Raw genomic sequence first — 72,089 nt, 5'->3', positions numbered from 1 at the left:
CACTAATTAAATCCTTAAATTGGAGAATAACCTTAGTTGTCAAAAGCTGCGCCTAGGCTCTGCTTAGGCTGGCTAGGCGTAGAGCCACTGCCTAGGCTTATGGGTCTAGGCGGTAGGGCCCTGTTTTTTTACCTAGGCTGTCCATGCCTAAGCCACAAGGACAATTTTTTTCTTTCTTTTTCTTCTATCTCCCGCCTCAAAAGCTTCTTTTTTTATTCTCTCTTCTTTTTTTGTTTTTTTTTACCTTATTTTTTCTTCTTTCTCCTTTCACCCCTCCACTTAGTTGTCAAAGGCAGAGCCTAGGCGGCCTAGCCAAGGTAGTATCTCGGTCTGATGCACAGTTGCACACACATATATATGTTTTCTGTGTAATTGTATATAATTATATATATTAACATATTATAAACATATATTATAAATTTACAATACATATCTGTGCACTTAATTATATATATTGATTTTATGTTGTATACATGTTTGTTATTAATTTTAATAGTTTGTTTACATATTTTGTATGTTTTTTAAAAAAAAATTATTTGGGGTACCGCCTAGGCCTCACCTAGTCTTTTTAGGGGCTCACTGCCTAGGCTCTCCATCTAGCGCCTTTGACAACTAAGAGAATAACAGAGTAAACATTAAACTTAAAGAAGGGCATAATGCAACAGCAAACAACGTTGAAATTGTGAAAAGAAAATAACAAAAAAATCATTCCCCAACAATTTAATAAGTCATCATAGAAACTGATATATAGGAAGGCAAACCTTGATAGAATATGTCATTGGTAGTAGAGTGTCTGGATTTAGAGCATCTTCTGAGAAATTACGTAAAGCATGCACAAGTTTCTCAAAAGGTAATTTGATCTAATGATAAAAGAAAAGTATGATATCAGTTAATCATATTTTATCCATTCCCAATGAAAATTAGATCTTTAGAGGAGCACTCACCAGATCATCATGGCAGTATTTAAGCAACGCCAGTCCTACTTGAAATATAATCTTGACACCCTGCAATGGAAATGGGCAGCAATTATGATAAGCACACCAGGCTGCTGGTAAGACATGGCAACACTAAGGTGGTTGTATTATTTCATTCAATAAAACAAAACAGTGAATTTGAAAGCTTCAAAGATGATAAATTTTGAATTTCACCAAAACAAAACAGTGATTGAACTGAATGAACAGTAGAGGTGTCCCAATAAGCAAGTGCAAAACCACCTAGCCTTTAGCAAACTGTGAACAGTCAGATAAAAAAGACATATGCTACACATGCACACACGAGTGCGTGTGTGAGCGCATGCGCAAGAGAGAGAGAGAGAGAGAGAGGCATTGAACTGTTAACGAAATCCCACTCAGCCCTGTTTTTCTTCATTATAAAATTGACAAGCTAATAGGGGAAAATTACATACAAGTCAAAAATGACAGCCTCCTATACACTTCTAATATGGTACATTACATGTACATAAATCACACTTAAATAGGCTACCATAGCCCATGTATGAAATTTCATAGGCAGCTTTATTCTAAACCTCTCACTGAAGTAATAAGAACAAATAACTTCATTTAAAGAAAAATTTAATAAGCTTAATGAAACTGTGGCATAACCTCGTGGAGGAAAACATCCCAGATCCGCAGAGCCAGAGGGAAAGGGAACGAGTATGAGAAGACAGTTATGAACCACTGACTTGCATACATGCTTGGATTGATCATTTCTTGAGAAAAATGTTCACCCAGTCTTGGCATCAGTTCTTTCACTAATTGTTCAAACTGAAGAAGGTATTGCTGTACAAGAGGCAAGCCCACCTATTGCAAAAAATTCCAATCATCAGAAGGTTAAATTGTTATAAAAATGATAAAATCCATAGTTAATCATAAAAACAAACATCTGAAACCTATTCCAAGATCATAAAAATTTCCTGACCATTATGCCTGCACTTTTCATTGAAATAGAAAAATTTGCCTGTATCACAATCAGTGGTGGACCAGATTGAATCATGTATAGCTTTTAACAATAATACAGCTGCTAATATCTAGAAGTGATTAAGCACTAATCAACATAGAACGGCACCATAAATTCCACTTGTGACTGAAAGACTTTGACACACCAAAGGAAATTTAAAGGGTTATATGCTAAGAGGAACTCCATAGTGCATAAAATTTCTCGAGGATCATCCAAGAGCTATACCAAAAAATATGGTTAGTAGAAAACTATTGAATTACATGTGAGGGTAAAATTTTCAACTGGTACAGATGGACAATAAAAATTGGAAACCTGAATTAAAATAGACCCATACTAAAGCACAATAATATGCATCATCCTGTTAAATCTGTGGCAGGAAATAATAATGTTTTTGATAAAAATTGTTAGCTCACATCTTGAATTGACATAGGATCATCCAAACTCCAGAACAAACACAGAGAGTTATCAATCGAGAAAGGAGTCTAAGACGACTCAAGATAAAAGATAACACTGCAAATTAAGCAGACTTACTAAATATAGCCCTTCCATTGGAGCATGCACAGCACCTTTCAATAAAGCAACCAATAGCCAAAATGCATCTTCCTCACTCATATAGAGAAGCAGCAAACCTGCTAAAAATCCCATTCCCTGCTTGTTTGATGAAGTCCCACAAACTAGGTCAATTATATGCTGTAAACCCAAAATTGATTCTGAGCATCTAATTCTGACTATTGGATTTAATGCCTCATACCTGAACATAGCCAATATCCCTATCATACACAGAGTATGCCTTTAAAACATTGTATAGAGATCTTTGACCTGGTCCATGTCTCTGCTGAAAGAAAACGTGCGAAGGGAAAGTTCGAGATATATCCCGAATTATATCCAGTTCTGATGCAGAAGTTTCGTATATAACTAATTGCTGAGATGGAAAATAGATCATTCACAGATGAGAAAAACAAACATTAAACTGTGGTAAGTAGACATGGAAAACTTTGAAAAATGAAAACCAGACACAGGTAATGTCTAGGAAAAAACTGCGTGTGTATCTATAGAGAGAGAGAGAAGTTGCATGGTGTGCCCTAATGTGCCCCAGGGTCAAAAACATTTCTTTCACTCAATCTAAACCTATAAATGTGTTAAGGATAGTTTGTTTGCTAAGAATCATACATTGGGTCGTGTTTCTTTGAAATAAGATCATGACTTTTTAAGTCGTGAAACTTTGACGCATTGTGAGTTGTTGATTTTTTATACCCTCGAAAGTCCTCACACACTGCAATGATATGATCCAAAACATGCTTTTATTAAACAAACCAAGTAGATCACATATGTAGGGCTATTTTGGTTATTACACCAAAACTTGGGGCACACCATCCAACCTCTCTTTCTCCCTCTTTATATATATATATATATATAGAGAGAGAGAGAGAGGGTAGCTGCTAATTTCGTTTTGTGCCTACCGTGAGCGAACAGGGGGGTTTCGAGATATGTTTCGCAAATCTGACCCCGCAGATGTGTTTAACATGGTCGATATTCTAGGAAACAACACTTGGATCATGCTTTTTCGATAAAAAAATGTGTTTTTTGAGCCTTGTATATTTATGATATTTATAAAAAATTTACACCATCAACTTTCAAACCTCATAAAAATCCACCCACACGTCGGAATCGGACGATGCAAGAGTTGATTCCTATAAAATCAAGCACATAGAACGCAGCCGTATGGTCAGATTCAAGAAAAACATGAAAAAAAACCTTCAAAAGCCTCATAGGCGGCGGTAGGCACGGATCTGTGTAGGCAGCTACTCTCTACTATATATACATAGTTATTAACAAGACAACTTCTATAGTAAGTTTGGTTTTGGTCTTAGCTACTAGTTTCCATACCATAAGTGGTATACAGACAAAAAGGAGAGAAACAAGAACAAAAACATTAAGTAACTTGGTCACCAACCTATGTTACATGGACACTTCAGTTAGCATGTGTAACCTGTGTTGACACGACACGACACCTGAACACACCTTCATGGGCACGGTCAAACCAGTATCAGACATAGTCAACCTTGTGTCATTAACTTTATCTATTTCCTTTTATGATCTTGATTACTTATTTTATATGCACTTGCACTCTTTTTCCTTTAAAAATTTTCACCAATTACATTGCATTTCAATTTCAACTATGTTTATTGTTTGATGTTTTTAATTATGGCGGTTTAGAATTGTGGTTCAAGAGTTAGCAGTTGAGATGATATTCATGTTTCATTGCTTTAGGTTTATCTATCTATCTATCTATATACATACATATATATACATACATATATATATATATATATATATATATATATATGTGTGTGTGTGTGTGTGTGTGTGTGTGTGTGTGTGTGTGTGTCTACATGTCTTAACTTTTTGATAATTGCCACATCATACCAAGAATATCTGCACCATATCCCCTTCCCACATCCGTATCCATGTGACATATTCTCCAACTATTACTAAGCAAAGACCAAACTAAACATTAACTTGATATTAAAAAATTCAAACAATTTTCCGTTTCTTAGAATCAATGTTTTTCCTAATTGATGCATCTTTAACATTTGGTTGACAATTGAAAAAGAACCAATCAGTCCATGTTGTCTCTATACCTTTATTCTCTAGAAAGTCGTTATACACGTATACACCCTTTAAGACAGACAGACTATCAAGAAGCATTACTGGTGGAAGGCAGTATGAATTAGATTTGAATGGCTTCAATTTTGGCACCGCAGGAAGAAGAAATTTAAACATTCCACATCACTTTGTATCACAAAAATGTCAGGCTTGCTCAAACAGCGAAAACAATTCATCCATGTCAACTTATTAACAAGTCTCTACAGAACTTTAATAATATTACAAGAAAAAGAAAATGCTACAATTCTCAGAAACTTATCATCCTTAAACACAAATGCATAACTCATAAATATAAACTGCAAATCATACCTCATAAACACCTGGATTCATTAGCAAGAGATCTCGACTTCCAGAGAGCAATTGCCAGACAAGGCCTCTTAAGCAATCAGGGATCCCCTTCCTTACACGCCTTTTGACTACAAGAGGTTTCCTTATAACATAATGTTTCCAATCACTTCCACCAGCCCCAATCATTTTCCTCCACTTTCTAATCCTCCTTTCCTCTCTAAGAAAAAATTGCAACCACAATGAATGCAGGAAACTGACAATAAGTAATAAATGGGACAAAAAAGAGATGAAAAAAATATTGAATGGTAAGACAAATTACAAAGAAAGCAAGGCAATAAAGACATAGTACTAGACCATGAAGATAGACACACTTTGAGGCGTTTGGATACATCCACTTATGCAGAAGAGTGGATTTACTGATACATCACATTAAAGTTCAGAGAACTGGTAAAATAGATATAAAACTGCTTGCTCACCTGAGAACATCATAAAAAATTATTGTGTTCAGTTTAACATCTAAGTCATGTCCTAACCTTTGTATTCTCTACTTGGACATATTAGGATTCTGCAGTTTATTGTCTGATTGTTCACTTAGTATAATGTTGACACTGTGTTTTCTTTATAGATCTTGGTAGCTACAGATTTATGATATGCATTTTGAGAAGTGGTTAATAGCCTGAATGGCAACTACTTTTATTGTTGTTGATGGCACTTCAGACATTTTTCTGCCAAAGCTCTGGCTACCTATTTACTCAAAGGGGCAGTATGCATTGATTCACATTATCCAGAATAGTAGGATAAGTGTAGAGCTTATTTTTCATGAAGGAATAGAATAATTTTGAGAAAACCATAAATCAGTTTTGGCTCCAAACAAATGTGACAAAAAAATTGAATATGGATATAAAATGCATACCTTTCTTGTTCAATGCTTGGCCTGCTTTTGCTCAAGCCTTCTGGAGGGATATTTTGCATAACAAATCCATATCTGTCCACTGGTTTCATACGAGGAAGAGGTCCTTCCATTTCATAAAGATTTTTCCTCTCCATTTCATGGTCTTCCTTAACCTCCCTCATGCCATACGAGAAATAATGTAATGGGGATTTTATTTACAAGGTTCTGCTGATATTAAATATCTGGATTGCAATTGACAATGAAAATGCTTTAGAAAAAAATAAGATATAATAAGATAATCTCAAGAATCTCAAAGTACGAAACAATAAACTTTGTTTGGGATAAATCCAGAAACAAATAACCTAAAAACATTTAAAAGAAGGTGATAGTGAGATCCTAAGAAGACTACACAAAGTAAATGGGCATGAAGCTTTGAATTGAATGGTCTGACAAGAACACTGACAATAAAATGTGCTAAAATCATAATTACCAGAAGTGCCGCCCTTAAGGTAAATATGATTGATGAACATCACAAAATCCATGCACGATATGCATTCATAAAATGGCGTGCAGCAAGTAATGTAGTAAATCACACCACTATTTAGGCCCTGCTTGGGAGCCAGTGTCAGGAAGGCTACGAGAGGGGGCATCGACATCAGCAGATTCAACAACATCCTCATGCAGAAGTAGTCAAAACCCACAGATTTTAACGTTAGCGCCCCTCCCATCTATGCTCATAGTCCCAAATTGGCAACACAAAGTGGCAGAGACAAACAGGGATTTCAAGAATCCCCGTCGCTGATTCCAACTCGAGCTTCCAAACAGAGCCTTATTTGCAGGTGAAATAATATGAGCCAATTTAAGCTTGAAGCCATAACTTCCAGTATGTCAGGTGATATTTTACCCAAGTTAGATCTCTTGTATGACCTTGTCAAGAAATAAAACTAGCTAATCGTAAGTCAAAGGTCCATTGAAGGCTACTATTCCATTATTCCTAAACAAGGAGGAGCAGGGACTTATTTTTCATACTGGATACAGATATGTATCAAGAGCAATGAAGACTCAAAAAGAGGAACTCAAAAGAGAGGAAGAAAATGAAAATCATATTCATTTGAAGAACGAGAGAAAACAACCCTATATAAGGGAACAACTTCTTTGTTGCACTACAAGACAAATTTTGTTGACCACACAACTAACTTAGATAGTATTACATAAATACCCCTACAAATTAAACTATATACACTTATGAGGGGTAGCACATGACTAACGTGAAACTATATTACATTCCAACAGTCCCCCTCAAACTTGAGATGATGCTAACAGAATCATTCCAAGTTTGAAAAGAAATATTCTAAAGTGAGAAGGTGAAAGACTTTTGATAAACACATCAGCAACTTGCTCTTTAGTTCCCACATGCGAAAGAGATATTATTCCATCTTCGTAGGTATGCCTGGTGAAATGACAATCAATTTCTATGCACTTTGTCCTCTCATGAAATTTAGGATTTTTGGCAATGTGAATTGTACTCATGTTGTCACAATAGAGAGGAGTCTTCTCATGAATGTCTATACTAAGATCCTTCAGTAACCATCTGATCTATATAAGTTCTATTGTCACCTGTGTCATGGCTTTATATTCGGCTTCAGTTGTAGACAATGCTACTCTTTGTTGTTTCTTGCTCTTCCATGAAATTAGTGAGCTTCCAAGAAACACGCAAAATCCCAATATAGATAATCTATATCTGGTGGATCTCCCAAAATCAACATCACAATATTCTCTAAGACCACATGAAGCAGAAGAAGAGAAGAACATACCATATTGCATTGTATCTCGAACATACCTAATTATCCTTAACACTGCAACCAGATATAATGATCTTGGTGATCATAAACTAACTACAACATGCACAACGTATGAAATATCTGGTCAGGTGATGGTTAAGTAAATCACTCTTCCGACCAATTGTCTATACAAAGTAGGATTTTCCAATGCTTCCCCATCCAAAGCTCTTAGTTTTGCATTTGCTTCCATAGGAGAATCCACCAATTTTTATATTCTAAGCCACAAAATCCACAAAAAAAATGATATTCTAAGCCACAAAATACAAGACTAGGGTGTGGTATAGAACAAGAGGGTCAACTACATATTCTGCATACGAATTCTCAACCCTTTTCTGGAGGCAAATGTTTGGGGTTTTTAAGTGAAGGTTTTATACTTGCAAAAATAAAATTAATTTCTCTGGCTGCAACACCATTAAGAAATTAAATATTTAACCACCACAAGCTGCAAGCCATAAATCTGAAGAAAGACATGCTTGAGTCATACAAAGTAGGATGCTTGATAATGTATAGTTACAATGTTAGAACATGTGTTTCAGAGTTGTTTACCACTTTTTTTTTTCAAATCAAGGGCAGTTTACAAAATTCACAAATTCATACCAATGAGTTACTATTAAGTGCAAAAGATGTCAGTTTATCTCATAGTTGTAGACAATATGATCATGGAAAATAAAATAGGAAAAGGTAGAAAAATCACACTTGGATATACTCAATGCAAACCCATCAATTTTTTTGGTTGTCATAGAAAATGAGTTTGTCACAAAATTATAATCTAACTTCCCAGTAAAACCAAAGACTGCTAAATGAAACAAGAATACAGCACGGGATGGGTGGATCTAAAAATGGCAAAATGTTTAGCAAAAACAAATGATTTATAACCACATCAACCTTTTGAAAGGACTCATATTCAAACAACTAGCATTTGAATGGTTTGAAAGTTGTTTTCTCACTATAGGGATGGAAGCACATAACATCAAAGACTAATTCCTGAGACGAGAAACTTTTGTTGACTGTTTCGAGGGGCATTGAACCATGAGAAAGAAGCACAGAAAAAAGATAATGTGAATGATGATAACCATTCATGAAAATTAGGATCAATCCAAAGGCCCAAATAGCTGAACTCCTAATTCCATACATCAAATTGAGTTATTGACACCAAAATATCTCCTAAAATAAAATATATTTAAAAAAAAAAAAGAATTCATAGGACATTTTTGTGGCAATTTTTATGGTGAATTAACAGATTTCAACGTTCAGCAGATAAATCGTCCAAATTTTACCCTGGCATCATTACTACAAAAGCATGGCAAACAAGGTGACCCGGATGCTTCAAACCATTGTTTCATGCCACACCTTCGCAATTCGAAATTTTCACAATTCCATCTGTCCAAAAACAATGGGAAAAGCAATTCACCACATTCTTGGTCCTAGAATATGTAAACAAACGCACCATAACAGTTAGCTGCAACCAGAATTTACGTGCCCACAATCTAATGATCAATTCCTCGCTAACCAATCTAATAGAACATAGCAATGGCCATTTTCAAAATCTTTCCTCCATTGAAGAAAACAATAAGCAAGTCTCAGATCACATAGAAAAAGGAACAAGAGAAGTAGAAACGAAAAAAACACCCACGATTCTAATCACAGCAAATTCACAAACTCATCATCCTAGAACTCCCACTCACCATACAACCGAAAAAATTAAGCACCCAACAAGAAGAAGATTAAATGCCCGGAAGAAATAAAAGGTTAAGTCCATGATTCCAGGGTACCCAAAACGCATGCAGATAGAAAACAACATACAATAAAGGAAATAAAGGCAGATTTACGACAACCCAAAAGAAAAACTCATCGGAGACGAAAGGAGAAGAAAAAAACCCACCTGAAATTGGACGTTGGCATTCTCGCGGTGTCGCAATTTGGCGAGGATCGATTGGCATCAAAGGAAAAGAGAGGGTGGTTGCCAACTACAGGGCCCAACTAAAAGGAAAACTTTGAAATGCCCCGTGAACCTTTTATCTTAATTAATATACTCACTACAGTTTTAAGATTTTTCAAAAGACCCCCAAACTTTTGTCACTTTCATCCTATTGACCCTTGTTTCTCTTCCAAACTTGATTTAATCTTGGGTTAGTGTTGATTATAGATTTGAAATTTACCACGTTATCCATGTAAATATGTACATGATTTTTTCATATGCTCAATATAAAGTTTTTTTTTTCAACCTTTAAAATGTCTCAAATGTTTATTACTACTTTACTATTGAGCCTCAAAAATTACTAGCATCGATAGTCAAGCTGGGATTAGTCAGACCCCTATCAGTTTTATTTATTTCATAGTCAAAATTACAAAAGAAGGGTTTTACAATTAGATCAGAAGGAGACACGAGCATGAAGGCAAGCCTCTTTTTGGAAACCCAAGTGTTATTTATTTAGGCCGCAAGGAGGGTTGGCGTAGTGGGGTGGGTCCTTGGCTGCTAGACGGACAATCAAGGTTCGATTCTCATGGGTATCACCCATCTGCACAAGCCAATGCCTAGCATTGGCCTCGGGACAGGGGTCCTAGCCTTGGAGTTTTATGTTGTTGCCACCACGATCATAGGTGTGGTGGCAGGCTGAACCAGCGCAACCAGGTCTTCGTAGTAGGTGCGATTTCTTTGGGTTATAAATCCAAAAACAAAGTGTTATTTACTTGTTCATTTTGTCATATAAATTTAATAGAATGTTAATTCATGAGGCTATATGTTTAAGTCAGATCAAAAGTTTCGAGGTACTTAAAAGATTTGGCTGATATTCTGATTAGGACTAAAGTTTGGTGGTTATTCAAAAATTGGCTCAACTAAGATTGTTAAAAACAAAATGTAATTAAGTATATTGCCATGGAGGATATCCCCCACTTCCATTATTGTGTTTCACCCCTTTTAGTGGGGTCGACTCTCATGCTAGATAACGGGTATTGGTTTGTGGTTTGCCTAAATTACTACATGGGATCAGGTGATGGGTTTATCTAGGGATATCGCATCCGACCCAAATCCAGCTTCAATTAGTAGGATTCAGTGAGAAAATCGAATCTGATTAATAATCAGATTCAGATTCAGTATTGATGGATATCTGATTCTAACGGACGTCAAAATCCAATTACATGTAAATAACCAGATTCAGTATTAGCTTTTCTTGATCCAAATCCGAATTTAATTAGCCAAAATGAGTCTGATTCAGTAAAAGCTACATCTTACCCAAATCCAAAGTATTTACATCCCTAGGTTTATGTGATTCGCTTTGGTGATCGACCAATCCAAAGGGCCATGTGTCCTCTTAAAAGAATATCCACCATTCATCCACCTAGACAGATATGAGTCTATGAAATTAAATCCCAATGCATTTTGCCAGATTTGATAAAGAAAATCAAATAGGATGTCAATGTGTCAGGTTTACCCGGACCCGACCTGAACCAAACCCTATAGCATCCAGGTATGGTGATAAATAAGAAGGCCCGATTAAGACCCAGGTCCGGGCCCAAATGTCCGATTAATACTTGGACCTGGGTATAGTTTGTGAAATTTTATACCAAAACTGGACCCGACCCGAGTTCCGATTAAGAGCCATAATTTTTCAATGTAAAAATGATAAAAAAAATATGGGTTTACCGGGTATGATCCAGGTCTGGTTCATGTAGTTCTTATCAGGTTCGAGTATGGTTTTTCTTATAGTGGACACGATTAGACCTGAATCCAGACCCGACAATATACCCAAAAAACAGGTCCAAGTCTGGTTTCACCGGGGTCCAAACCAAACCCAACCCGTTGACACCCCTAAAATCAAGTAATCAGATTAAGATTTAGGTTGGGCCTGTTTATATCAGAGTCCAAATCCAAATTTAAATCCGACTCTAAATCCAATAAGATCAAACTGAAACATGTCAATGTACAGTACATTGGGATAATCAGCTACTTATATTAGACCGGGATTTTGTTACTTTGTTCATCAAACCCTAGATTTGAATTGTCCGCAAGGGCTCCACGTTTTTTTTGAAAGGCAAGCTGGGGTTAAGCAGACCTCCACCAGTCATTATTCAACGTACCACTGGGTTTTGAACCTGCAACGACCCACCACAAGGAGACCTGCACTTGCAGCTCCTACCAACTAGGGATGGCAGTGGGGCGGGGCGGGGCGGGTGGGGGACAAGGCCTCCACCCCCGCCTCGCCTCAAGATTTTATCCTCCACCCCTGCCTCTCCATCCCCGACGGGGATGGATTTTATCCTCCACCCCCCGCCTTCATCCCCGTTTCATGTCCTCCATCCCCGGTTCAAACGGGGATGGGGCGGGGCAGGGAAAAGTGCACGTCCATCCCCACCTCCACCCCCGGACGGGGATGGATTTTAACCTTCGTCCCCACCTCCACCCCCGGACGGGGATGGATTTTAACCTTCGTCCCCGCCTCCATCCCCGTTTCATACCCTTCATCCCCGGTCCAAACGGGGCGAGGCGGGGCCCCGCTTTCCCCCGGTCCACTGCCATCCCTACTACCAACCACGCAGAGCCCCCGTTGATATAAGGGCTCCACTTATCAGGGGGTGACTTGTTAAAGTTACCAAGCTGATGACGCGTCACAAGTTCAAAACTCGCGGGGGCATCCATTGTCAAAAGGTCAAAGCTGGGTCAAGAGAACCTCGAGAGTTTTACCAACTGAAACTCTGCCAATGTATGGCCTAGCAAAAAAAAAAAAAGCCTTTATATTTGAATTCAATTAAACTGCATCTTTGATTTGGTTAGACAACATGTAAACATGACTTACTTTTTTAATAAAATATAGAATGCATCATCAAATATTCAATATGATTCCACCGATCTTTTTGTATCATGATCTAGTAAAAGCGAGAGCACCGAATATGGCAAACATTGGTGTATACCATGTAAGCAGTCTGAGATTAGTTGGGCTGAGTTGGAACAAAAGTTGCATCTTTAGCATAGGCGATATATCAATGCAGACTTTGTTTCTTCTTCTTCTCTTTGTTTTTTTTTTTGTTTTTTTAAGTCAAACTACGAGGTTCCACAGATGGGATTTGAACCTAAGATCCTCGGTCAAGATAATGCGATTCCAAATCATCTTATTTGATCTCTTGCTGTCATATCAAATTCAATTTAGTCAGTTATTAATTCGATTCATTTGAAGTCATTTTTGTAACGCCCCGGATTTTCAGATCCTTTATTATGACAATTATTTAAATAAATATGAGTCTTGTATTAGAATTGATGTTTAATATTGATGAATGATGGGTTCTCATTGAAATCATTTCTTAAAATGTTTGAAATTGGGTTTGGTTCGGATTAGGGGTGGCAATCGGGTCGGGTAGGTGGGTCGTGTCGGTGGGTTGGCAGGTCAGCATACCTCAACACGAACCCGACCCGTTTATTAAACGACCGACCCGTTTAATAAATGGGTTGGGTCGGGTAAACGGGTTAGCAGGCGGATTGGGTTCGTGTTAGCGGCCGGGTTGGGGTCGGGTAAATGGGTTGACCCACCCGTCTAACCCATTTATTAAACGGGTCAGCCAGGTTGGCGGGTTGGCATACCCCTAACACAAACCCAACCCATTTAATAAACGGGTTAGGAGGGTCGACCCATTTACGATACGAACCTGTTTAATCCAAACCCGAACCCACCTAAGAAGCGGGTTGGCGGGTCGTGTCAGATTTTGCCACCCCTAGTTCGGATCCGTTGTATTTCAGAAACATAATCGCCATTATCGCCAAAGAGTAAGAGTAATTTGGGTAAAAGACTTAATCAGTACATTTGTAAAAGTCAAAGGATGGGTTTGTCTTAAGGAGGCAAAGACCTTGGTTTTTAGGAAAGATAGCAGATTGATAAATAGAGGTTCATGTAAGGGTAAAATTGGTATAGGTGGGCATGTTTGGTATTTATCTTGACTGTGAAGGTATTTTCATTCTTAGGTTAGGGCAGCTGTTATTAAAATGCACAGCTTAGTCCCACTGATTTATTTGGCTTTTGACATGTAATGAGTTTGGTCAAATATTTTTTACTAAAAAACTAATTAAGCTCTCTCTCTCTCTCTCTCCCTATTACACATTCTCCCCTCACTCTTACTGTTCACTCTCTAGCGCTGAGCACTCTCCCTTCTCCCTTCTCTCTCTCTCTCTTCTCCTGTTGCTCTTGAGTAGAGCTGTTGGAGGAGCCAGTGGAGTCTGGTTTGTAGAGGAATTCTTCTGTGTGGCAGAGTTTTTCCAGTGCCTTGGGAGCTTTTCTTGCCGTGTTGAGTTAGAGGAGCCTATTTGAATGGTGCTAGCAAGGGATTGATTTGTTGTTTTGGGTGATTTATCGAGGTATGGTCCCTACTCCATGTTTCGCTAGATAGTATGTGGTATGCCATTAGGGAATCATGTGTAGCTTGTGTGGATTCTTGAAGTTAGAAGGTTTTGTTAAAGAAATTATGATTTATTGATTGATTCTAACATGACTGAGAAATTTGTGTATTCTTGCGTATTTTGGGATTTGAGCACGTTAAATCAAGTTTTTGAATACTGTGATTTTAGGGATAAACTAATTGAAATTAGAGATTTCCTATTAAAGTTATCATGATCTTGCATTTTATGAAATTATATGTGATTTTGAACCTATAAAAATCATGTTTTTTGAGGAATATGCGTACAGTAATTTCATGATTTTAGAGTGATGGATTTTGATTTAAACCTTTTATTTGTTGTTTTCAGCTTTGTTATGCTTGTAATTCAGTTAATTTTATATATGTTCCTGAGTGGGACGTGATTGATTCTATGCATATTGGATGAGATAGAGTATTAAATCCCTAGAGGATTTAGGAAAAGTGTGATAGAACGCTTATAGTTGATGTGTTTCCTCCCTAAGTGTATTTGGGTGTTGTTTCCCTCGCAATGATCGATGGCAAGAAATCCTATAACAGTTTGGTTTTCGAAACATGAAACCGAATGAAGGATTGTGAGGACTCGACTCCTACTGCTCAAGAGTCGACACCATGTTGTTATGTTGTTTATTGGTTGGCCCAAGGGTCGACCCTTGCATAGGCAAAGTTGACCCATGTATTTGTCAGGGTCGACCCCCTGAAGGGAGGAGTCGACCCCTGTGTTTGATAAGGTCAACCCCTACAGAGGGTGGGTCGACCCCTGTTAGGTTAGGGTCAACTCCTGTAGCTGAAAGTCAACCATTGTAGTGGTTGAGTCGACCTCTGAGTGGTTTGGATCTACTCCAATGCTTGTGAGAGTTTTTTTGGTAGCCTTGGTGTGGATTAATGCTTTTAAGCTTGAAATCTGAGGGACCCAACCAGATATTAGTGTGAAGTGGGACCCTACCTTGCTGGTGTTTGGTATGAGCCAAACCTAGATATGTATCATGATCTTGACACGTACAAGCTTGGATTTGAAGTGGGAGTTGTCCAAGAGGGACTTACTTGGTGCTTGAGGCACATTTGAAGTTGTGTTTGGTTGGAAAGGGACTTGATCAGTATGAGAGCATACCATTAACACATGCATGCGAGGATGCAGAAGTAGTTCAAGGTTGGTATGGCTAGGGTGAATAAAGCAAGTCAGAGATGTAGTGATAGTTTGAATGTTTCAGAGATTAACTCGCTAGAGTGGCAAGGCTTGCTAGAGTTGTATGACATTTTAATATTCTAGAATTGGTTCGTGATCCTCAAAGCGATAAAGACAATGATACATGATAATGTATGATATATGTAAAGCTTGTGTTCTGCAAAGTTTGATGATAGGGTAATGACTCTAGTTGTTGTTTTGCCTTGCGATTTGTCAGATGTTGACCTGTATGTGTATATGATTTGTGTTGGGTGTTGATCTTTGGTATTAAGTAGGTATCTTGAGTTGGCCTTTTTGTTGAATATTGTTGTGTGTGTCACATCTTGGCTTAGACTCAAGTATCAGATTAGTTCTTTGGAGTTCTTTGTTGTTCGTACTTGAGAGTATGTAGACGTTGTTCTTATAGCTCGTACCTAAGGGGTACTGTGAGCTTTGGCCTAGGATGCATGTACCTAGAAAGTACATTGTTATGTTGATTGTATGTTATTTTTCATGGCAGTAGTTGTGTGTTGATCAAGATGTTGGTATCGTAATGATATGATATGTGAAGCGTTAGCTTGGGTTGCCTTAACCACGAGAATATGATGAACGAATTTAAGGTATGGTGGTCAAAGAAGACCGAGTTTGTGCATGAGAATACTCTTTGCACATGAAAATGTTGAGTTGTGTACATACTGAATGTGTCAAGCTAATTCAGTGATGGATATTGCAAGTGTGACAATACATCATTTGGATTGATTGATGCTTGAAAATGTATAGCTTGGATTTAGAAGGGTATTGACCCGTATATGACTTGAATCTATGTCAGTATTGTAAGGGTACGAAGTGGTTTGACTTTATGTTGGTGTCGTGATGGTATGTTAAGTGTTGGATTTATGCAACTGTAAGGGTAGTGTGTGTGTGTGTGTGTGTGTGTGTGTGTGTGTGTGTGTGTGTTGGCCTTGTATTGGCGTCACAGTGGTATGTCGTGAGTTGGCTTTATGCTGATGCTGTGATGGTATGTTGAGATTTGACTCTATGTTAGTGCCATTGTAGTACGGTGCGAGTTTGACTTTACACCGAAGTTGTGATGATATGTTGTATTCTAGCTTGATGTTAGTACCTAGTGGGTTAAGTTGTATGTTGGTACCATCAGGGTACATTAGGTTGTGGCAAGATGCACTATGGTTAAGCTTGTGAAAGTTGTTGAGCCATGTAACACAAGTATATTCATGATCATTGGTAGACACAACATGAGTTTGTGAGTCGAGTGCTTTGGGCACCTAATAGTTGACTCAATCGAGGTTGGGAATCAACACCTCCTTGTTTGGCTTGGTGGTTTGGCCTGAGAGTCAACCCCTGGGTTTGTAAGGTCGACTCCTCTTAGTACAATTGCAAGTTTGACTCCTTTGTGAGGATCGACCCCTAGGATGGCAGGGTCGACACCTATTATGTTTTCTTGATATGTTGAGTGTGGTTGAAGGCCGACTCCTGAAGAGTGAAGGGTCTACCCTTTCCGTGTTAAGATTTGAGTTTTGGCCATGATGGGTTTTCTAACATTAGATGATTTTTTATGCTAGTTTTAGTGATTCGTGTTGAATGATTGGATCATACTGAGACACGTGTAGTCTCATCCTACTACTTAAATTATTCTCAATGGCTCAATAGCAGGCAGGTGGATGATACAACACAATGGACTTGATGGCATATGCATAGTTGGACCTGGGACTGCTTTCTGCTTTTGAAAGTTGTTTTTGGTTTTTGTACTATGTTGCGTACAAATGATATATTTTGTAAACCTTTACATCAAGAAATAAATGAGTAATTTTTGTGTCAAGATTTGTGTATGTTGAGAAATCTGGTTTGGGTTTTGACTTGGTGCCACGTTAGGATTGGCTTAATTAAGGTCGGTACCGAAATGGCATGTGTGAACATAGTAATGTTGGCCTATAGTCGATGCCGAAATGGTACATAAATAAAATAATGATTTTGCAAAGATGCAAAAAGTATTTAAATAATTGAGGTCCTGCTTTGGAACCCATATTTTGGAAAAAGGATTTTAGAAAGGAAAATGTCTTTCGTTGTGCTTTCCATTTGAAAAAAAATGTAAATTAAGTTAAAAAAAAAAATTGGGTGTCACAATTTTCAAGTTCAACCAACCTCACCTTTATTTGAAATATCAAGTGTGAGTAAAAAAACAAGGATCACCAGGAAGGGTTTTATTTATCTATCATTATAAACAATCCCTCAGATCGGCTCCTATGTTGATTATGCTCTTCCTTTCTGATGTATTCCATATGGTCATGCTGAAATGGCCATGGGCGGACCTGACCCCTCCAATTTTCAATGCTTGTCCAATTGTTTAGCCAGACTAGGGTGGATCTCTCATCGCCCTAGGCCTTGTGCTTTATTAATAAAACTTAGTTTACTCTTTCTCTCAATATATATATATATATATATAAAATCACCAAATAAGGTGATACACACTTTTGTTTGGATAGATTTACCCACCAAATGGTAAATTTAACTATATAGATGTATTTAGCATGGGTTTTTTAATTATATTGGAATGTTTTATCATGTTTAATATACCATAAGATTTCATTTTTGAGACAATAAAAATCAATGGCTAACAATTTATGAAAATAAGGGTAGTTTAAAAATGATATAAAATATCACATGAAAATAATAAATAAAATAGATGTATGTAAATCAAGTGTGTATATGGTGCCATAGAAGGGCCCAATATATATATATATATATATATATATATATATATATATATATATATATATATATATATATATATATATATATATATATGCTACTGTTACCTATAAATGCCCCTTTGTTTTCATCTTTTTATTTTTCATTGTTGGTTTTCATGAAACCAACGTTACAGATGTAATCTATATTTCACTTGGTGAGAATTGGCATTTGAATTGTCTGATTACGACATGTAGGCAGAATTTTATAAGACTTTAAAAATCGATGTCCTATAATGTGCAATACCTTTCCGGGTCGTACAATAGTGTTTTTTCATCAGAAGCTATAATGTGAAATACCTTTAAAAAACATGATTCAAAGCTGCTTCCCACTAATTTTAACATGCTGAATCCATCCATGAGATCGGTTTGGATCAAAACAACTTGCACATGGGCGATCCAAACTCGTTTATACGTAATGACACCATTTTTGAAACATTAATATATATAGTTAAATCTAACCCTACGAATGTGATCTACATGATCTGTTTAGTGTTATCAATAGGTTTTCCCGTGATTAAAAATCAATGGCAAAAAATGCATCAATATTTTATAACTCAAAAACTAATTTTCTTCAAAAAAATAACCTAAGAGTCGGTTTCTAACAAATTGGCCATGTTGAACACATTTATAATATTAGATTGGGTCAAAACCATAGTTACCAGAAATACCTCTTTAAGAGGGGAAGCATACTTCTGAAGCAGGAAGCACCACACTTCTCAGGAAACTCGCACCCCATTTGTGGGAAGCACACTTCTCACTCACATCTTAAATCGCTTCTACCACATTCATTTCATTTTTCAATCATTTTCCTCTAGCTTTCTCCTTGTTTTCCCCTTACTTCCTCAATGTTTTTTGTATTTTTCATGTTATTATTTATTTTTTTCACTTGTCTTTTGCTTCCCACTTGTTTCCCCCTCGTTTTTTTCTTTGTTACACGCCTCCACAATCACTTTAAAAATGAATCTCACATCATGCTTAATACTACTTTTTAACACAGCTTCTGAATAATGTGCAGCAAGATTTATAGAGGAACAAGGGCCACTACATCAATAAGTTGCTAAACTTACAAGATTAGCTCATTTGATTAAAATGTTAATGAGTTATTGATTGGCTTGACCCAACACATGTAAGTAATTGATTGAAAACAAATAGAAACACTATTTACCCATGTTTGACATGGTAAGATCAATTGATTATCTTTATGTTAAATCGATTTAAATGGCAAAGGCCCGAGCTAACTATAGAGTGACATCATATCATCTTGTTGATATGCATTTCTTCCTTGATGGCATGATGTGACCTCTTTGGTTATATTTTTGCTTTTATTTTATTTGTATGTGTTTCATGTACATCAATGTTGTAATTGTGATATGTATAATGCAGGCGCTCACAAGGTCAAGGGGCGGATGAGAGAGGCAGAGACATCACCACCTCTCTACTTTCTTTTTATGATGAGAAACTTTTTTTATATTTACAAGATCATAGACCTAGCCGCGCTGGCCCTGCCTATCATACTTACGATCATGCAAAGGATGATGCCCATGAGATTTGCACATAGACTGTCTGCCTAGAGGCCAAAGCCTCAACCCACTAGGCTTTTTCAACACAGTCTGCCTATATATATATAGTCACTAGAATATGAAAATTAGAAATATGAGCATTTTCGACACTTTTTTGCAAATCCACCCATGTGGATGTGCTTGGCAGGGTGAATTTGCTAAGAATCAATGTGTATTTTCGATAAAATATGTGATTTTTGAATGCTTGAATATTTGTAAATATTTTGAGCTATTGATTTTAAAGCCTTAAAAAAAATCATTTATGCATCAAAATTGGATTATTCAATAGCGGGTTCTTATAAAACCATTCTTTTAGATGACATCTGTATGATTAAATTCAAAATAAAGAACAAAATATCTATGAAAATCGAGGTTCACACATTCCTCATCATATTTTCAGTTCTCATATTCTAGTCTCTCTCTCTCTCTCTCTATATATATATATATATATATATATATATATATATATATATAGAGAGAGAGAGAGAGAGAGAGAGAGGCAGTTAAAAAAATTGTCCCATCACCAGGCCTTAAACAAACCATATCAGAATATCGTCAAGTACTTGCCATCGCTTGTCCAGGGAAAACAAAACAGGCTAGAAGGATTAAAAAGGTGGATCTTTCGGGCCTAGAAAAAAGGGATTTGAAATGAGCAAGAAGATCCCCTTGTCTGGCTCAAAAATAATTGAGCATTCCTTTATTTATTCTATTAATCGTGTGCTTCTTTATATAAAGATAGCACATATATACAACAGAACTTAGCATTTACAAATTATATTATTCATTTATGTACATCCATACCTATCATCTTAAATGAAGATGGTAGGCCTGCTTGGCCCTCATTTCTACTTCAACGACTTGATATTGAAGCCTTCAATCTTCTCTTCAATTCCTCCCTGCAAACACCAATAATAAATTATATCATACCATAGTTTTGCTTGGGACAGAGAAAGTCAATCGTACCTTGTGAAAATAAAAAGATAGCACGAAACTAGAGAGAAGGATGAAAGCGTGACAAAGCGAAAAGGAAAGCTCACCTTCCTCATTTATTCATAATCATCAACCATTAAAATAATTTATCATATCCACATAGCTTGAGAGTATGATTTACTCCAGTCTATAATTTTTTTATCAGTTGTTATTCAATTAGACACATAATTGATGCGTACATTTTATGGATAGCTTGTAAATTGTTCATCGAGTTCTTTTTTTCTTTTACCCATTTGTTTTATTTCATGGGAAATTGCTGAGCAGCCATCCCTTTTCTCTCCCTTTCCCACCATAGGTGAAACAAATATTCAAGCGTCATGTGGAAGTCCATGTAGGCACATGTGAGCCCTAGCTTTTCCCACCACCTTTCCCTTTTCATGTACAAATCCTTTTATACTTACATATGAAAGAACTTTCAAGGAAAGGTTTTTAGAAATCCTTGGCTTTTCTCATGAAAGATCCTTTCCTTTTGTGAAAAAAGGGATTTGAAATGAGCAAGAAAGTTGCACAAGCGGATAGCAGTTATTGTCACTATGTCAAGAAAGTTGCACTTGATGAGCAATAACAAGGACGCAAGACTTTTCGCAACTTAGACTTGAAAAAAAGCCCCTTCAGTGATGTCATGACTCATGTCATACCTAAAGTTGCATATTTCTTTTCCTCATGCTGTCTTTTATTTTATTTTAAATCACAAAGCACCAAAAGTCTTGAACAGGTGCAACATATGTATCCATTGTTTTTTTTTTCAATTTATTATCATTGAGGCGCGCTAATTGGCTTTTTGGAAGTTTTATAATTTCTTTTACAGATTGTTAAAACAACAACAACAACAACTACGCCTTCATCCCAAAACAATTGGGGTCAGCGATATGAACCAAAAAAGAAATTCATTTTGGGTCTTCCACATGAATCCTTTTCCTCCAATCATTTCTATCCAATGCCATGTCCTCGGTGAGGTTCAAAGCATTCATATCCTTTCCTATCATCTCCATCCAAGTCTTCCTAGGCCTACCCCGACCTCTTTAAACTAATATATTTTCCCATTTCTCCAACCTTCTAACTGGAGCATCATTAGGCCTTCGCCGAATATGTCCAAACCACCGTAAACGATTCCCTCGCATCTTATTTTCAATGGGTGCAACACCTACCTTCTTACGTATCTCTTCGTTCCGAATCTTATCTTTTATTGTATTTCCACACATCCATCTAAGCATCCGCATCTCAGCTACACTCATTTTTTGAATATGATGTCTCTTGGCAGCCCAACATTCCGTACCATATAGTAAAGCGGGTCTAATAGTCGTCCTATAAAACTTTCCCTTCAACCGCAATGGCATTCTACGATCGCACAGCACTCCAGTAGCACTTTTCCATTTCATCCACCCAACCTTTATCCTATGATTTACATCTCCATCAATTTCTCCATACTTTTGAATGATGGATCCCAAATATTTGAAATAATCATTCACTGGTATATCTTGCTCACCAAGCTTCACTACACTCCCATCACTACTTCGTTGCTTACTAAACCGACATTCCATATATTCAGTCTTACTCTTACTCAACTTAAAACCTCTAGCTTCCAATGTCTGTCTCCATAATTCTAACTTAGCATTAACCCCAGCTCTAGACTCATCAATCAAAACAATATCATCAGCAAACAACATACACCACGGTACATTTTCTTGAATTGATCTCGTAATCTCATCCATCACTATCGCAAATAGGAAAGGGCTTAAAGCAGATCCTTGATGTAACCCAACCGTTATCGGAAAATTGGTTGTCACCCCTCCACAAGTGCGGACATTGGTTACTACTCCTTCATACATATCTTTAATTATACTAATGTACTTGAGAGAAACACCTTTCTTCATCATTGTCCACTAGAGAACGTCCCTAGGTACTCTATCGTATGCCTTCTCTAAATCAATAAAAACCATATGCAAATCTTTGTTCCTCTCTCTATATCTTTCAATAAGTTGTCTAAGAAGATGTATAGCTTCCATAGTTGATCTTCCAGGCATAAAACCAAATTGATTCTCCGATATCATGACAACCTTCCTCAACCTAGACTCAATCACCCTCTCCCAAAGTTTCATAGTATGACTCATGAGTTTTATACCACGATAGTTTGTGCAATCTTGTATATCACCCTTATTCTTATATAAAGGCACCAAAGTACTCTTCCTCCACTCATTAGGCATCTTATTTGTTCGCCAAATCAAGTTAAAAAGATTTGTCAACCATTCTAAACCTTTCTCTCCCAAGCATTTCCAAGCCTCGATAGGTATACCATCTGGGCCAACTGCCCTTCTTGATTTCTTTTACAGATTGTTATCATAGTTTAATATTCGGATATGACTCAATGAGTGAGTGAAGACAATTTAGCAAGTTAGAGACTTCAATGCAACACCAACATATTTATTTAATGCCTAGATGTTCCATCAAAATGGTTTTCTCTATAATTTAACTCTCATTCCCAACTTTTCTAAGTGCTGATAAGAAAAGTGGACACTCCAACTATAAAGGACAGTTATCAAGCTAATTGCTTGTCCTTATCCAATGTGTTCTATTGGTTAACAAGCAACCATCACTGGGTTTTGCTCTCCATGGGGCCACCATCTTAAAAATGGTGTAGTTCCCATAGCCCATACAACCAAATCAACCATATTTGAAAATGGAGGGCACTCAAACAGAATTCCTGACAAAAAGGACACCCAATTTAAGTGGTTAAAAAGGGTATCAAGATTTCTACCTTATGAGCTGCCTGTCCACAGATGAAGCCGACAAGAGGCCTCTGTTCTCCTCTGCTCTTCTGAGAAGGTAAGGAATGACCTTCTCCAAGGGGCCAAAAGGGAGGTACTTACTCACTTGGAAGCCTGCATTCTTCAACCCAAGGGATAGGCTGTCCGCCATACCCTTGAGTTGTGCAAACTGGAGATTTTGATTTCCCTTGCTTATCCCCAACTCCTCTGCCTTTGCTGCTGCTGCTTTTCCTGTGATAACCACCATAATTAGCTCCAACCCTCCAAAATAATCACTTGGGGGAAGTTTATTATATCCATGTGAACACAAATAATTGAGAGTCTCATTCACATAAATATAAAACAAGTAATGCCCATGAATGATAATACCAACACTGAGCTTTCTTCTCTGTAAACCGGTAAAATTCTCATAAACAGCTCATAAAATTTCCAAAGGAAACAGTTTTCATATATATTCTGCTACCGTTTTCAATTGGGAATCAGTAAGGCACTCTGGAATCGTTTCAAAGTCACAATTCACTCTTGATTAGCTAAGACTGTATAAGGACATTCTATGCTATGAGAAAGTGTGCTTAGCTGAAATAGCAAGATATACTTAGATAGTGTTAATTAGACATCAATTCTCAGAATAATCTCTGTAATTGAAAAACCCAGAAGTTCATGGTTATGCATTGATTTGAAATAAAAAATGATCAGAATTTCAAACATCTTTGTTGAATCAACACCCCCCACAAATATGAGAACATGACATGGAATGAAACAAGAAGTTAAAGCTGCTAACCAGAGTTGATGTTATGGGTAGCAAGCACCACAGATCCATGACCTTTGGCAACCTTTTCAAGCATGAAGGCAGCGCATGAATCATAACACTCGTGTGTTTCATGAATGCATGAATGGATAGGAGAATCGGCACCCAGAGACGATGCCAGCTTAGTTTCTCTGCTGATATAAGCACCCCTAACCAGTTTTAAGCCAATCATGATTCCTCTCCTCTCAGCATCCTCTGTCACTCTAACAAGTCGTTCTCTTGCGTCTTTCAAGTAGGCCTGGATGGTCCCAAAAACTATTGGCCGATCTCCCTTGTTGAAGGAAATTGAAGCAGAGTAAGTGAAGTAATCGATTGCAGGTTGTACTGATGTATACTCTGCATCAACAAGCAGTGGGAGATTCACTTCACTGCATTTTCTCGCAAGTCCTTCCAGTCTTTGATGAGCCAATTGCAGATCAGCTTCCTCCTGGTGCGAAAGAGGCGGCGGCGCTGAAGTGGTGTGATACAAAGAGCTTGAGTCCGTCAAGATTGGCAAAGAATCAAGTTTCCATGGAAGACTGAAAGAGGGGTGTTTGTGCTGCCATCTCAGTAGATCACTTATTCTCTCCAGTAAACGTATTGGGCAGATGGCAGTAATTTTCACGCAGGCAAAACTCACCTGTCCACATGTGAAACACGAACCTCCCTTTTAACAACCATTTGCCTTTATGTTTCCTTTTTTTTAATAAATATGAGCAACAAAAAATCAAATTATGTTGCGAAAAGAAATCGTGGTTAAACTCCAAAACTTTTCTTTCAAATTTTCTTAACATCTGGATATTTTCTGATAAAGACCTTCATCAAGAAAAGCCAACAAAGGAAATAAGAGAAAACGCAACTAACAAAGATCTTCATCAAGAACAGAGCAGTATTTTTGTTATTGAGCAGATTTCTGAAATTCGTCGATAAACACAAAAAGAAACAATGAAGCTTACCAAGAAATCAATACTAGATGTTTAAAAACAGTATTAGAAAATAAAACTCAACATAAAAAAGGCCAATATGTTTAAGAAAATTAAGAGAAAAAAACACATTCGAACGAGAAAACCAGAAAATGGTCTACGTTTTTCAAGAAATCTCCGTATAAGAAAATTTGAGAATCAAGATAAACGAAAGTATCAGTAATGCGAAATGAGAGAATCTGTCATAAAACAAAGCAACACAAAAAATAAATAAATAAAAGAATTAAAAAAAAACAAGGCTAAGTTGGATAATCAAATTTTCTCCACAATGAAATATCTCAACTTATCCCACCGTCTCAGGATAAGCGACCACATCAAGAAACATCCCATGAAATCGAAATCAAGTCAAAACTGAAAACCAAGAGGCACGTTTGAACTGGTAAAATTGTTTCTTACAAAATATGAATAATCGTATCATACGAAAAGCATAGGTTTACGGATTAAGAAAATTGTCACCATTATTTCTTCACAACGAGAGAGAGAGAGAGAGAGAGAGAGAGAGAGAGGGTAAGAACAGAACAAGAATGAATCCCCATCTTACCAAAAGGAAACTACCAAAATGAAAGAAGAAATAATTATTCAAAAAAAAAAACAAAGAAGAAGAAGAAGATGGGACTAACAGAGGAAGGAGGCAAGGAGGGCGTCATCTCCACCGTTCGCAGGAACTCCTCGAGGTTCCGATCGCAGTCTGCGTTTCCCTCGGCGTCCTCCAAGCCGTAGTCGAGTATCCCCCTCAGCCCTCTCCCCCACATCCTCCTCAGCGTCTCGCTCGCCTCCCCGACTCCCTCCCCCGCGCAGAACTGCTCGTACACAGTCGCCTTCACTGCCCGCCGCACTGCCGGAATCCTCATCGCCGGTGACTCCATCAGCCACGCTCCGGCGTCGACGAGCGGCCCGCAGGCCGCGAGTTGGAGGTTGAACGCCGTCCTCACCAGCTCGGAAGACGGCACTGACGCGAACAGCGTCTGTGGGTCGTCGAACTCCAGGGTCCCCGGCGAAGAGCGACGACGGAGCTCGGCATGATCGATCGGCCCAGCGTGATGCTCAGCCAAATCCAACGGAGAGGAGGAGGAGAAGACTCGCGTGGCGGTGCCGGCGGGGAGTGATTTCCGGAGGGCCAACGGGATTCTGATCGCCATGCAAAACTTAAAGAGAGAGAGAGAGAGAGAGGTTGTCCCATAACAACCGTGTGGCGGGCGTATATTTATAATAAGCGGGCGACGGCTCCGAGACGGATATATTTGGTATTATGAAAAAGCTAGGTGGATTATAGGGGAAAATGGGATAGTTTTATACGTGGCATGACTATATTTGATGGGCGTGCATGCCACGTCATCAATCTCTTTGTTGTTCGCTGAACGTTGACGTCCACCGCGAGGCTGCCGTGTTTGGTGGGAATAGGAGGTCAAAGGGTATTTTGGTCATTTTAGAGGAATGGTAGGTGGGATCTTGCTTGCTTGTGGGGGTATGCGTCAGGAGGGTCCGTTACGACGACCCTCTTTTCTTTTTTCTCTTTTCTTTGTCTTTTTTTCAAAAATCAAAACTTTAATTTCTTTTTGGGCGTGGGTAGTGTGGGGACCACACCGGACCTGGGAAGGTTCCATGTATGTCCGAACCCTGATCCTTCGTATCTGTCACAAATATCAGAGATATTTTGAAAATATTATGATTTTATAAAGATATTATCAAAAGCAGATACAATTTTGAAAACGAAATTAGTAAATTTTTGGACATGATAAATATTAGTTTTTTTTTTTTTTGTGCCGATGTTTAACACATATATGTCCCGGTCAAATCTGTGAAAAAAAAAAGTTGGAAATGCCCAATTTGTACTCAGTTCGCGTATTTGGTGGTTTGTATATTGTCACCACCCCAAATTGGTCCCTCTTTAAAGATCTTTGTAAATACAGCTTGCTTTTTTTTCTTTTGTCCAAAGGGAAGGTGGGGTTTAGCTGTCCCCTTCCGGTTTATTAGGGAAAACTGTAGCTCAATTACAAAAAATGGTAAGCCTCCTTAAATTGGAGGTGACACCGAAGGCCACCTCCGGGGTTGCCTGCAGGGTGGTCGTGAGGGTGTTGAGACGAAGGCATCAGATAAAATAAAACTATGTTGGTGCATGGGTGTGTCTCTAGCTTTTAGAGGTGGGTCATGTGAAGTAGGGTGGTTGTGGAGCTCCACCCAGGGTTTTCTTTTGCTTAGGCAAAGCTTCCTCGTCATAAAAACAAAAAACACCCAAGAGGGAGACGACCTTGAGCCAGATGCCCTGGATACCTGGCACTAAAAGAAGAGATGGGAGCTGGTTTCCTCCTATGTACAGAAAAGAGAATACTTGCTGCGAAAGGAGAAGCCGTGCTGCTTGAGCCTCTCTTGCTCAAGCAGTTTCTCCTCAGCCTGAGGGTGAGCCAGGTTCAGGTGCCATCACATGAAACACTTTGAGTGTGCCTCTGTATACCTTGCTGCCCTTCGTCTGTTTTTTGTTAGAATAAAAAACAGTATCACGTTGTAAATCGGATTTTCATATAACATGATATAGAAATAAAATATTTGATTCAAATTGTAACAGGGTTCAAGCATGTCATATACGATTTTAAATCAAAATTCAGAAAAGATCAACAGATCAAACATATGCAGTGAAGAGAATAAAAACAACAAAGAAAGCATGTTATTATTCTGCAAAAGACTAAGGCATATAAAAATACTCCTCTTAAATAAGATTCACCCTCACATACGGTGCAAAAAGGTTTGGCGTTCTTTCTTCAGAATATAGTAGCTTTGACGATATGAATCGGTGCACTTCGATGGTAGATCGTCCTTCAAAGACAACCTCAGCGAACGACTGATGCAGAACTTCCCTTTTCGAGGAACACCCACAGGAAAAACGAAAATGAGAGAGAGAAGAGGGAAGGAGAAAACAAAAATGCGAGGGTCACTTGTGTCTCCGTCTGTGTAACCCCAACCCTCTAACCATGTTTTTATAACCCCTAAACGGTTACAAAACGTGAAAGAGACCTGTTACCAATTACGAAATAACGTGACCCGATAACGGAACGATCTGTTATCCATTTCTCTTATCCCATTATTTAATCCAAATAAAATATGGTCCTAAAGGGCAATTATCCGAACCCGGCTCGGCACGATGCGACGGGCGAGTACCCACGCATGTGTGTGTAGTAGCCATCTCATCCCCTTGTTCTTTGGAACAAGCGTTAGAATCTCCATGTAGATTATAAAGCCCACAACCTTTTTGAGATTCTTTAATATGAGACTATTTCACATCATCAAAGGCCAAAAGCACTCCATAAATGAATGATTCCCAATTATTTTCTTTATTTGAATTACCTCCTTATCTCTTTCTACATACAACATTCCTCTATAAATTCAAAGAATAAAAACAGAAGGAAACAAAGATGCAAAATGGAGTAATTTGTAGCAGGATATATCATGCTTTCAGTAATGATATCTTCTAGTTTAAACCACTACTTTAGTTGACTAACTTTACCCCCACAAGAACAAAGTAAACTAAAGTCTTGAACTTGAACCTTTGGTGTAGGAGTGTCCATTAGCAATAACACGATAAAGGTTTTGGTTGTAATCTTTAGGGGTGACACATTAATGGCCATGTGCCTGAATCCTGTTTCAAGAGTGACTTTAGGAATAACCTAATTCTTTAAACTGCGACCACACAATCACACTCACATAGGTGGGTTTCTCCAGAGATACACTGCTAACATCTCGTCTAGAAGGTTTTGAACTCATTCAGAGTTTTAACTCTATCTTAACTTGTATTTACAACATCTTTCCAGAGCAATCAGGGAAAAAGACACAGATACATAGTATCACATTAAGAAGGTGTTATCCAGTTCATCCTACAACTTGTTATTACCACATTGAACCTACCTTGAGGGATCTCCACTCAGATAGGTTGGGTTGCCACTGTAGATGAACTACTGATGGGTTTCAATCTCATCCCCTCTCTGGATTTCAGGGCTAATGACTTATTTAGTTCTTTTGTTAATGGATCAGTTATGTTATCTTTGGATCCAATATAGTCCACAGCAACCACTAACTGAGACACCAGTTCTCTTACAGATTTTATTCTGACTTGGGTGTTTTTTCTCTATTTTTTATTATATTTTGTGCTTTTGATATTTGTAATTATGGTCATATTGTCACAATGCACATATATTGAAGAAATTGGTTTGCTCATTAAAGGAAGTTCCTCTAGAAGTTCCTTTAACCATTCAGCTTCCGTTTCTGTGATATCTAAAGCACAGAGCTCAGCCTCATAAGTAAACCATGACAAGATGGTCTATTTTACTAATCTTCAGGCGACTATGTCGCCACCCAAAGTAAATATATACCTTGTTACGTCATAACTCTCAGAGTTCATGGCTATCTAACTCGCATCACTATATCCCTCAAGAATGGCAGGGAATCTCTTGTAATGCAAACTCAAGAAAATAGTTTCTTTCAGGTACCAATGCCTTTCAATGAGTGTGATTTGAATAACTTGTGTATATACTTAATTTTGTCACCGAAAATGAAATATTTGGTCTTATGCAATTCGCAAGATACATCAAACTTTCAATAATCTCGGAATACCTTAATTGAGACTCAGGAATACCAGTCGTATTCTTATAAAGAGGAGTAGAAGGATCGTACAGAGTTGCTACAGATCTTTCTTGGTTATAGCCAAATTTCTCGAGTATTTTCTCAACAAAGTGAGATTGAGAAATAACTATTCCATTAGCTAAACGAGTCAGCTTTAAGCCTATGATCACATTTGTAATTCTCATATTCTTCATATCAAATTTACTACTAAGAAACGACTTCGTCTCTTTCACAATTCTCATATTGGAACCAAACAATAGAATATTATCTACATACATGCATAAAATGATACATGTATCACTTTTAACTTTGCAATAAACACATTTATCAGATTCATTGACAACAGAGCTAAACAATAAAATAACTTTATCAAACTTCTCATGCCATTATTTAGGGGCTTGTTTTAGTCCATATAATGACTTAACAAGTCTGCAAATTTTATTTTCATTACCAGAAGCCACAAAACCCTTAGGTTGATCCATATAGATCTCTTCTTTAAGATCGCCATGCAAAAAGGCAGTCTTCACGTCCATTTGATGAACCGAAAGATCATAAATGGAGGCCAGTGCAATAAGCACCCTAATTATGGTCATCCGTGTAACTGAAGAATAGGTGTTAAAATAATCTATTCTTTTCTTTTGTTTGAACCCATTGGCAATCAGTCTAGCCTTGTATTTATCAATGAATCTATCTGGTTTTAATTTCTTCTTAAAGATCTATTTGCACCCAATAGTGGAGCTACCACGAGGGAGGTCAACCAGTTCTCAAGTGTCATTAGAGACAATGGAGTCCATTTCACTCTTTATGACTTCTTTTCAATGTCTTGCTTCAGGTGAAGCCATTGCATCTCGAAAAGTGGAAGGATCATCCTCAATCAGGTAAGTGATATAATCACTTCTCAAATCCTTGGTAATCCGTAGTCTCTTGCTCTTTCTTGGTTCAACCACTTCCTCGGAGTCAATTGGTCCAGAGTAAGAACAAGATGGCTCAACCTCCACATTTGTCATCATTTCCACATGTTAGGGAATGAAACCAAAAGTTGAAGGTACATCTAAAGAAGAAAGATTCTGAGGTACACCAACTTTCATAGGAAATACATCTTCAAAGAATGTAGCTTCTCGAAGCTTAACAATAGAGTTTACATTTATGCCAGATATCTCAAACTTAATTACTAAGAACTTATAGGCATAGTTGTTCTCTATATAACCCCAAAAGACAGTATCTACGATTTTAGGACTCACCTTCTTCATGTTGTGCTCTGGGATAAGTACATTTGCAAGTCACCCCTACACTTTGAGGTATTTTAAGCTAGATTTTCTTTTTCTCCAGAGTTCAAATGGGCTTCTATCCTTATGCTTCTGGGGAACTCTATTCAGAATATGGCAAGATATATTCAGAGTATCCCCCCACATATAGGTAGGTAATCCAGAACTCCCAAGTGGAGCATTTATCATGTCAGTTAGGGTTCTATTCTTTCTTTCTGCAATCCCCTTAGATTGAGGAGAATATGGAGCGATAAACTCATGAACTATGCCAACGGATTTGCAATATTCATCAAGTTTGTTAGACATATATTCTCCCCCTTTATCAGACCTCAATCTTTTAAGTTTTCTACCCGATTTTGTTTATGCTTCATTCTTAAAAATAAGAAATTTATCAAAAGTTTCATCTTTTGATTTTAGCAGATACACATAACAGTATTTAGTGTCATCATCTATAAAAGTGATAAAGTACTTTTTTATGATTTTTAGTCAACACTCCATTAAACTCACAGATATCTGTGCACCAGATCCAATATTTCAGAATCTCTAACAATCGTATAGAATGGTTTCCTACATTATTTTGCTTGCACACAAATTTCACATTTTTTAGTTTTATCTATGGAATGTTCAGGAATCATTTTCAAGTTCATCATGCGTTTTATAAAATTAAAATTTACATGACCCAATCTATTATGTCATAAATCAGATGATTCTATATTATAAGCAACATTAGACAATGAATCAAAAGAAACATCATTCTCTAATTTATTACTGCAAACATGTTCAACACGAAGTTTAAACAAACCATCATCTAAATACCCCTTCTCAATAAATGTTCCAGAATGTAAAATAACAATTTTATTACATTTAAAATTAAATTCATAACCATCTCTAACTAGACATGAACCACTTAAAATATTTCTTCTAACTACAAGCACATGGTGCACTCTGTCTAGAGATCGAACATGGTGCACTCTGTCTAGGAAACTTCAGGTCCACATGTCTAATCCCTAACACCTTTACAGCCGTTGAATTGCCCATAGTCATGGATCTGCCTGCAGCAGCCTGGTAGAAGACAAAGATAGACTTGTCAGCATAAACATGCACATTAACCCCAATGTCAATCAGCCGCTCAGTTGGCTCATAAACATGATAGATTTGTGGGTTAACAGAAACATACTCAGCACTGGTCTCAATGACCTCAGTCACCATATTGACTTGAGACATACCATATGTGGTCTCATTAGCCTTGGTCTTCTTGGAAGGACATTCCTTAGCCTAGTGCCCAACCTATCCACAGTTCTAGCAAGGTTTATTTTTTGCCTTCTTCTGGATTTTGGCCTTAGGTTTAAATTGATTTTTCATTACAGATTTCACTTTTTGTCCCTTGCTTTTAAAAGATCTGGTCATCATATTCACTTTAAGCTGTTCAGTTGACATCACAACCTATTTATGACTCCTATGCTCTTCCTCAATGGCTATGGCTACCATTAGATTATCAAGGAAAATTTTTCATTTACGGTGCTTGAGAGACATACCAAAGTGTACTCAAGACTTAAGAATTTTTTCTACGATGATCATGACTTGAAACTTCTCAGGAAGTTTCATATCAGCATCAACCAAACTATGAAGCAACAATAGAAACTCGTGTGCATGTTCAGTGACCGACTTGCCCTCAACCATTTGATATTTTAGAAACTTGGCAACCAAGTACTTTTCAAGACCTTGGTCTTCAGTATTGTACTTTTTATCAAGTTGATCTCATAAGGCTTTAGCAGTGATAGATGAGAAACAGTATACATCGAACAAAGTGTTGGACAGAGCCAACAGAATGCAACCACGACATATATCATCCTTCTCTTTTCACTCTACAGTCGCATTAACAGTAGCAGGATCAAGATCAGTCTCAGAAACCGAAGAGCATTTAGGTTCTAGAACTGATAACAAGCCTATAATCGTGAACCAGATTTTCATGTGTTGTTGCCAAAGCTTGAAATTCTGATCGACAAATTTTTTAGGCATACCGGACATGTCTACTTTTGGTATAAAACTCGATGCAATCGACATGCTTAGAATCTTCCCTAAGACTGTTAGAATAAAAAACAATATCATGTTGTAAATCGGATTTTTCATATCACATGATATAGAAATAAAATATTTGATTCAAATTGTAATAGGGTTCAAGCATGTCATATAAGATTTTAAACCAAAATCCAAACGAGATCAACAAATCAAACATATGCATTGAACAAAATAAAAACAACAAAAAAAGCATGTTATTATTCTGCAAAAGGCTAAGGCGTATAAAAATACTCTTCTTAGAGAAGATTCGCTGCAAAAAGGTTCGGCGTCATTCCCCTAGGATACAATAGCCTCGATGATCTGAATCGGTGCACTCCGATAGTAGGACAACCTCAGCGAACGGCTGATGCAGAACTTTTCTTTTCGGGAAACACCCACAGGAAAAATGAAAACAAGAGAGAGAGAGAAAACAAAAATGTGAGGGTCACTTGCATCTCTGTCTGTGTAACCCCAACCCTCTAACTACATTTTTATAACCCCTTAACAGTTACAAAACATGGAAGAGATCTGTTACCAATTACGAAGTAACATGACCCGATAACAGAACGATCTGTTATTCATTTCTCTTATCCCATTATTTAATCCAAATAAAAACAATAATGCGGGACAAAAAGAACATTGGACTTGGAATGGATATAGCCCTAAAGGGCCAATTACCCAGACTGACGTGGCAGGCGGACACGCGCGCATGTGTGGTAGCCATCTCATCCCCTTGTTTTTTAAAATGGATCTCCATGTAGGTTATAAAGCTCACAACCTTTTTGAGATTCTTCAATATAGGACTATTTCACATCATCAAAGTCCAAAGTCCTCAATTATTTTCTTTATTTGAATTACTTTCTCATCTCTTCCTACATCCAACACTTTTGAACCCCAAATCTGACAAACTATCAGCCAAAGATGGAGGGCAGCCAGGTTAGAGGCGCGCTCAAAGTGTGTCGTGGCTTAATGAGGGCGGGCCTGAGAATACAGCTTGTTTTTTTTTAAAGATTATAATCACTGTCTACTTAACCATGGTCAAAGATTGAGCGTGTTGATAAAATTACTACTCTTAACTTGATTCCTAGCATCATTTTTCCTAGTCAGGGTGCAATATGATTGCAAACAAATTTATGCATTAAGCACCCCCATCACCCTCCATCAGGTCTCGAGTCCCACACCTGACAGGCCCTGTCCAGGGTGATCAGGTGCTTAATACACAAATATTTGTGCAATAATATTGCACCTGATCTTTTCACCGTTTTCCTAAGCATGAATTCAGCCTTTATTCCCCTTGATTACTACTTCCTTTATCAGTCTCCCCCAAGTTTGGGGCATGCCCCTCTCTTGGGCGCCCACTCCATCTCAGTATCTCTCAAACATCTCTCTCTCTCTCTCTCTCTCTCTCTCTCTGAATGAACAAGTTACGTGGACTACCATTGAGCAAAATCTACTGAAACTAGGGATGTAAGCAGAAGTTTGGGTTGGATTCTTGGATTACTGAATCAAAACTAATTATATTTAGCCTAACCAAATCCGGATAATAAATGCAATGCCAATAAGGATACTATCAGCTAATCAGAAAAATATTGTGTTTGGGTCCTGAGTCAGTTCAGGTTCAGATTTGGAATCTGATGTAGAACAGCATATCAAACTTAAATCCAATTATTAATCGTATCTCATATGTTCTGCTAATCTAACTAAATGGATTTGGATTCAGTCAGATTTCCAACCTAAACACGATCTGCTGACATTAGGAGCTAAAATAGGTCAGACTTGGGCCAGATCTTTCCAAATCTGAATCCGAATTTTGAAATGTAAGTAGATTGAATCTGAATCCAGATCTAAGGAGATAAAGTTGAATCCAAATCCAAAATATATGTGGTAATACCGGATCCAGAAAAAATATAACAAAACAAGGTATTTACATGTAAAAAAATGTAATTGGGTCAGATTTTGGTTCTGATCAATTTGAGACCCAACTTAAAATGCCAATCCGACCGACCCGAATCCGAAAGTAAAATATGATTGGATATATCCTAATCCGATCTGAATGTACATTTGGATCTTACTTAGAGGATCCATATCCAGAAAAAATGTCAGACATGGTATCCGATCAGTTAGCTTCCCTAGCTAACATCCCTAAAGGGCCATTTGATGTGCAAGACAAAAACTGCCCAGGGACAAAACACCCCCTTCCCCCTAGGGGTGTCAACGGGTTGATAAATAAGAAGACCCGATTATGATCTGAGTCCAGACCCGAAGGTCCGATTAATATATGGATCCGGGTATAGTTTGTAAAATTTTATACCAGGCCCAGCCCGAGTTCTGATTAAGACCCAAAAATTTTCAATGTAAAAATGACAAAAAATATTATTTTACTGGGTATGGTCCAGGTCTGGTGCATGTAATTCTTATCGGGTCTGGGTATGGTTTCCCTTATAGTGGATCTGATTAGACCCTAGTTACCATACCCAAAAAACAGGTCCAAGTCTGGTTCCACCTGGGTACCTGAGTGATTTAGATTATGGTTGGTATGGATTCTAGCTCAATGGTTGTACCTAATGAGCACTAAGTTTTCAGGTTCACATTGTCAAGGCTTTGGAGGGCATGAATGGGTATCTCTAACCAAGAACCATAACTATGATCATGGCATCAGGTTAAGGCCTTATTTTCCTTGGTTTGCTTAATCTACCTCTGAGCCCTAGGAGCAAGAAGAAGGATTAGATTTAGACGAAATAGCTAAAATGCTTGAGACACTAAAGGATCAAAGACCTAGCCGCACTGGCTTTGCCTGCCATACTTACGGTCATTGTCCTGACAGCCCTTGACCCCAGTTTCGGCTTGCGCAAGGAGTGACACCCATGAGATTTGAACCTAGACCACCTGCCTAGCGGCCTAGGTCCCATGGCGCTGCGCCAAACCCCTAGTGGTCTAGGTCTTATTATGAGAGATTTAGGTAAAGTCTGAATGTATTCATTAATGGAAATTTTCTATTTATATTTATTTAAAATTTTGTAGGCGTTTTACTTCAATTATTATAATTTTTTATTAAAAATAAATATAAAAACCTACAACTAAGCATAAAATTACCTAACCTATATACATTGCAAACTATGATACACACACGGCTCAGATCAAGCAAAAAATACCTGCAAGTGCAAAACTTATAGGAGATGAACAAATAAGAACCTACCCAATGTGTATATTATTCTCACAACAGAAGATTTACTAAAAATGGCGCAAAGAATTGTATCACCATCTAAGTGCATCTTATAGAACTGATTCTACAAAATTAGATGCTCAAACTGGGTAGACCTAAATTGGTATGGATCAAGCCACCATCTTATTCTGCAACCTTTCGTCTGCATCTTGGATATCATCATGGAGATCTGAAAGCCTCACCAGCATAACGTACACTTCCAAGCTCTTCTTCAATGCGGAGAAGCTGGGCAAGATAAGGCAGAAATTAGTTTCTGGAATTTAGTTAAATCAACAAATGACTGCTCTTTGTATCTCAAATCATCGGACTTCAGAAACAGAAAGGCAACTTTAACACAAATACACCAACTCAGTTAGAATGCTTTTCTGAAGTTCGAACTCGAAAAACAACTTGATCATCTTTGGAAGATTCAAGTTGCGCCTACAAATATAGAGGCAATTCAATCCTATAGAAGGAAAAGGTTAGTACATAACCAAATGAAAATTGTTCAGTTGGCAAAAACAATGTATGCTTATAATATTGTAAGTCTGTAGTGTGCATTGGGATGGAAACACCATTTCGATGTATTGCCAAAAAAAATCTCTTGTAAATGGTGTTCAAATGTGGTGTTGGGGCTGCCAACTGTATTCCCAATCCAGTGTTTTGGCAACACCACTGCCCCCAAACAACACTAAGAGAGCATGACAGCACTAGGGAAGCCACAACACACCTTGAATTCAAGGCTCCCAAACAGTCATAAAGTCTTCAGAAAGCAACTATAGCAACCCATCTTGAATCCACATGGATCAGAGTCCAAAACATGAAGCATTTAGACACAGCTCCAATCAATCGGATCCATACAAGATTCACTAAACGAATTAGGGTTTGGGATGACTTGGACGAAAACAGAACTAAGAAGAAGCTCATGCAAACAAAGCTGATTAGCCAGATTTCTTGTTTTAATCCTTAGGACGTGATTATGCGAACACCAACTAAAGATAAAAGACATAATTTCGCTCTTATCAGAGATCTGCTTGTAACTTTCTTTCACCAAATAAGTTGCTAACCTTTCCATACAGAGAAAGCAAAGACAACCTAAGCTCAGAAGAGAGAGAGAGAGAGAGAGAGAGAGAGAGAGAGAGAGAGAGAGAGAGAGAGAGACTTGATTGTACTTGGCCAGCCGCTCACTTCTGCATGGGGCTCCAGTTTTGATCTGTGATATAGCACATTATTTAGAACGATCAAACAACATAACAAAAGGTTAAGGAAAAGATGGAAGACATATGGAAATAAGTACCTGTCCACTTGCCAGACCAACAGAAAGATCAGCAATAAAATTATCTTCCGTCTCACCACTACGGTGGCTGACCATCACACCCCAGCCAGCTGCTTTAGAGTCGAGAGCTGCTTGAATTGATTCTGTAACTGAACCAATCTGATTAACCTGCAAAAGAACAGTGATAATTAACAAAGGATCAAGCAGCCAGGATTGATGTGGATGGATGAACTTCCAGAATAATTCTGTGGGCTTGGTGTTTAGCCCTTGCTGTCTCCATCAAAGACAGTCAAGCAGCCCATAAACTTGGGGTGGCTTCGCCATATCAATCAATAAGGCAGATTCCTGTAACCACTTTGGTACACGTAACTAGATGCAAGAAAACAAACAAAAACTTGAATAGTAACATTCTTCTTTAGATTTTTGTTTTTCAGTGATGCACTACTGCAACTAGTCAATATTGCGTCACATCAGTCATAGACATATATATACCTGTTGTTGTGGTCATAAAAAGGTAATTCCAGTTCTAGTTTTAATCCACATTATAATGAGAATGCCCCTCTTGGTAGAGTGCAGGACAATCCATTATTTCTGTAGTAACATTATATTCTTCCATCTCTATTTCATTATCTCTTTACTACCTGGCACCAGAGGCAGGTTTGCCTAATGTAGCAAAATATTTTAACAGGTCTTTAAGATAAATTCTTATCTCATCATTTCCTCCTTGTTGGTCCTGCTACATCTTTTAATTCAGTTGCTCAAAAACACATTAGCCATGAACCAGGTCTTCTCATAGTCGCTCTTTTCCCTTGTATGTTTTCTATTTGATTCTCCAATAGTAGTAGTAGTGCTAAAAATATTCTTTTTTCCCTTCAAATTTCATTAAAATAAACTAAATTTATTGTTGTTGCTGGTGTGCTTGCTGCTATTGTCATTATTGTTATTGCTGCTGCTGCTGTTGACTTCATAAAAAAGGTTCTTTACAATAGCCTCTGCCATGAAATACCAATAGCTAGAGAAAGAATTGAATGTCATACTATTTTAATATTTCCACTCTAAAACTCTTATTATTCTCATTCTTATTTAACATCCTTTATTTACTTTATCTTCCATCTCCTTCCATTTCTTATATTCTGAAGAGTTACTGATGCATAATCTTTCAGCCCCATTCTTCTTTGCCAACTTGTCCTTAATGACCATGATTCCACAAACTCTCGCATATAAATATCAAGGGCCTAGACTACCCCAGTGCCAGCCCACTATAATAAGTACATGTAAGAAAACCATCAAAATGATATCAAGCCTGACTAAGACCAGGAATAGGCCCACTGGCCTAGCTTATAGCCTAATGGACCAGAATAAATTTGCACATGTTTCTCCCAAAGCCTAATAGGAATTTAGGTCCCATCTGGCTGTGGCACTGTTCACCTGATGTCAACCTAACTTGTGAATAAAAATGCAATCTATCTTTGAACCCCTTTCTTTCTTTCATTCAACACACATTATTACAAACACTGGCTTTTTCTGGGTTCAAATCATGAAATTTGAATGCAAGTACATAAAATAAATTCATTAAATGGCTATCTTCCAAAGGTTATTTATATAAGATTATATACGAGGAAGTGTATATATTTCTTTTATAGTCATGCTGTATGCAAGCGTTAGTCAAGGCAGTACATGGAAAAAGACATTAAAAAACACATACCTTTAATAGTAAACCATTACAGGCCTTCTTTTGAATTGCCTCTGCTATTCTCTTTGGATTTGTGACTAGTAAATCATCTCCTACAAGTTGGATATCAACTGAAGATTGCAGTGAAGCCCATGAGCTCCAATCGTCTTGGTCAAAAGGATCTTCTATAGAAACAATTGGAAAGTCCCTAATGAATTCCTTGTACAAGTCACATAAGCCCTGAGCTGTGTGCAGATGAGATCCATCATTTGGCTGCTTTTTAAAATCTAAGTCATATTTCCCATCTTTTGTGAAGAATTCTGAAGCTGCAACATCCATGCCTATCTTGATCTGCGTAACCAAGCTCAAAATCATCCATATCGAACAGGAAGACAATTTCTATTTATGAGAAAACAGATAAAATGCAAGATCCACATAAATGTTACCTTGCCTGTGTAGCCAGCTTTCTCAATTGCATCAAGCAGCAAAACAAGGCCCTCCCTGTTATCTTGAACACTGGGAGCGAACCCACCTTCATCTCCAACATTGCACGCATCCTGTCCATATTTTGCTTTGATAATTCCTTTCAGTGTGTGGTAGACTGTTGCATACATGAGAATGCAATTTGTTAAGGACATGCAGAAGCTAACAGAAGTAAATACACATGAATCTATTGCAGTTTGTTTAGCAATAAATCAATAGGGAAAAGCACAAATTGTATATCTATCCTACTGATGGAATGAGGATAAGAATCTTTAATTAGATATGAATGCAGAAAAGGTCAGAACCAAAAGGTCAATTATCACTGTAATCCATTTCACCTATGGAGAAGGAAGGATGAATAGAGCTAACCTTCACTGCCCATGAGCATGGCTTCAGCAAATGAAGTTGCACCTACGGGCAATATCATGAATTCTTGCATGGCCAAATTGTTTCCAGCATGACTTCCTCCATTAATCACATTGAAAGCAGGGACAGGCATAACCAACTCCTTTGTTCCAGAGAGTTCCTGAATATGCCTGTACAGAGGTATGCCCTTTGCCCCTGCACCAGCTCTGCATATGCTCAGTGACACTCCAAGAATAGCATTAGCCCCTAACTTTGATTTATTGGGAGTTCCATCAAGCTCTAACATGATGGAATCAACATCAGCCTGGTTCCTGGATCAAGAAGTGAAAACTAAAAAAGTCAGATTTTCATACAATAAATAGAGCAAACGAAAGTAAGCATGTCCAAACCACTGATGCATAGAATAGTAGCAACTATATCAATTAGAAGGCCTGGATAACATAGACTTAATTTCTATGAAGTGTTCAATCTGTGCTCTCATGGGCTATTATGACACATTCAATGGAACATGAGACATTGCATATGAACCTAACTGTGGAATCATGAACCAAACATGGCATATGCATTAGGAGTCCCAATATTTAGATGTCACACCAACCATGAATTGTATTTCGGTCTTTTGTCGTAGGTTGAGTACTACCGCACTTCCAGTATGCTATGTACAAAAGTTAAACTAGTGAAGCTGATATATATATATATATATATATATATATATATAGTGATCTGTTCTTCAACAATGTAAGCAGCCAAGTAATGCAACTCTAATTCATCCAGTTAAAAGTTCAGTCTGAACTTTGAAGTCTGAGAAACTGGGATAACAGATAGACTGAACCTCATATAAATATGAGTTTCTTTTGTTTTGTCTTTTTGGTTCGCTGATTTGTGTTATTCCCTTTATTCCATTATTCTCATCCCTATATTTTCTCAACCAAGCTTGCATCATTTATTTCCAGTCAATTACCTTGACTCCTATGTATAACTTAGATCATATGATCTACAAGTAGTAAGAGTAATTTCGCCACTTCTCTTCATTCACACAGTGACAGTCTTTATGCTACGAAGATCATGTTCTATGGTGTTCTATACTCATCTGTTTCCAGACAGATCCGTTCATTGCACCCAATCTGGTGCTCGTTACTTTATTATTCCACTGCGATGGGCATCCTAATTCAACAATTATTCCCTTATTTTCATAAATGTGTTAATCCTTCTTACAGATATTAGTAGTTACTGGAGTAGTTTTATTACCGTAATATTGCTACTTATCTTCAATGAAAAAGGGATTATAGGTATCATACAATTAATATATCAAACGCAAATTTCAGCTATCATAGTAAGCAAAAGAATGGAGGGGCCTTTAGACTAAAGCAGCAACTTATGAAACTTACCGTTACTCTGCATGTAATGATCACAGCTTGCATGTCAACAGCCACTCCGAGTTGCAGCTGTTGATACAAAACAAATAGCATGGACCATCAACAGAATCATGTTTCAAATTTCGGTCCTATGTCACATTGACTTCATTAGTTCATCCTTAATTTTGTACAAATCCATATATATCATGGCATGGAAGGATCATAGATATATATACCATTCTTATATTTTCTCCATTTCTCCACATTTTTCAGATACATTTTGGATTCATCAATTAAGAAATGAAGAAAAAAAATCAGAGTTGAACCAGTTTGCAATCAAAGTAACGGCCGATCATTCTGTCTTCTACACATTAGTTCATGTACATCAATCCATTCAATTCGAGTACAAAACATGAAAAAGAAAAGTAAAAATGACGAGAGTACACTTTTTTCTTGATCTCACATACATTTACTTGAAATTCCCATTTAGTTAATCAATTTCTGGAAACAAATTCGCAATTTTCATCCTGAATTCACTAATACGAATAAACATCTACCTTTACATATTGGTGATGAACATGATCACGATCAATTTGACTGCAAAGCACTAAATGATAACAATACGCACTGATGCTAACAGAAAGCGATCGGTAGATGAAACAATCAAAGACGAAGAACTAAACCAGAAACCGAGCTCACCTAACATCGACGCCGATCAATTTCGGGGCGAGGACCTCGTTGATGTTGCGGACGGCCTTCAGCACCCCCTTCCCACCGTAGACGGCCTTATCGCCGTCCCGCAACTCCAGGGCCTCATAAATCCCGGTCGACGCGCCGCTCGGGACAGCCGATCTGTAGAGATCGCCGTAGCGGGAGACCAGATCGACCTCCACCGTGGGGTTCCCGCGGCTATCGACGATCTGCCTCGCCCTGAGCGACTTCACGGCGCTGTCCTTCACGGCCCTCGCCGGAGCGGCGGAGACGGAGCATCGGAAGCTGGAGGGCTTGGTCCTGAGAGCGGGGAGGGAAGGGGTGGAGAAGGAGTGGGAGGAGATCTCCGGCGAGAGGGAGGACTTGGAGGAGAGAGGGAGGGCCATCGCTGGAGAGGTCTGCAGAGGGAAGGGTTAGCTCAGAGGGGCGGACCGGCGGAGTATATAAACCAAAGGGGAGGAAGAGGCCTCGTGGAGTCCGCCTGGAGAGAGAGAGAGAGAGCCGTTTGGTGGCGGCCATGGTGGTGGTTGTTGGAGAGTTATGTTTTGGGGACAAAGGTAACCACCCTAAAATCAAGCCTTTTCTTACCAGCTGCCAAATGTTTTAATCTGGAAAGGTTGACGAGGTAGTTAGAGATTTGTTCAACGTGGCATAATATTCAGCACGTACTTGTTTTATAAGTACAATTAGTTTCAGAGGCTATCTTCCGTTTTTTTTTTCTGCAGAGATATTTGAACACGGCGGCTGGAGAGGGAAAAGGGTCTAGGGCTCTACCCTTTATAGGAAACGACTGTTCTACTCTTCACCATTTTAAAAAATGATAATGGGAGTGCAAAGGGTTGAACGGATACGAGCCGGACGGTAATCCGAATCCGAAATTTATGCAGTGGGTCCGGACTCGATTATGGATATGTCCAATGACCTAAGGTTGAATCGTGATCTTCTTAAATGCTATATGGTAATACTGGATCTGATATAAAAGAAATGCTAGAAACAAGCTTTTAACATCTAAAAAATTACGAATGGGCCCCATTTTCAGAAACAACAGACTCATATCGGATGTGGTGTAGTAGAATTTTATCCGGGTCTAAAGTTTATATATATATAAATAGAAAGTTTGAAAACAACGGTTATAAAAGACATGTTTCTCTAAAGAAGGGAGTGGGCCCACCAAACAGGCTTTTTTTATTGGTACTTTGGGGTAGGTGTGGATTGCATGCTTAAAACGTCCAAGACATTGCCTACCATTCTTTATGAAACCATAGGAGTTTGGTTTTTACCCACCTATCCAAAGTCCAAACTGTTTGGCGAAAGTTAGTTAAATAACGAAGCCTTGATTAAAAAATGTTTTGCATTTAAAAAGATGGATAAAGAAAACGGCATAAAATAATTACTTACATAAAATCTGCAAATTGTATTTATGGGTTCACTTTTATATTAATTTCTTTTTTTTTATTGGTAAGCTAAGGTTAGGCAGACCCCCCACCAGTTACAGAATGACATATACAGCTTAATGTAAGTCCAAAATAGAAGGGAACCAGTCTGGTGGTTTGTCCTTCCATGCTCGATTGAGACCAGACAATGCCATCTTTGCTAGCCTGTAAGAAGTGTAATTGCAGAGCTTGGAAATATAGCTGCACTTGCAGTGACTGAATGAAAGCATGGAACTGTTGGCAAAGAGTCTTAGATTGAAGATCAATATATGATTTCAAACCCAAATCCAAGTTTAGAACCATGTTCAAGTTTAGTCAATTCAAATGAAGGATGAGGAGTTGGTGCAAAGAAGATAAGGATCAAAGATACCAACTGAAAACCAACTGTATCTAATGAAGGATGAGATTTTTGTGTGCCTCGTGTTTCTCTTTCTCCTTAACATGGTATCAGAGCAGAGAGAGCGATCCTGAGATTTATTAGAAAGCATCTATGTGTTCACAAATCACAATATTGTTGGGTATCATACTTGATCTGTACTATATTTTCTGCATCTTATTGGTCCATGACAGAGGTTACTACTATTCAGCATTTAGCGTTGCATCTGTTCCATCCCAACTGAGCATATCGTTCCTGATCATCTTGGTTTATCTGCAGTGATCGTGTGATCAGTTCTTACAGTCTCTGTAATCCGCAGTATAACCTTTCTTTATCCCCATGAGTGGAGGAAACATGAACAACGAAACACAACCGTAGGATCTGAAAACTTGAAAATTAGTATTGACAACCCTTTCCTTCTACATCATTCTGATAACCCAAGACATGTCATGGTGTCGAGTCCTATTGTTGGCGACAACTACTCTTTTAGAATAAAAAACAGGATTATGTTGTAAAACACATGATATACATGTAATACAATTGATTCAAATTATAATAGGGTTCAAGCATGTCATATACGGTTTTTAACCAAAATTCAAACAAAAACAACAGATCAAACGAATGCATTGAACATAATAAAAACAACAAGGAATGCATGTTAATATTCCTCAAAAGGCTAAGGCATATAAAAATACTCTCCTTAAAGAAGATTTGCCCCCACATACGGTACAAAAAGAATCTGGCGTCCTTCCCTCAGGATACAGTAGCCTCAGTGATCTGGATCGATGCACTTCAATGGTAAATCGCCCTTCGAATACAACCTCAGTGAATGACTGATGCAGAACTCCTCTTTTCGAGAAAACCACAGGAAAGTAAGAGTGAGAGAAAGAGCAAGGAGAAAGAAAACAAAAATACGAGAGTCACTTGCATCTCCGTCTGTGTAACCCCAGCCCTCTAACCACATTTTATAACCCCTGAACGGTTACTAAAACGTGCAAGAGATCCGTTACACGAAGTAACGTAACCCGTCAACGGAATGATTTGTTAGAAGTAACGTAACCCGTCAACGGAATGATTTGTTAGAAGTAACGTAACCCGTCAATGATCCGTTATCCATTTTTCTTTTTCTATTATTCAATCCAAATAAAAATAACTAATGTGGGACAAAAAGAACATTGGACTTGGATATGACCCTAAAGGGCCAATTACTAAAACCCAGCACGGCGCGATAGGGGCGCACGTGCGTGCATGTGTGTGGTAGCCATCTCATCCCTTATTCTTTGAAACAAGTAATAGAATCTCAATGTAAGTTATAAACCCCACAACCTTTTTGAAATTCTTCAATATGGGACTATTCCACATCATCAAAGTCCAAAAAGAGCTCCGTAAAGGAGTGGTCCCCAATTGCTTTCTTCTTTGAATTAACTTCATCTTCTCTTCTTACATCCAACATACTCATCATAGAGTCGAGCCATGACGACAACACTTTCAACCAAGAACAAAATGGGATTTGTTAATGAACCTCAGATCCTGCTGCTCCTAATTATATTGCGATGGATTTAGTTTAGCAATATGGTACTCTAGTGGCTTTTAAATTCATTGTCTTGAGAGCTTTCTCAAAATGTCATGAGGAGACTTATGGCAAATGTTTAAGATCTTCAGGAGAGGTTCTTTCAAACCAATGGGCCACGGATCATTCATCAAGAGAATCTCTCCATTGTTGGGTATTATATGAAGATGAAGGTCTTTTGAGATGAATTAGCTGCACATGTGGTTCCTTCTGCTTGCTCTCGTGGAGCTTTTAAGTCTCTTTCTGAATGATTTCAACAAGAAAGACTGATCCAATTCTCGATGGGACGCAATGAGTCTTATGCTGCGTCAGTCAAATTTTGACAATGATCCCTTTTATAGCATAAACAAGGCATATAATTTCTTGTTCCAAGAAGAGAGGCAAAGAAAGTTGTGCGTCATTCCCGATATTGAAAATAATGTGGGTGCTTTAGTCTAAAGAGGTCAGTCAGATCAATCCTACAAAGATATGTGAGGGAAAGGAAAAAACCAATGAGAGCGACCAAAGTGTGACCATTGTGAAAAACTCGGCCACACTAATAATTGATGCTATGAGCTACATGGATACCCCAAAATATTTGACAGTTGCACAAGTGCAAATCAAAAGCAAGGTGTCAAGTAATGGAGGAAGCACATAAACAACAATGGCACCACATCTCACCGTGGAACAATACACCAAATTTCTCTCTTACTGACAAGTACAATCCAACCAATGGCCAACATAGCAAGTAACCAGAGCCGTACCTGTGTTTTATGAGGCCTGAGCTCCGATTTTTTTTTAAAGAATCAAAATAACAATAAAATTTGCATTCACATTAAACAAATATAATATTCCAAATATTTATATTATATTAAATAAATGGGGAGCTCGGGCCTTAAAAATGAGCCCCTAAATTTTTTTTTGGGCCAAGGGGCCCTGAGGCCCAAGCCTCATTGGCCTCTTTACAGGTATGGCTCTGCAAGTAACCTTTTAGCCAACTTTGAATCTCCATTTTGGATTCTTTATATAGGAGCAACTGACCACATGTGTTGCTCATCATCCATCTTACTAATCTAGAAAAATATCTCTATTTTAAACCTATCAAACTACTTGATGGGTTGATTTCTCGTCTCCCATATTGGGGAAGCTCGTATAACTCTCAAAATTGAACTTGATCATGTTTTATTTGTTCCATCATTTAGATTCAATCTTATAAGTTTATCAATTCATTGAATTGTAATGTTGCATTCTTTTCTACCATTGTGAAATTCAAGAGTCACGCTCAAGATCGACGATTGGAGTGGGCATAGTGCAAGCTAGTTTTTATTTTTTGGATTTGAAGGAGAATAAAGTTGTTGCCACTTGTATCAAACAACCCTTTAATATTAATTTTGATTTATGGCATTGGTGCTTGGGACATCCCTCTTCCCAACACTTAAAACTTTATCTCATATGCATGATTTTGTTTTTGTTAATGAATGTTGTTGTAATGTTTGCCTTCTTGTCAAACATACTAGGCTAACTTTTGAATGTTTCCCAACAAGAAAAAATTTATTTTTACACTACCTGCCACCCATCTCACCACCACCCACCATCTCACCATGCATCTCACCACCAACCTCTTCCTCTTCTCTCTTATTTTTTCACATTTTCGCACTCTATTTTTCTCATGCTACACAAACAAGCAAAAATCTTTCTTTGTTAGATCTCATATCAAAAACTCTCATAGGCAAAACTTTCTTTTCCTATGAGAGTTTTTCTCTGTTCCAAACGTGCCCTTGGTAGGAAACATTCTTCCACCACCCCATGGAGGAATGTTTCCTATCTAAAAGTGTACATTTTAGAAAAAATTCTCTCAGCAAAAAAGTCTCCTGCAGAAGGGTCCAAAAATCCGTACACATTTTTTTATTTTGCATCACTTTTATTACATCTTTCTCACTTCCAAAAGTGCCTTGAGTGAAAATATGCACAAGGGCACTCACACACTTACATTTCAATTAAATGGGGTTGAATATGATAGCTGGATGGTTAGGCTGCACTAGGATTCAAATCCCACAGAATTGGTCAGGCATTTGACTATCTTTTTTCATTAGAGGAAGTCCCGCTGCTGCCTATAAAAAAAAAAGAAACATTTTTTTTATAAAGTTTAAATGCTGAACAGTACGTTGCTGGAGTAAATTTTACCACGAGAAAATGGCACCACTGAGGGATTATAGAATTCATGAGTTTGCGTTACTCGATGAGGACTACACTGGACTATATTAGCATCGCCAACGCCAAATGCCAAGCCAAAAACAATACCATTCACAAAAAGTTATGTCTATTGAAACAAGTCAGTAATACGAACTCATTTTCTCAAACTAAAGGGCTCTGAAACATGGCTATGTGGATCATTAACATGAAAAGCCTAACACCACCATCAGTTTGATATCCAAGGTATACATCCCTTGCTGCCAAACAAAAGACGAGAAACTATCCTCAGAAGGGCAGGGGCAGTTGGCAAAGTTCCTCCAGAATACTTTTCAAATTAAACTGATAAAAAATCGTGCTATTGATGTCCATCGACAACACCAAAACAAGCTACAAATGCCAGAATACACCATGAACATCAAAATTAGGAATCCCATTTGCTCCATGACATGCAATATGTTTTCTGCTTTCAATATCATTTGTAATCGCTGGCATTTCAAATCAAGTACTAAAGGGTAAGGCAAAGCCTTCTAATGTATACACTAACATCTGGTAAAGGGCGTATGACAAAATTTAATTAAGTCAGCATGAGACAGCTCATCTGCGAACAGCATTACCACCTTGAAGGACTTTCGCACCCTCCACCAGTAGTTGCTCATCTGCGAACAGCACTTCCGCCTCGAGGGACCTCATACCCTCCACCACGAGCAGGTGCCTGTTGGGATCCACTATAGGAGGGGCCATTTCCAGGTGCAACGGGCGCTTGAGGTCCACCTCCCCTTGGAACATCATATCCAGCACGAGCAGGAGCAGGCCCAGGAGGACCTGCACCATATGGTACACCTGAATCATATCCAGCATGAGCAGGAACAGCCGCAGTAGGTGGCGGTGGCCCGCGCGCCTGAACATCAAATAAAAAATCAATCAGTATGATGATCATTTAGAATTTTCAGCACCAAATCCATGGACATGATGTTTGGATACCCTCTGAAACAAGGATAGCTAAGCTACCAACGGGGGCTCCGCTTGTCTGGTATGAGCAGCTAGTGCACGTCACCTTGTGTTGGGACGTTGCAGGCTCAAAACCCAGTGGTATAGATGTATATCAGGTAGGGGTCTGCCTAACCCCAGCTTGCCTTCAAGGAAAAAAAAAGAAAAACTGAAGATTCCACAGCATGGACAAATCAGATATGAATCACCAGTCCCCAGCAACTCCAGCATCCTTCCAGCGTTAAAGTTAACACAACCGAATAACTTAAAATCTGTAGATCATTGTTCTAGTTATCTTTCTGGGGTTTGTCCATGGAACACGCTCTTTGAATCAGAGGCTACACAATTTTGTAAGCAACAGCACAAACCATGAATAACATTAGTTTCTTCTCCAACAACAAAGCTGGGCTATAGCCCCACTGTGGGATCCAATCCAACATTCCTCCTAAAAATAAAGGAACTCTCCTATGTCCAGTTTTCTTAAATTCATCCCACTCCGATTAGTTGCTATAGGTAAAATAGTCAAGCTAAAATCCCATAGGCCATCTAGTAAAGGCTTATAAGCATCAGTTAAAAATGGGCACTTCACGTCACGTGGATACCACCAGGAGACAGGACAGATCATTTTTTGTATAATTTTCCATTAAGAATAGTACGATGACAAGGCACTCCAATCTAAAACTTCATTGTGGACACTCCAATCTAAAATTTCATTCAATGGCCAGTTTACATTTCTAAAAACCGGGGACACATCCATCAAATATATCAAAGGTACATGTGATTTACAGTTAAAAATAGTAAAACCAAAAGCAAGGGTTAAATGGCAAGTCTATGACTTTTCTTGTTAAAATCTAAATTTGATGCATCTAATCATCATGGATCAATAAATGTAATGAATCTTCAAAAAGGGACAAGAGTTTCTGTAATGAATCTTCAAAAAGGGCCAAGAGTTTCTCCCAAACGGGAAAGCAGAAACCTGCATAAGGCCCTGGCTATTTTTCTTTTTTTTCAAACATGAGCTCTTTTGACCACAGAAGAGACATGCACATGATGTGGCTCCTATGCAGAGTTAATGGAAGCTTCTTAGACATGTAGGAAGTGTGCTTCCCGAAAACTTGCATTGGAAACATGACAGCTTCCGAAACTTGATGAGAATCTCGATTCTTCCATGCTTTTCTTATGCTTCTCATACGCTCTTATATGTCCTCTCACACTTTTCATGTTTTCTCTGTGTTTCATCTCACACTGCTCACTCTCTTCCTGTGTGCTTTCTCTAAATAGGTAACCATCAATTTTAGATTTTGACAAAATTTTGATTTTTGCACTAATGGCAACTCTATAATTTTTTTATGTTAAAATATAAATTTATATGTATTTAAATTTTAAACTAAGAACTAGGTTCGCTCATTCATCCAGAAGAACCCGTAACCATGGCACACTGTGAGGCCATCCAAATGTACATTATATAAATGGTAAAACTCTTAGCAAAGCATGCATCTACGACCAATTTGCGTCATCATTTTTTTTCCTGTTCTAATTGGGTTAACTGCAGCTAGAGACCTACAAAGTTCCTTGCAGTAATCTCAATTCAGCCAGGATCCCTATCAAGAACTAACCAAGTTCAGAAGATTTTAGAAACTGTTTTTACCAATCAGATTCATAACTTAAATGCTAAAAATGTAATGCACCTGCTGAGGAGCTCCGTAGCCATCTCCATAAGCATTCTGTCCAGCAGCATGGAATGAAGCAGCATCATTCTCCTTGTACCCAGTGGCACCTCCATATGTCCCACCTGCATCAAGATCACATATGTAACCACCCTGAGAGCAATCAAGACAAGCCTACTATAGATAATGCATAAATCCTGAAATCAGAGTTCACACCGCTCCTCTTCTCATGGCTAGAAGCATTCGCCAGCTCTGCTCTAAGTTTCTCGACCTCCCTTGTCATTGAAACATAATTTTTCTCCAACACTTGCAACGATTCAAGTTGATCATTATATGCTTTCTTCTCGTAGTCGTATGCAACCCTATGATAGAGAGAAATAGTTCATCTTTATGCCCAAAAAAAATGCACAACACTGGTTAAAAACCAACAACTTTTTACATGAAGGCGGGGAAACCACCCTCGGGATCAGAGACCTAGTCATGCTGGCTAACACTGCCATACTTACAGTCACTTTCCCGACAGTGTAAACCCATGGTGAACCCCTTGCCCCCAGGGAGTCACCCAAGCTTTGGCTGAACAAAGGATAAGCAAAGGCTTACCCCTTGACTTTTATCCCTTGCCCTCATTAATGCAAGGAGTTTGGCACTTATGGGAATGGAACCCTGAACACCCATCTAGTGGCCAAGGCCCCCTTCCACTGCACCAAACCCCCAACTTGACTAAGAACACTAGCAAACTGATCCAAATACAGCACACTCAAATAGAGGCTCATATGGGCACAGACAAACAGCTTGACCCAAAACTGAATCACATACAATAGTTATCAGACCAACATACCATCCTATTCTGGGTCAGGTCATTCAAAACTGAATCAGACAGCAGAACCAAGTACCTGCAATGCTGATATTCCTTTCTGAGACTATCAAGTTCAGACATCAAGGGAGAAATTTGCTGGGCTTCCGCATGAGTCCTCTGCAAGTCCTGAGTGAGTTGATGAAATTTAGTAATTAATTCCTGTCTGTTTGTAACCAAATTTTGTGCCTCAGCCCTTGCTTGCTGCAATTCTGCTGTCACAGATTCAGCTGCTTGGAGATCAACTTCTATCTTTGCCATCTTTTCCATTACCACTCTCATCTGCTGCTCTTTGTCAGTTTTGATGATGCCAATGTGAGCCTGAAGTCTCTGCAATTCCTGTTGCGCTGCAGCAAGCTCTTGCCTTAAAGCCGAATGAGTTGCAGCAAGCCTTTGGTTCTCAGTCGCAAGTCTTTGCATCTCCACGTGTTGAGCCGCAAGCTTCTGGTCCATGACTTCAGGAGGGGGAAGCATATCGAAAGGGAAGGGACCTGATGGAGGCCGAAGACCTGGGGAACCAAATGGGTCAGGGTGGATTATGCCAGGGCCTGCTAGAGAGCGACGCATATGAGGTGGTGGCATACGGCCTTTGCTCCCCATCTTCAGTAAATTGCCAAAATTGCGCTGCACGAGATAAACCAATAATCAAGAAAATCAGAGAAACCAATAAATGCTTTTATCTATGAACCAAATGACAGAAAGATGGCATTCCCAAAATGATGCCACATTATTTACCTTGGACTAAACTATCAAATAAACCAAATGAAACTGCAAAGGTTTTAATCCATTTGTCATAGGTTTTCCTTAACACACAATAAATATATTATCAAAGATAAAAACAATGAGCAGATATGAATCTCATACATGGACCAACAGAATCTCTGGTACAAATGTAGAAACCGAAGGCATCTACTATTTAATCCAAAGCAGGAAAGCCGGTTACATCTAGATAAAATAACAAGCAGAAGTATACAGGATAACTGCATCTGGAAGAAGCATACTTCAGTTGATCCACATAGACTAAGACATACAAACTGCTTGCAATTGTATTATCCACCGCTCACTGTTACAAGTGAATTCTCAAGTTTTGATTTTAGCCATTCGTTAGAGGCATCAGGGGAGCAGCACTCTGGATCTATTCTCAATCTTTAAGTGATTCTCAAGTTGAAAACCTTGAAACAGAAATATCTTATCTTGACCAAATTATAAAAGCTTGTCTCACGTTAAACTAAACGAAGTCTTTACCATTCTAGTTGGCCTTAACCAGGCAATTGACATTCACTAATACACTGTATTTCTAAAAGGGAAGGATAAAAGAATCGGCATCAATAACTTTTACTCATCTGCAGTTTCCCCATATGTGACACGTCTGAGAAATTTCCAGTTAACAGGTAAGCTTAAGTTGATAAGTTTTCACTGATGAGGCAGTTCCTTCCCCACTCTCAAAACCACAGAAAAACACCCAGATCTCAAAAGTTGTTCAACACCTGAAGTTTTGGTGAGAAGAAAAATAATTTAGAATACCATAGTATTTCAACAATAATGAAGTGAGTGTCAATGCACTCTTCGAGAAAAAGAAGGCACAGTAATTGAAATTATTTTTCAAATTACAATGAATTGAAAGCTATGTCACACGGCAACTCCATTTTTCCCTCCATAACCATGTTGGCATGCGTGACACACGTGTCCACGTGTCGACACCTGGACACACCATTCAATTTATAATTATATTTTCAGTTTATAACTATATTTTCAGCATATAATATATATTTTAGATATAGCCCAGCGTGCAAAAGAGTCAGATTATCTGGATCTAGGAGTGCACAATTATTTGTTTTCACCTGTCACATGGGTGCGGGTGCAGGGATGTGGCACTTCCAAAAAACCCGGGTGCGGCAATATATATATATATATATATATATATATATATATATATATATATATATATATATATATATATATATATATATATATATATATATATATATATATATATATATATATAAAGTCCAAAAGTTGAACATAAATGACCCAGGGTGCGTTGACTGCACCCAGGGTCAGGTTGACTGCATCGGGTGCGGGTGCGGCACCTAGTTGGAGAATCCCTGTGACATATTAAAAAAAATCTTGGCAAAATTTTTTTTAAGTCTGAAAAAATGGACCAAAATGACCCTGGGTGTGTTGACCGCACCCAGGGTTGGGTTGACCGCACCCGGGTCGACGTGGGTGCGGCACCCTGCTAGCCGAATCCCTGTGACATAGGTTTTCACTTGAAGCTTATCTTGGCTCATTTGCTTAAATGAGCTGAGCCCAAGAAATGCGCTTGGGCGTGCTAGGACTCATTTAAGCATCAGTTATTAAATATTCTTGAACACAATAAACATTATGTCTGTAATTTCATCTACAACAACAACAACAACTACGCCTTCATCCCAAAACAATTGGGGTCAGCGATATGAACCAAAAAAGAAATTCATTTTGGGTCTTCCACATGAATCCTTTTCCTCCAATCATTTCTATCCAATGCCATGTCCTCGGCGAGGTTCAAAGCATTCTGTAATTTCATCTATATTTTTTTAATTATAATCTTGATTCCTTAATTAGCAGCTACTTGCTTTCTTATTTAATATTTCATTGATTACGTACATTCCAACATTCAATTTTTTAAATTGAATTTGTTATTTGATCTTTATTAATTATAACAGCCTGAAATTGTCACTTTTCATAAGGCCTTCATGCTATTGTTTTAGATTGTGAATTCACATATCATAAATATGTGCATGTGTGTGGGTGCAAATGTGCATGTGAATGTACGTGCATGTGTACTTAGTCACAGGGATGGCTAACTAGGTGCCGCACTCGCATCGACGGCACCCGATGCGGTCAACCGCACCCAAAGCTATATGTGTCAAAAATGAACTTGGTCAACTCTAACCGAGTTCATTTTAGACCCAAAAATAATAATAATATGAAGGGGGGGTAGGGCATTTCATCTCCCTCCTCCCCCTCCTCTGACAGCGGCGGCCCTTCCTGACCGCTTCTCTTCTCCTCAAACAGTGGCGACTACCATTGCAACCTCTCTCTCTCTCTCTCTCTCTCTCTCTCTCTCTCTCTCTCTCCTCCAAACTCACATAAGCAGGGGGGGGGGGGGACACATCGTTAGAAGTCGTGTCGTGGGGGACTCACTTACTATGAATAGATCTGACTTATTGGGGTAACAATAGGAACATCTTTTAGTATGTATCGTGGGTCAACTTGTTACAAAAGGTGAACATACCCATCCCAAAACTCCTCAATCTTCAAGGATGGACCTGCTTGGGTAGTCTCGTAGCCTGTTTTGGAGAAGATGAAGCACTCCTCATTTTTTCGTCTTTCTCGGCTCAGCCTTGGTCTTGGGCTCGCTCTCTTTCCGATCATCAGGTCTCGACGCCATCTTATTCAAAGGGTCCTCTCCTCCTCCTCCGACGGCGGCCCTCTCCGACCCCTTCTCTCCTCCTCAAAAGATGGTGACTATCATTGCAAGGTACCTCTCTCTCTTCCTCGGCCTCCTCCTTCTCTTCTCTTTTTTTTTTCTTCTTCTTCTTCCTTCCTCCTCCTCCCCTCGTTGCCGCAAGTATCGAACCCACCTGCTAGGTTTTGCTCTGCCAAGGGCTGGGTTTGGCTCCCGACACTACTTGACTTGTTTGATTGTTTCATGTTTTCTTAATTCACTTAGCATAGTCATAATATATTTAGATTTATTTAATTATGGTATTATTTTTTATTGATGATGAATAGCAATTGTAGATTGTTAATTTGATTTATTGCATGAATTTATGCATGACGATTTGATGATATGATAATTGTTTTTATTTCATTAGTGTTAACTGTTATAAAAGTTAAAATTGATACGCTCCCAAGTATTTTTAAAGTGTCGCATCGCCGCATCCGTACCTGCACCCACACCTATGTGGCATAGATGTATGGGAATATACGTGCCCAATTGTGTATATGTTTCAATACTTTCATATATATGTATTTACATGTTAAATTGCAGAATAGGGGTTGAGGCCATCATTTTTCATAATCTTGAAAACTTTGTCAACCAAACCCTAGAGATATGATCTAATATACATCCTTAATAGAAAATAACTTTTGGATCATGTGATTGTAACATGTGGTTTTAAAAATCAATGGCCCACAATGTACCAAAATGTCATGACTTAAAAAATTATGTTTTTAAGTCCAAAAAAATACAATGTATGATCCTAGCAAACAAAGTATGACAGATACATCTATGGGGACACATTTGGCAAATGCAACTTAAATGTATGATTTTCGAGTCGGCAAGCATAAGTGCCCAAGTACACTTATCATAAGTACTATATTGTCCCGGGCCGAGTTTGGAATGGGGCATGAGCAGTGCGGAGCTCTACTGAGTGGAAAATGCATCGAGCGTAAGAACGCGCGGTATGCGTCAGCTTGATCGGTGACGTGCGGTGGTAGCATGGCATGCGATAGGCAACGATATCGTCGTTAGTACATCGTTGTATGGCGGCACAAACGTGGAGCGTTGTTTGGCTAAGCAGTGTCAGCGGACCAGAGGGTGTTGCCTTTGGAGAGTGCTAAAGAACCTCTCAACTTGCGGAGGTCCCACGCGAGGCGATTGGACGCACGGGGGTGCGTGTGGGTTAGGAGTAATTCCCCCATGAGTCACACTAGGTGATTCCAACCGAGTAAAGATACTCGTGGCTAGGCAAGAGAGAGCCTATGCGCCAGCGAATGAGTTTGGGTGGTGCTCTTCGCTATGGCATGAAATCATCAACTGGTCTTCGGACTGGGGGTCGAAAGACTTGGATCCTTCAGTGGCGAGGTTTCAACTGGCTTGCCCATGGAGCTGCGATGTGCACCATGGCATTCCAAGCTAAGGCAGGTTGGTGCCCTTCTCGGAAGTGCTTAGTTGGTATGGGACGACTATGCACAAAGTGGCATTGATAACATGGAAAGCAATTGAAGATGCGCTTGAAGAGCTTCCGCTAGGCAGTTGTGCGCGGGGTAGCGCACAGGGCCAATATTCTGATTCAGTACATTGAAAGTGTTGGTGGGCGGCTTGTGGCCGTTAGTCTGGTCATATTGGCTAGTCTAGCGTGCTACAGGTTGCGAGTTATTCCATGTCCGTGGCAAAAGTGGCTATGAGATAGCGATTAGAAGGCTTGTGACGGCAAGGAAGACCGTTGCGCCGCATGGGCTTATTGAGCGAAAATTAGCCCGTGACAATTGGCATCAGAGCAGATCGATATCTTGAGCAAGATACACTAAAAAAGAAAAGGTTCACGGAGACCTTGTTATTCATGTGCGACACTAAAAGAAACAAAGATGGTTTATTCTTGCGATGCAAAATTGCGTAACTGAAGATTGGTGAATCGAATCGTAAGGTTGCTGTTCAGTTGCTGGCTAAGGGAACGCAAATAAATCAAAAAGATTCTCACCAGTTGTGCGTTAGGCTCACAGGTGGAGCGTAGCGTTTGCCTTGTGCATGCGGAGAATGCACGTTGGATTCGGCTAGAAGGATTTGCACCTTTGGGTCGGGGAGACTTGATAAAACTTGTGCTCTCTCCCAAGTTTGTGGGTTAGCGTAGTGCCCACGTTGAGCAAAGATGCTCATCGGTTTGATTCCTTAAATTGAAAGTTCTCTGAGAAGTGTGTGTGCGGAAAGAGTTCTTGGATCGTTGATCCCTGCGGAAATTCTCTGTTGACTCTAGAAGAGAGTTGCAGCATGCGGGCTTCGGGAGGGGAGCAGCAGCATTGGGCCGAAGGTGCCTATGTGAGGAGGACGAGTGCCACGAAGACACTCTGAAGGATCACATTGGGTTAATGCTCCAGCAAAGCATTTCCCACTTGAGGACTTAGATGGATCATTGAAAAACCGTAAATGTTGTCCTAAAGGGATAGAGATCTCTGCGGGAAACATTGGTGGTCATCTTTCTCTGAGAGGATCACAAAGGGCTCAAAGTGACCTTGCTGAGGTTGGAAGGCAACCCAGCCATGAGCTTCATGACGACAAGCTTGTCGTGCAGGCAAAAATGCCCAGCTTGAGTTGGAACTACACTGGGGTTCCACGAGCATGAAATGCTCGTTGCGAGAAAGCGGAAGACTGTTGTCTAAGCGATCAGAGATGCGCTAAGGTATGGGACTTGGCATATTGAAGATTGTGGAGATGGTGGATGGACACCAGAACAAGTTGAGTTGGAAGAAAAAGAAGTTAGTCAAAAGTTAACACAAAAGGGAACTGGCAGATCAAGCTAACTGTGTTCTTATCGACACCAACATTATCGAGGACGTATAATGGCTTGGGTGGGGGAGCATGTCCCGGGCCGAGTTTGGAATGGGGCATGAGCAGTGCGGAGCTCTACTGAGTGGAAAATGCATCGAGCGTAAGAACGCGCGGTATGCGTCAGCTTGATCGGTGACGTGCGGTGGTAGCATGGCATGCGATAGGCAACGATATCGTCGTTAGTACATCGCTGTATGGCGGCACAGACGTGGAGCGTTGTTTGGCTAAGCAGTGCCAGCGGACCAGAGGGTGTTGCCTTTGGAGAGTGCTAAAGAACCTCTCAACTTGCGGAGGTCCCACGCGAGGCGATTGGACGCACGGGGGTGCGTGTGGGTTAGGAGTAATTCTCCCATAAGTCACACTAGGTGATTCCAACCGAGTAAAGATACTCGTGGCTAGGCAAGAGAGAGCCTATGCGCCAGCGAATGAGTTTGGGTGGTGCTCTTCGCTATGGCATGAAATCATCAACTGGTCTTCGGACTGGGGGTCGAAAGACTTGGATCCTTCAGTGGCGAGGTTTCAACTGGCTTGCGCATGGAGCTGCGATGTGCACCATGGCATTCCAAGCTAAGGCAGGTTGGTGCCCTTCTCGGAAGTGCTTAGTTGGTATGGGACGACTATGCACAAAGTGGCATTGATAACATGGAAAGCAATTGAAGATGCGCTTGAAGAGCTTCCGCTAGGCAGCTGTGCACGGGGTAGCGCACAGGGCCAATATTCTGATTCAGTACATTGAAAGTGTTGGTGGGCGGCTTGTGGCCGTTAGTCTGGCCATATTGGCTAGTCTAGCGTGCTACAGGTTGCGAGCTATTCCATGTCCGTGGCAAAAGTGGCTATGAGATAGCGATTAGAAGGCTTGTGACGGCAAGGAGGACCGTTGCGCCGCATGGGCTTATTGAGCGAAAATTAGCCCGTGACAATATACATATTAGTTTTATTAATGTTAGCAACATTCAACTGATTAAAATGACCAAAACACCCTAAAAAAAGCAGTGGCATCTTTGAAAATACAGTCACTTTTAGTGGTAAGATGAATCTTTTGTTTGAGAACAAAATAAAAGTCATACATTTTCCAAAAAATAACAAGGTATACTTAATAATATGAATGTGAAAAGTGAGAAACATAGACTCCATCCAACTAGTTTGGGGTTGATACTTGGAAGTACATATGATGCAAAAATTGAGATTATTTATAAATAACTATGAGGAGCACCAGGTGCATGCATAGGCAATACTCTCGAGCTATCTTACACCCTTCTAGCTACCAAAAGAAGACCCTTGTTGGGTTGTTTTGTGGGGCTATACATAGCAAGACCTAAGCAGTTAGGTTGAGGTACCCACTTTTTGGATTACCCTCTAGCTCCAAAATGATCTATCCACCAAGTTCTCCTTAGTTGGGTTCAACTTCAACCAAAAATGTTATGCTTATACTCCATTTCCTTATCTTGTATATCCCCCATTTAGTTCCAAAAATTCTTTAAAGGAAAGAACATATCTTTCTTTCCACTAATTAGTTGTCTACAACATGGTCTATCCTCTCTTCTTTATTGATATTTATTTTTTATATAACATTTTCTTTTCAATTTCAAATTATTAAAATACACCTTGTTGCTTTTTGAAAAATGTGTTTGATTTTTTTATTTTCCTGCAAAACAAAAGACTCACTTTACTTCTAAAAGTAACTATGTATTTTCAAAAAATGTCGGTGTGATTTTAAGAGTGTTTTGATCATTTCAATCAATTGAACACTGCTAGCATTAACATGCTTATTTAGCAAACAAGCCACCCACTATCACTAGAAGTAGAAACTAGAGCTAGCTACGAAGCTTTTCCAACACCAACACCAACACCTTGAAAAACAATACCAAAAGGTTTCATAGTACCTAGCTTGATGCTATTTTGATTCAAAAAGTAACAGATGGTCAACCTTCTCCAATTTTCCCAACCACCCAGGTATCCATCTGTCACTCTAATTATCTTCATCTATCATTAGCTTAAAGTTAAACTATCATAACTTATGGTGGTACACTCTTAGTTTACCAAAAGCAGAATCCATCCTTTCAATCATGGTTATTGTGTTCTATTTTGCTATATTCATGTACTAAAGTTGAATTGAACATGTTTTGGGCCCTTTTCAAATCATCCTCATCTTCAAAAATTGTGACCCCTTGACTTCATCATAAAAAACTGAATATTATGATATATTAGAGATGATTAAATCTAGTAACATTGTAAGTAAACTACGCTGAACACATCTGAATAGTTATATTCAACAAGTGGTAGCTAGATCCACACAAACATGAGTGTCTACCACCTTTATCTATATCCATGAGACATAGTTGCTAATTTTGTTTTGGGGAGCAGCCACAAAGGAGGAAATGCCCCAACTACCTCTCCAATTCCACAGATACCTCCTCAACTACTCTCTATAAATAATCATTGCCAAATTTGCTTGATATATGCACTCTCATCCAAAAAGTTCTAGAGATGTACTTTGTGCCCCTCAATTGTACTTGTGTGACATGGTTGCCAATTCTATTTTGGTTGCAAACACAAAGGAGAAAATGTCTCACCTACATCCCCAATTCCTTAGATACCCCACCAACTACTCTCCCAAATAACCGTTGCCAAATTTGTTTGATTAAACTTCAAAACAAATCCTCAAACTACCGAGTCCCATGCAAAGTGCAAATGGAAACATTATTTTATGTTTAAAATAATTTTTAAAGAGGACCTTAAATCATGGCTACTTGAAAGAATTGCACTTCTCCATATTTTTGTTTTCTTCCAACTAAGATTCAAAAGCATCTAGCTTTTTGCTTTGAAAAGTCCTCTATTGGAACAAACTTTCAAAGCTATATAAATGGATAAGTTTTTCATGGCCCAAAGTAATGATAACAAAGGGTGGTTTCACACATAATCACAAATATCGGTATCGACTATATCTCGGTGAGGCTATTTCTTGCGATATTATAGGTTTGGTGATAAATCTGGGAAAATCTCGAGGCTTAAAAAATAACAAAAAAGTAAGAAAATATCAAGTTTAGATAATAGAATACATATACAATAAAAGAAATAAGTAAAAATGCAAAATAAAGAAGAGAAACGTATTTAAGATGTAGAAAATAAACAAAAACAGTAACAATAATGGATAATATCACGATATTATCAAATTGGTGATATTTTACCTTATAATATTGTTTGCTGAAAATACAGCCAAATATTGTCGATATCTGTGACTATGGTTTCACATTATGTCCTACATAAAGGTGGCAAGCAATTGGGTAATTTGTTGAACTTGAGTTCAGCTCAATATACACTCAATTCAAGTGTGTTAGATTACTAGGCAAACTGAGCTCAAATTTAAATTCAAGTTGTGTTGCTAAGCAAGCAGAACTCAAACTCATAACAAGGTTTATTAATAGTTGAATAAGCTTATTTATGTACATATGTGTTCATCTAACATTAAACTATTTATATTTAACATTAGATACATTCAACTTATTGAAATGATCAAAATGAACTTAAAAGTAATGACATTTTTTAAAAGTACATTACCACTTTTTATGGTAAACAAAGTAATTTTCATTTTTCATATGCAAATTTGTAAAGTACACTTTTTACATTTTGAAAAAGATTTTTGACTTTTTATTTCCCTTCAAATACAAAAGATTCAGAATGATCAGAAAAGAAATGATGCATTTTTTAAAATACCACATTTTTTAAGGATATTTTAGTTATTTTAATAAGTTTAATGTATCCAATATTAAATGCACCTAGTTTAATGTTAGATAAACCCTTTATATATTTATATTTACACACGAACAGATGCATATATGTGTATATGAAAATGGAAACCTACAAAACATGTTATTGAATTTTGGTGTGTTTTTCGAAATTCCAACCCCATGGATGTGTTCAGCATGATTGATTTACTAGAAATCGACACTTGGATCATGCATTTTGGATGAAAAAAGTTGTATTTGGAGCCTAAAAATTTTATGAAAATTCTAAGCCGTTGATTTTTTAAACCTTATAAAAACCTATCCATGCATCAGAATCAAATGCCCCTAGAAGCGATACGTATAAAAACAAGCATGTAGATCACATTTGTACAGTCAGAATTTTGAAAATACACCGGAAATCCAATAGCATGTTTCATTTAGCACCATGCCCATTTTGCAGGTTTCCATTTCCACACACACACACACACACACACACACACACACACACACACACATATATATATATATATATAAAGCTCCCTTGTTCTTGCCTCATATGTATTTAGGTCAAAGGTTCAAATTACAACTTCCATTATTATAGTTAGAAATTTTTATTAAGCTTAATCAAGCTGAACACAAGCTTCGCTGTTAGGGACCAACCGAACTTGAGTAAAAGTCAATCTTGCATTTAACAACTCAAGCATGAAGAGCTAATGGACTGAATTCAAATATTAGGGTTCCACTCATGTACAGACCCACCACCACTACCTTGACACAAATTGATCCACACGAAGCCAATTTGCTTCTAAGCCACAGTCATAGGATTTACAAAGACGAAAGAATTATATGACTCAAATTTCTGAACATGAATCATAGATTCCTGATTCAGATTACGCCCCTTGAAATTGATAGTGTGCTCCCAAATCACTAGGATGAGAAAATTAATGGGTTGGATACAGATTGGATCTTGGATTGACAAATCAACTTAATCAAATATGCACTAATCAGATATATTATTGATTTGATTATCTCCAAACCAGATCTGGATCCAAATACAAAAAGGAAAACTAATAAACAATTTACAACCATTTATGTAGTTAGTTTTTGTCAGAATCCGAATCTAAATTTGAGTCTCATCAAAATCAATCAGTAAAACAATAAGGCCATAACAAGTGCAGGCTACGACTTGTTTTTTGTAGCGCTATTTATCGCGAGAATTATAATTTGCCGATATATTGAAAATATCACGATATCTTCATGATATTATCGGCTACTACCTTGAAATAGCCAATAATATCATGATATTTTCAATATATTGGCGATATCGGTGACTCTGGTCCAATTAAATCAATCTTCAAACAAAAATAAAATCATACAAATTAGGAAACAAGATATCTATTGGTATCTCCCACACATTTACATGCTCACATTAAGATTGAACATACAAGTTACTCAAAATTTTCTGCATCAAATATATTAGTAAGCAATCATTTTCATGGTGACCTTGACTGACTCCATGTCTAGAAAGCTTTCAAAGGTGCTAAGTCGTTTGTTAGGTTGGAGTGATATTCTGACCTCAAACAGAGAGGCATATGATGAACTTCTTCAAAACAATGTGATATATGTTGAAAGAGGAACATATGTAAAATGTCCTAGTTGCTTCTCACTCCCACCCTGGATATGTAATATATCATATGTTGATCCATTTGAGAGCCATTTCTTGGTGCAACAATAAGTATTCAAGATGTCAGCATGGAGATGTACTCCGAGTCCTACGGGCGACCACTTCTTGTAGAAAGAAGAAAATTAGGACTGACCCTATTGTGCCCCTCCCCAACACCCTGAAGCATGGTTGACTGCATCGTGTCGTATCGTACGATACGGCACGATACATATTGTATATAATGATACGATACACACTCGTATCGAGATACGAGTGTGTATCGTATTATACACTTGTGTATCAACCTGTATCGTACAATACACCCCGTATTGTACAATACGAGTCTGGCGCAGCTAAAAAAGACCCAAAACTCGGTCTTTTTCATTTTGGTTTTAAAAGCCATCTTAAGGGCCGACTTCTACACATGAGTAGAGGTTGTTGGAAGGGAACCCTCGCACCCTAGGTTCTGTGAGATCAATTTGGGGGTCAATTCGTGCACAAAAGAGTGTATTTTCTCAAGTAAGAGTGTATTTTTCACCTATGTAACACGGACTTTTATAACAGAGCACTGCACCCGCGTCGCACCCGTACCCATGTGGGTGCAACACTGAGGTCCATTTATGCCTAAAAGTAAATTTAGTTAACCCTAACCAAGTCCGGTTTTATCTATATTATATATATAAATACATAAATGCACATGTACACACATTGTTAACTTAAAATTGTTAGCAATTATATATATACCCTCCCTGCACCCCCGCACCCAAGTTTTTTTAAAGTGCTACATCGCCGCACCTGCACTCATATCCGCACCCGCACCTATGTGACATAGATTTTCACCTAATTTTTTTACCCAAGAAAGTGGGTTAAGGTAAAAAAATCATACTAAAAGAAAAACAGATTACTCCCAAAAAAATAGTGATTCAACACCCTATTTGAAGGCCTATAATTTTCTGTTTTTTTCTGATGATAGCCTTATTTGTAACCTTTCAACAAAATCTACTCTTGTGGCAAAACTTCTTGCTAATACTTTTAAATTTATTCTGGACCAAAAAGGCTCAATGACCTCAACTACGTTCGCTACAACTTCTGACTGAGGCAGAGGTATATAAAATTGTAAATTTTATTTGTCATTTTCATTCACAACTCAACTAATTTTAATTTTTTAATGTCATTTTTTTAGGCAAATCAAAAAGTTATCAGCAAGGAAGCACAACGAACAATTTGATCCCATCAGTTTGAAATATTTTTGATGAAGTGGATGCATGGGTTTAAGAAGAAGCAAATGCTCTTTTGAATGAAGAGGATATTGAATGGAATAACATAGAAGGAGCACAAGAGGTAGATAATGAAGAGCCCACGTATCTTGGGGATTATGTGCATGTCGAAGAAGGAGAAGAAGAAAAAGAAGAAGATAACGAAGATGATTATGATTATGATTATGATTATTAAAGTATCATGTATTCATGTTTTATTAAAAAACTTGTTCTCGTGAAATGTTTTTGTTTATGTAATATGAAAGCATGACTCTTGTGGTACATAATAGAGACATAAATGTTTCATAATGTGATTTTATGTATGTATTTTGTGCAAGTCATCATTATTTCGTGTCATTTTTTTTGAATTTTTACTGATTTTCTTGATTTTTTTATTTTTTTTGAAGTTTTTTATTAAAAATTTAGGACATGTTTAAGATATGATACGATACGGTGTTACTATTGGGTCGACCGATACGAGTCAAGATGTGCTACTTAAAACCTTGCCCTAAAGTATGGGACCACATTGAGTATGGCCCTTCTTTTTCATGTATCATAAAATACATAAATAACAGTAACAGCAGTTAAGTTCATCAAAATTATAACCATGAAATTATCAAGGATTTTTATTCAATGTTTATCAATAAGTGTGAACAACACGTGGCAGAACAACACATCTGATCCGGAAATGAATCAAACTCCAACTCCAGAAGACTGTCAACGAAGTTGTCATTTTCACTATTTATAGCAGAGCAGGAAATTAATCAACTAAAGAATGAAGAAACTAACCTTCAAGTGCTTAACACAATATAAGTTCAAACCCTACAATTCAGAGAGAGTGAGATTAGCCAGAAAGTTAACAAATCCATGTCCTCATTCGACCTATTATATTCCAAAACAGAGAAGCACAAGGTCAGAACAAAAATACGAAATTCACATTAGATATAACACCAATTTTTCAAAACTCAAAAAACTTTTTTTTTTGTATCCTACGTCAATCAATCGATGTTGGAAAGCCAAGCCCAGCACGATCCAACAAGAGCTAGATCTTGGCCACCCAAGAAGTTCCCAACCCAAGTTTCAAGATTATGAAAAGATGGGGATTCCACCCAATAACGATGCACTTTTTACACCCACCACATGAACCAAGACCGAAGTCGAGTCCGATGCATCCCTGATGAAACCCCAGCCCTATGTGTATCAAAGAGTCGATTCATTGCATGGAATCTGTACAAACAGCCAACAAGGAATGCTCAATGCTGCTCATGCAAAGGGCGCCGTATGAGAAACGCGATTTCTGATGCATCTACAGAGCGTTTTTAAATTGACAATAATATCATTCAATATTTCGATGGAATATAACACATGATTCCCAACAAACACTCAAAAAATGAGAACAAAACGCATATCATAGGATTATCAACCCTAGATCGTCGTATATAAGACGATAGGAAGGTAATACAGAGGGAATGAAACATAACGAATAATTTACAAAATAGAAAACCCCTGAAATATGGAGGAAAAGGGGGAATAGGAGTTGATGGTTTCAATCCTAGTTTCTTTAACAACAGAGAGATGGAGAGAGAGAGAACTTGCCAATGTGGGATGAGTGTCGCACACCTCAGCCGTTGGATTCTTGGCCGGAGCACCGCACCATTTCCCAACCAAGCAAGAGAGAGAGAGAGAGGGGGCAAAACGGAAGTAAAAAAAACCCTAGGGGGAGAGCTGTCTCAGTCTTTGCTTTCTATAAATGGTCGGGCTCGGGTCTCGGACCGTTGTCCTGGATCCGTACCCAGTGCGTCAAGAGAGAAGAGACTCGGGACCGATCACGGACCAACACCCGTGGACGGAACCCAGTCTGGGTTCGGACTGTCTAGGGTTCTAGGGGTGAGGTGTCAACGGGTCGGGTTTGGTTCGGAACTAGGTGGAACCAGACTTAACCAGATTTTTGGGTATAGTATCGGGTCTGGACCCGAATCTAATTGAATCCACTATAAGAAAATCATACCCAGACCTGATAAAAATTACATGAACCAAACCCAGACCATACCCGTAAAACCATATTTTTTATAATTTTAACATTGAAAAATTACTGGTCTTAGTTGGAACTAGGGTCCGAGTCTGGTATAAAATTTCACAAACTATACCTGGGTTCATTTATTAATTGGACTTTTGGGTCTGGATCCGGGTCTTAATCAGGTCTTTTTATTTATCACCATACCGGGACCCTATAGGGTTTGTTTCGGGTCGGATCATGGTAAACCAGGCCCGTTGACAACCCTAAGGGTGAGACCAACAAAACTAGGTTTAGATGGCTATTTGCATTAACCAAAATGTGCGGTTGCCCCATTTGGACTGGGGATGAAGGTTAAAATCAAAACCCTTGCAGGAATGGAGGCGGGGATGGACTTACCCTTTCTCTTGCAATTGGCCGCTCCGCAGCCGCTGTGTTGCCTCCTTCCATGCCCCTACATCCTCCGCCTCACCCCTCCTCTTGGTGCCGCTCTGCAGTTGCTATGTTACCCCCATCTCAGAGGGAGACAAGGAGTTGCAAGCAAATCCCTTTACGTCAATCGGAAAACAATGACTCTATTGTCGGAAGAACGTGAAGAAGTCGAAGGAAAAAGAAGACGAGATTGAGGAATCATCGTATGAAACCAGGTGAGAGTTTTTCTCTCTCTCTCTCTCTCATGGTAATTTTTGCATGGACTCACACATGGTTTATCACATAGTTTCCACTTCGCATCTACATGATACGATCGATGGTATGAAAGATAAACAATTTTCATGATTTTTAAGTTAACGTAAAAACGTGTACAAACACCCAATCTGTTGTTTTATCACATAATTTTTACTTCATATCTATCATGCCATCTATGCCATATTGATTTTGGGTCTAATTGTGTAATGTGATGGCATTTGAGGTTCATTTTGTTAGACATATGGATCGGGTTTAATCCATTGGGTGACCCGGTTTGATATTAAAAGTATTACGGGGTAGTGGGCATCCTAGTACATGGTAGTTATTGTCATAAATAAGAAGGTTACGTGAATATTGTACCTTCATTCCCTCTTTCATTATATAAAGGAGTGGCTGGCTATAATAAATAAAGAAAAATCATTGTCATATAGTAATAGCCTTGCCTAGCCTACATTCGGTTCACTGGTTTCAGGGTCTTGCTCACCATCGACCTAAGGTCTGGGCTCATCGTGGGCATCGATCGGATGAGGAGAACGTCGAGCACCTGCACGCACACTCTATGATGTTTTCAGGTATGTTTTTTTGTGTATGATAGTGCAGGAAGTGCCAACATTGGGTTATAGGCCCACGTCATGCATTTTAGTTGCACGAGCCTGGGTGTCATGTGGTGACTTAAGTAGAAGTCTGTGGCTGCAGGTCGATTATAATGGACTGAGCCTGTCACCGTGGGGCAATGTGGCTCGTCTGTATTCAGCAAACGATCGTCTGAACTCCAGCAATTGTCGCCATGGGGCCACAACGTTTTTCGTTTGTTTATCACCTGAATGGCTTTTAAAAGCCAATGGACCGCCGACAATTTTGCCAGTGGCACTGGATGCAGTAGGCCAACAATTGGTCGCCGGATTGCAGGTTATCGACCGAACATCGTCGTGGGGCGATGTGGCTCGTCGGTTACTGACCGACCATCACCGACATCAATCAATAAAAAAAAGAGAGGAATGGATCATATTTTATTGCATCGTCGGGTTGCAGGATCATCTGTCGGCGCCGGAGTTGCCTTGTGAATCATCGTCGGGGGGGGGGGGGGGGGGGGAGGGGGGGTCGCCGATCACCGGCGACGTGTGGCAAGCAGGATTGAAAACCCCCATTCTTCAAAACTCTGTTTGCTACTTCAGTCGTCAGGCTGGGGTTTCGGCCGGTGGCATTTCGCCAAAGAGGTGAGAGGTCCGTGAAAGACAGCGGCCTTGCTGGGGCTGTTGGCTGCCTCGCAGCATCGATGATGTCTCATCCTGCATCTCGGATGCCGAAGGGGCATTTGCTCTTACTGATCGCCATCGCTGATGATTGTTGATCGCAATGAGGCCGTCATCGATGTCGGTCGTTGTGGGTCGTCAGTGGGGCAACGTAGGTCGCCAACAATGGTAGGCAGCTCTGATGACAAAAAAAAGAGGGTAAATACAGAGCCTTACCCGTCGTCGGGGTGTCACCGGGGGTACGTCAGTGTGAGGAGGTGATTGACGTCGGCTAACCGTCGGTGCCGATTGTCGTTGGGCAATGTGGGTCATCGTGGGGCGACATGTAACATCGAGGGGCGACATTCAATTTCAGAGAAAAACTAAAAGCCCTCAATTTTCTCTAAAACCGAAAGACGGGCCTCATTTCTATGCTAGGTACCGGGTCAGATCGTTGTACTGACTCGGTGACAAGCACAATCCAAACCAATTTTGGATGGATCGGGTCTGCCCAGACCTTGGGTCAGCTTTGACTCAAGCCTGAACCCAGACCCATTTGGGTTCCGAGTCAGGGTTTCTGATCCGGATATCATGGGTCCTGTTTTGGACTGGGTCGTACTGGGTATTCCGACCTGGTAGAGACCCGATCTGACCCATTTTGGGGTGGATCAGGCCTGCCCGAAACCACTTGGATCCGGTCTGCAATTTTGTCCCAGGATCGGACCCGGACCCATAAGGCATCTGGGTCTGGGTCTGAGCCTATGGACCCGAACCCATAAGACATCCGGGTCTGGGTTTGAGCCAATGGACCCATACCTATTTAGTATCAGGTCTGGTCTGAGTCAGAATCAGCATTTTGGATCGAGCTTAGGATCCGATCCCCTAGAGGGAATCAGATCCATTTGAGGTCCAGGTTAGTGATTGGATCCTACCTGATTGGACCCATTTGGTTTCGGGTCTGGTCCGGTTGTATTGGGTCAATATCCAAAAACAATTTGGATTGGGTTATGATCCGGACCCATCAGGTATTCGGGTCTGGGTCTAATTCGAAAGACCTGGATTCAGTTTTGGATCATGTTATGATCCAGACCCATAAGGTATTCGGGTCTGGATCTCATCCAAACAGCTCGAATCTGACACGGTTGGATCGAAATCGAACCCATTTGCTTTTGGGTCTAGTCTGATCCGGCTTGTATCGGGTTAGACCCGAATTCGGTTTATATCGAGTCAGACCCAGATCCGGTTTGTATCAGGTCTGACCCGAATCCAGTTTATATCGGGTCAGACCCGAATCCAGTAAAGACTGGGTCAGACCCGGATCCAGCTTATATCGGGTCAGACCCGGATCTAATATGAACCGGATCAGGATCCTCGCACTGCTTGAAACTGAATCGGATTTGCGATTGATTCAACCCTTTTTAAGACCGGTTCCTTCTAGTTTTTCACCGGTTCCAAGAAGCTAAGACCCTGTTTTCATAAATATGTGAAGATACAGGGATTTTGGCATACAGTTGTAGGGTTTTATGAACTTTTGTTCATACTTGGTACCGGTTTATAAGGACTAGAACCAGTTTGGGCCCTTTTTCAGACCGGTTCAGGACGTTTCAGCAGGTTTAGGGTATTTTTAGACCGGTTCCTGCTTGAGGACTCCAGGTTTTACCCATATGAGCTTGTTTTTGTTATTATTCATGCTTTATAAAGTGTTTATTGTATAGAAAGCATGACTTATGCATATTAATTTATGTGTTTCATGTTGGTTAAGTCATGCGTGATGGTTTTAAGCATTAAGCATGAATTATGACTAAATTCATGACATTTTATCATCAAAATTAGTTTATGCATATAAGTGGAAGCATGAACTTGTATTTTTTTTATGATATAAAGTATATTTTTGTCATAAATATACATGCATTAATATGTGTGCATGGGCATGCTCCATAATATGAATATGTTTTCGGTAAAAGATCTTGATTGACCAATTCATGTAATCACCAAAGTCATCCGAGTCATGTTGATTATGGATTCTTTGGATCATATTAAGATTCGTTATTATGATTGTGTGAAATTATGAAACATCGATTCTACCCAAAGGTAAGTCGTTGTGTTCCAAATTCACACAGGGTATTATAGTAGATGTGTATTTCAGTCTATGAAGCATGTTCGTACCCAAAGGTATAGTGTTGAATTGTCTCTGGTTACATGATCTACTAGTTTCACAAACTGAAGTCAATTCCTTGTGAATTGAAGAGACGGAGCAACTACGAGTATTGTTATTTCCACCAAAGTGGAACGATAATGACTCAACTATGCTTGTCTCAAAAAAAGTGAATAATAAGGAGTCACATATTTACCTTTTCAATATAAATCTCGTATAGAGTGATTTATCTTTCATTCATACGGAGAATAAAACAGTCATTCTGAAGGTTGTCTATGAAAAGTGAGAGTGCTTAAAAGGATGTCTACGAAAAGTTGAAGTGTTCGAATATCTTAGCTTGTTGTTTTTGCAATCACGAGTGACTAAGAATATTTGAGGTATTATCTCTCACTGCAAGACAGTGAAGAAATTTCTGAAATCCTTTGGGACAAAAATTATTGATTTTATACAAGATTTTATCTCAGGCCATTTGGATAAGAAACTTTATTATGGGTCTTGGTGTAGTGGACTCTATTAAGAGACCACTAAAGATCTTTTATGATAATGAAGCAACCGTGTCTTTTTCAAATAACAACAAGAGCTCAATCTCGTGTCGACATATATAGTTAAAATACTTTGTTATTAAAGAAATGACTGAGAATCATCTGGTATGTATTGATACAATTGAGACGAAGGAAATGACTCTGGATCCCCTTACTAAAGGGCAAGCATTGGGATTGTATTCCCAACATGTAAAGGGGATGGGTCTTTTTTATTCATTCTGATGTATGACAATACATTATATGTGATCATATTTGTGTATATGAATTTGATTCTCAATGGCTTTGTGTATTGTTGATTTTACATAAAGGATCTCTCATATGGGTTAGAGAGAATAACAAAACAACAATATTAGAGGACCAATAGAATAAGTAAGAGACCAACCTATTCATAAAGATAATTTCAACATGCTTAAGCACTCAAGGTGAATTATAGTGTAGTACATGAGAATATGACATTTTATAAAGGATTGTTCATCTCCATTACTCATATGATTCATTCTTGTGATAAAGGGTAGCATGTGAACCCACGTGAAGAACTAAATCGAGACAACAGTTTAAACATCGATTTAGTGCACTTTTAGTATCAATGGATCAAGTGAAAGAATGTTGGACATATGGATCGGGTCCAACCCATTGGGTAGTCGGGTTTGACATTAAAAGTATAATGGGGTAGTGGGCATCATAGTAGAAGACAATTATTGTCATAAAGAAAGAGGTTACGTGAATGTGGAATATTCACATTCACTGTACCTCCATTCCCTCTTCCACTGTATAAAGGGGTGACTGACTACAATGAATGAGGAAAAAACATTGACATACAATTATAGCCTTGCCTAGCCTACATTCAGTTCAATGGTTTCAGGGGTCTGCTCACCGTCGACCTAAGGCCTGGGCTCATCGTGGGCATCGATCGGATGAGGAGAACGCCGAGCACTTGCATGCACACTCTATGGCGTCTTCATGTACGCTTTCTGTGTATGATATTGCAGGAAGCGCCAACACATTTCTCAAATTTATGTTATTGATTTAGGGTCTATTTAGGCAAACCAAGACCTATTTTCTCATATTTATGTTAATTTAATGTTTTTTCATAATTTTTTACTCTTTTATGACAATTGAGAGCATTGAACCTGTAGCAACTGAACCTTTACAACACATGGGGATGAGGACATGGATGACGACATGGATGAGATGGGGGAGAGAATAGGGACGAGGACTATTATTTTGAGACAGGGCAGGGGTGGAGGTCCAAAGTCCCCCCACCCCCACCAAGTTCATTTTTTTTTCAAAAAACAGGGTACAAGGACACAAAAAAATCAAAATTTTAATCAATAAAAAACTATAATTTAATGATAAAACATGTATTTTTATTGACAAATATAAAA

At 38.7% G+C, this 72,089-nt stretch overlaps 4 protein-coding genes across 8 annotated transcripts in view; all 4 read right to left on the bottom strand.

Moving 5' to 3' along the window:
- LOC149848047 (uncharacterized) overlaps positions 1-9,630 on the bottom strand; it is a 10,524-nt gene extending 894 nt beyond the window's left edge. The window contains exons 1-8 of one of the 2 annotated variants that reach the window (XM_090016580.1): positions 9,527-9,630; positions 5,825-6,045; positions 4,933-5,128; positions 2,708-2,878; positions 2,488-2,604; positions 1,602-1,799; positions 945-1,004; positions 762-860 (exon numbers count right to left, since the gene is read on the bottom strand). In XM_090016580.1, the coding sequence (XP_089872706.1) occupies positions 762-860; positions 945-1,004; positions 1,602-1,799; positions 2,488-2,604; positions 2,708-2,878; positions 4,933-5,128; positions 5,825-5,985 (1,002 nt within the window). In that variant the 5' untranslated portion in view covers positions 5,986-6,045; positions 9,527-9,630. Of the gene's footprint in view, positions 1-761; positions 861-944; positions 1,005-1,601; positions 1,800-2,487; positions 2,605-2,707; positions 2,879-4,932; positions 5,129-5,824; positions 6,332-9,526 lie in introns of those variants that run through there. The other variant, XM_090016650.1, reaches the window with a different exon arrangement.
- A 10,554-nt stretch (positions 9,631-20,184) lies between these two features.
- On the bottom strand, positions 20,185-26,237 carry LOC149848046 (proline dehydrogenase 1, mitochondrial-like). The gene is made up of 4 exons (XM_090016372.1): positions 25,681-26,237; positions 24,072-24,717; positions 23,281-23,521; positions 20,185-20,431 (listed from the first exon to the last, which is right to left on the bottom strand). Exons 1-4 carry the CDS (start codon positions 26,197-26,199, stop codon positions 20,386-20,388), a joined length of 1,452 nt encoding a protein of 483 aa, XP_089872498.1. The 5' UTR covers positions 26,200-26,237; the 3' UTR covers positions 20,185-20,385.
- A 9,781-nt stretch (positions 26,238-36,018) lies between these two features.
- On the bottom strand, positions 36,019-42,572 carry LOC149848045 (enolase 1, chloroplastic-like). The gene is made up of 7 exons (XM_090010293.1): positions 42,048-42,572; positions 39,997-40,304; positions 39,591-39,745; positions 39,178-39,495; positions 37,494-37,640; positions 37,359-37,409; positions 36,019-36,442 (listed from the first exon to the last, which is right to left on the bottom strand). Exons 1-7 carry the CDS (start codon positions 42,443-42,445, stop codon positions 36,377-36,379), a joined length of 1,443 nt encoding a protein of 480 aa, XP_089866419.1. The 5' UTR covers positions 42,446-42,572; the 3' UTR covers positions 36,019-36,376.
- A 5,350-nt stretch (positions 42,573-47,922) lies between these two features.
- On the bottom strand, positions 47,923-65,794 carry LOC149848044 (protein FLX-like 2). Of its 4 annotated transcripts, none has more exons than XM_090015738.1 (6): positions 65,671-65,783; positions 64,864-64,896; positions 51,158-51,741; positions 50,481-50,626; positions 50,286-50,389; positions 47,923-48,508 (listed from the first exon to the last, which is right to left on the bottom strand). In XM_090015738.1, the coding sequence occupies exons 3-6, from the start codon at positions 51,715-51,717 to the stop codon at positions 48,263-48,265; spliced, it is 1,056 nt and encodes a 351-aa protein (XP_089871864.1). In that variant the 5' UTR covers positions 51,718-51,741; positions 64,864-64,896; positions 65,671-65,783; the 3' UTR covers positions 47,923-48,262. The 4 variants fall into 4 exon arrangements, with proteins under 4 accessions (XP_089871864.1, XP_089871928.1, XP_089871989.1 ...); XM_090015802.1 differs by having other exon boundaries at positions 64,864-64,956; positions 65,671-65,770; XM_090015863.1 differs by lacking the exon at positions 65,671-65,783 and adding an exon at positions 65,212-65,473.
- Between the last annotated feature and the right edge of the window lie 6,295 nt (positions 65,795-72,089).

This window comes from Nuphar pumila, chromosome 1 (assembly GCF_984573655.1).
Source record: "Nuphar pumila chromosome 1, dmNupPumi1.hap1.1, whole genome shotgun sequence".
NCBI lineage: Eukaryota > Viridiplantae > Streptophyta > Magnoliopsida > Nymphaeales > Nymphaeaceae > Nuphar > Nuphar pumila.
This window is presented reverse-complemented; position numbering and strand designations above follow the sequence as displayed.

Excerpts from the sequence above, each read along its gene's own strand:
- LOC149848046 (XM_090016372.1), bottom strand. The coding sequence starts at position 26,199 with ATGGCGATCAGAATCCCGTTGGCCCTCCGGAAATCACTCCCCGCCGGC. Across the intron at positions 24,718-25,680 it reads CCTCCTTGCCTCCTTCCTCT|GTGAGTTTTGCCTGCGTGAA; the intron begins GTTAGTCCCATC and ends ACATGTGGACAG. Across the intron at positions 23,522-24,071 it reads TACCCATAACATCAACTCTG|GAAAAGCAGCAGCAGCAAAG; the intron begins GTTAGCAGCTTT and ends TGGTTATCACAG.
- LOC149848045 (XM_090010293.1), bottom strand. The coding sequence starts at position 42,445 with ATGGCCCTCCCTCTCTCCTCCAAGTCCTCCCTCTCGCCGGAGATCTCC. Across the intron at positions 39,746-39,996 it reads CATGCTCATGGGCAGTGAAG|TCTACCACACACTGAAAGGA; the intron begins GTTAGCTCTATT and ends TGTATGCAACAG. Across the intron at positions 39,496-39,590 it reads AAGCTGGCTACACAGGCAAG|ATCAAGATAGGCATGGATGT; the intron begins GTAACATTTATG and ends TTGGTTACGCAG.
- LOC149848044 (XM_090015678.1), bottom strand. The coding sequence starts at position 51,717 with ATGGGGAGCAAAGGCCGTATGCCACCACCTCATATGCGTCGCTCTCTA. Across the intron at positions 50,627-51,157 it reads AAGGAATATCAGCATTGCAG|GGTTGCATACGACTACGAGA; the intron begins GTACTTGGTTCT and ends TCTCTATCATAG. Across the intron at positions 50,390-50,480 it reads TAGCCATGAGAAGAGGAGCG|GTGGGACATATGGAGGTGCC; the intron begins GTGTGAACTCTG and ends ATCTTGATGCAG.